At 48.3% G+C, this 60,948-nt stretch overlaps 2 protein-coding genes across 3 annotated transcripts; both read left to right on the top strand.

Annotated features, from left to right (window-relative positions):
- The first annotated feature begins 3,285 nt into the window (after window positions 1-3,285).
- ubl4a (ubiquitin like 4A) lies at window positions 3,286-11,945 on the top strand. The gene is made up of 4 exons (XM_069929185.1): window positions 3,286-3,391; window positions 7,282-7,387; window positions 9,414-9,607; window positions 11,674-11,945. The coding sequence occupies exons 1-4, from the start codon at window positions 3,344-3,346 to the stop codon at window positions 11,782-11,784; spliced, it is 459 nt and encodes a 152-aa protein (XP_069785286.1). The 5' UTR covers window positions 3,286-3,343; the 3' UTR covers window positions 11,785-11,945.
- Window positions 11,946-15,387: 3,442 nt separating this feature from the next.
- LOC138759168 (L antigen family member 3-like) lies at window positions 15,388-20,735 on the top strand. Of its 2 annotated transcripts, XM_069929183.1 has the most exons (4): window positions 15,388-15,488; window positions 17,422-17,550; window positions 18,091-18,168; window positions 20,192-20,735. In XM_069929183.1, the coding sequence occupies exons 1-4, from the start codon at window positions 15,451-15,453 to the stop codon at window positions 20,298-20,300; spliced, it is 354 nt and encodes a 117-aa protein (XP_069785284.1). In that variant the 5' UTR covers window positions 15,388-15,450; the 3' UTR covers window positions 20,301-20,735. The 2 variants fall into 2 exon arrangements, with proteins under 2 accessions (XP_069785284.1, XP_069785285.1); XM_069929184.1 differs by lacking the exon at window positions 18,091-18,168.
- Window positions 20,736-60,948: the final 40,213 nt, after the last annotated feature.

Genomic DNA, 60,948 nt, shown 5'->3' with positions numbered 1-60,948 from the left:
CTGAAAAGGATCCACCCCTGATCCTGTTCTGAGAGCAGGCGTCCAAGACTTTCTTATCCAATATTAACCACGTTAATTTATTTTGAGGGGTGTTTTTGGAGATAACCCTGCAGTGTACGGACTACAACAAGGATGGAAGGAATGCACAAACACACACACACACACACACACACACACACACACACACTCACATACACACACTCACACATACTCAAACACACACACACACACACACACACACACACACACACACACAGATACTCACATAGACACACAGACATACACTCACAGACACACACTCACACACACTCACACAGATACTCACATAGACACACAGACACACTCTCACACACACACACACACACACACACACCAACATCCTCTTTGGCTTGGCTTCACAGACGAAGATTTATGGAGGGGTAAAGTCCACGTCAGCTGCAGGCTCGTTTGTGGCTGACAAATCCGATGCGGGACAGGCAGACACAGTTGCAGCGGTTGCAAGGGAAAATTGGTTGGTTGGGGTTGGGTGTTGGGTTTTTCCTCCTTTGTCTTTTGACAGTGAGGTGGGCTCTGCGGTCTTCTTCAAAGGAGGTTGCTGCCCGCCGAACTGTGAGGCGCCAAGGTGCATGGTTAGAGGCGATAACAGCCCACTGGCGGTGGTCAATGTGGCAGGCACCAAGAGCTTTCTTTAGGCAGTCCTTGTACCTCTTCTTTGGTGCACCTCTGTCTCGGTGGCCAGTGGAGAGCTCGCCATATAACACGATCTTGGGAAGGCGATGGTCCTCCATTCTGGAGACGTGACCTACCCAGCGCAGTTTGATCTTCAGCAGCGTGGATTCGATGCTGTCGGCCTCTGCCATCTCGAGTACTTCGATGTTGGAGATGAAGTCGCTCCAATGAATGTTGAGGATGGAGCGGAGACAATGCTGGTGGAAGCGTTCTAGGAGCCGTAGGTGATGCCGGTAAAGGACCCATGATTCGGACCCGAACAGGAGTGTGGGTATGACAACGGCTCTGTATACGCTAATCTTCGTGAGGTTTTTCAGTTGGTTGTTTTTCCAGACTCTTTTGTGTAGTCTTCCAAAGGCGCTATTTGCCTTGGCGAGTCTGTTGTCTATCTTGTTGTCGATCCTTGCATCCGATGAAATGGTGCAGCTGAGATAGGTAAACTGGTGTGCCCGATGGAGATGTGGGGGGGCTGGTAGTTATGGTGGGGAGCTGGCTGATGGAGGACCTCAGTTTTCTTCAGACTGAGCAGATTCCGCAAAACAGGACGTCAAGCGCTGAAGAGCTGGCTCTGAATGGGCAACTAAAGTGGCATCGTCTGCAAAGAGTAGTTCACCAACATACATAGACACAAACACACACTCTCACACACACACACTTGTAGGCACGCACACAGACAGACACTCACACACATACATACACTCATACAGACTCAGACTCACACACACCCACACAAACCCAGACACACACTCACATAGACACTAACACACACTCACACCCAGACACACACTCACTCACAGACACACACACCAACACTCACACACACAAACTAACACACACACACACACACCAACACTCACACACACAAACTAACACACACACACACACACACACAAAGTTGTGATCATAGAACACTTTTTTTCACCAGCCATTCTGGCCAGTGTTGCTCCCCTCACCAAGTCTGTGCAGTGGCCGGCCATTTTGGGGCTGGGCTGGTTCATGTCTCTCTGAACTGGGCCACTACAACCCCACCTTAATTCCAGTCTGCTCATTTATTTTATGCCGAACATTAATCAAAGTGGGGCTTCTCTTATTCCTAAAACTAATTTATTGTCCCCATTGATAAATAAAATCTTCAGATGTCCTCTCGCCCACCTTCTGCAGCTTAATTTGTGTCCAGGATAGTTTATCTCCCTCCCCCCACCCACCCCCTCAAGGAACTTCGACTGGGCTGCCCAATAATATAGTTTTAATATCTGGCCGCCGTAATCCTCGCAGGCAAAATCCCACGTTAACTTCTTGTCTTGTCCACATTGAGACTCAGGTTGATACTCTCACCTGACATCCATCCCTCCCACCCTCTGTGAACCCTCCCCACGCCTAGATGTGAGGGCTGAGTGGAATCCAAAATCCAGCGAGAGTACATGCAAAACTCATAGACGGTACGACAGAAGGGGGGGGGGGGGGGAGGTCTCAGGGGAGGAAAAGAAAGAGGCAGTGAGGGCTGATACTCTGGCCAGGAAGAGAGAAGATTGCTAGTGTCTCCGTTTCTGGACAATCATGGGATTTAAGGGTGCGACACTTCCAGGGTTTCAGAGACAGGGAGGGTGTAGGGGACCAAAGGGGTTTACAGCGACAGGGAGGGGTGTAGGGGATCAAAAGGGTTACAGAGAAAGGGAGGGATAAAGGGGATCGGAGGGAGTTACAGGTACAGGGAGGGGAGTAGGGGACCAGAGGAGGGTTACAGAGAGGGGGAGGGGTGTAGGGGAGTGGAGGAGGGTTACAGAGACAGGGAGGGGTGTTAGGGACCAGAGGGATTTCGAGAGACAGGGAGGGGTGTAGGGAACCAGAGAGGGTTACAGAGACAGGGAGGGGGTGCAGTGGACAGGATGGGTTACAGAGATTAGGAGGGATGTAGCAGACCGGAGGGTGTCACAGATGCAGGGAAGGGTGTAGGGGACCTGAGTTGATTACAGAAACAGGGAGATTTTACCAGACCGGAAGGGGTTAGTTACAGTGATAGAGAGGGGTGTAGGGGACCGGAGGGGTTCACAGAGACAGGGAATGGTGTAGGGGACCAGAGAGGGTTACAGAGACAGGGAGGGGTGTATGGGACCGGAGGGGGTTACAGAGACAGAGAGGGGTGTAGGAGATCATAGGGGGTTACAGAGACACAAAGGGGTGTAGGGGACTAGAGGGTGTTACAGACACAGGAAGGGGTGTAGGGGACTGGAGGGGGTTACAGGTACAGGGAAGGGTGTAAGGGACCAAAGGGCGTAACAGAGTCAGGGGAGGGTTGTGGGTGGTCCCTAGGGTCAATGTCTACTGTTGGATACTCCTCCATATGGGTGAGTGGCAAATTACTCAGAGGGGGGAACTGATGAGCCGATGGGGCATCATTTTGTGACTTTAACCCTTCCCTCGGCTCGCAACACAAACCTGAATCTTCCTCCCTCCTTCCCTTCCTTATTTCTCCCTCCCCCTCTCCTCCTACCCCTCCCCTCCTTCTCTCTTTTTCCCTTTCCCTTCACAGGGGCGCCCTGCGCCTTTAAGGCGGACGCGCCGCCGACGCCCCGGTCCTCGCCTTTAAGACGCGGCCCGTCCAGGTCGTGGCGCCATGAGGCTCAGCGTGAAGCTGCTGCACGGCACCGAATGCTGGCTGGAGGTGGGCCGGGGACTTGGGCACCCCTACCCGGGCTAGGTCACCCCCCCCCGGGGATCAGGGCCCAGAGGGCGGTCGGGCCTGGGTGGGTGTGGATAGTAGGGAGGGGAGGGACCGAGGGTGGAGGTGGTCCTGGGGGCTCCAGCAACCCTCCCGGGCTGGGTCAGGCTTCTTCTCTCCAGGATTCAGGGCGCAGAAACCGGCCCATAGCCTGGCCAGAGTGGGGCTAGCAGGGAGGGGAAGAGCAGAGTGGCCGAGGCTGGAAGCTCGGGCACCCCTCCGCTGACTGGGTCACCCCACCTCCCCCTTCTCCCAGGGCATCAGGGGTCCAGAGCCTGGCTAGGGAGGGGGGAATAGCAGGAAGGGTGGGGTAGAGTGGCCAGGGCTGGAGGACGGCCTTTTTATTGGTGGTGATAGTGGGGGTGAGGTTTTTCAGTTGGTTGTTTTTCCAGACTCTTTTGTGTAGTCTTCCAAAGGCGCTATTTGCCTTGGCGAGTCTGTTGTCTATCTCATTGTCGATCCTTGCATCTGATGAAATGGTGCAGCCGAGATAGGTAAACTGGTTGACCGTTTTGAGTTTTGTGTGCCCGATGGAGATGTGGGGGGGCTGGTAGTCATGGTGGGGAGCTGGCTGATGGAGGACCTCAGTTTTCTTCAGGCTGACTTCCAGGCCAAACATTTTGGCAGTTTCCGCAAAGCAGGACGTCAAGCGCTGAAGAGCTGGCTCTGAATGGGCAACTAAAGCGGCATCATCTGCAAAGAGTAGTTCACGGACAAGTTTCTCTTGTGTCTTGGTGTGAGCTTGCAGGCGCCTCAGATTGAAGAGACTGCCATCCGTGCGGTACCGGATGTAAACAGCGTCTTCATTGTTGGGGTCTTTCATGGCTTGGTTCAGCATCATGCTGAAGAAGATTGAAAAGAGGGTTGGTGCGAGAACACAGCCTTGCTTCACGCCATTGTTAATGGAGAAGGGTTCAGAGAGCTCATTGCTGTATCTGACCCGACCTTGTTGGTTTTCGTGCAGTTGGATAATCATGTTAAGGAACTTTGGGGGACATCCGATGCGCTCTAGTATTTGCCAAAGCCCTTTCCTGCTCACGGTGTCGAAGGCTTTGGTGAGGTCAACAAAGGTGATGTAGAGTCCTTATAAGCGTATACAGAGCCGTTGTCATACCCACACTCCTATTCGGCTCCGAATCATGGGTCCTCTACCGGCACCACCTACGGCTCCTAGAACGCTTCCACCAGCGTTGTCTCCGCTCCATCCTCAACATCCATTGGAGCGCTTACATCCCTAACGTCGAAGTACTCGAGATGGCAGAGGTCGACAGCATCGAGTCCACGCTGCTGAAGATCCAGCTGCGCTGGATGGGTCACGTCTCCAGAATGGAGGACCATCGCCTTCCCAAGATCGTGTTATATTGCGAGCTCTCCACTGGCCACCGTGACAGAGGTGCACCAAAGAAAAGGTACAAGGACTGCCTAAAGAAATCTCTTGGTGCCTGCCACATTGACCACCGCCAGTGGGCTGATAACGCCTCAAACCGTGCATCTTGGCACCTCACAGTTTGGCGGGCAGCAACCTCCTTTGAAGAAGACCGCAGAGCCCACCTCACTGACAAAAGGCAAAGGAGGAAACACCCAACCCCAACCAACCAATTTTCCCCTGCAACCGCTGCAATCGTGTCTGCCTGTCCCGCATCGGACTTGTCAGCCACAAACGAGCCTGCAGCTGACGTGGACTTTTTACCCCCTCCATAAATCTTCGTCCGCGAAGCCAAGCCAAAGAAAAAAGATAGTAGGGGTGGAAACAGTCATTCACCCCTTCCTCTGTTACCCCTCCAACTCCATGCAGATCTGGGGCTTCGAGGCAGGCTGAGATTGTGTGCCGTGTGAGGGTTAGTAGGGAGGGAAGGGCCGAGTGCCCGAGTCTTGGGGACAGGAGCGCCTCTTGTCTGTGCAGTCCGTTTTTCTCTGCGCAGGAGGCTGGGGGATAGCAAGGGTTGTTGAAGGCCCAATAGCCTTGATAATGAGGGATAGCAACAGCAGTGTGGGCTGAATGGTCTCATTGCTTGTTCCCAAGGCTGTTGGGAACCCAGCCCCAGGGGGTTAGAGTCTGGATTGCCTTCCACTGCGATCAGGGCGTCCGAGAGCAGTTTCCCCTGATCTCTGCCCCACCGTCCTCTGCGACCAACACATCCTCCTCCCCCATTTTCTCCTCCTTATGTAATCCCACCACCAGACTTCTCCCCACCCACTACCACTAGCATTGACCGCTCCCACCGTGAGTCCCTCGCCCATAGCCTCCCTCCTCTCGGGACCTACCCCCCCCATGACCACAGGAGATGCCCCACTGGCGTCCAGACCGCCCCCCTCCTCGCCGGCATGTGGGGCCCCGAACGGCTCTTCCAGGTGTATCAACACCTCCCTTGTGTATCCGCAGGGGTCGTCGACTGCCTCTGACCTCCCGTCGCGGTCTCCTCTACGTCGGGCAGGCTGAGAGATTGCTTCGTTGAGCACCTCGACTCCATCCGCCGCGACAGCACGGATCTCCCACTGGCCGCCCGTTTCAATTCCCCGTCCCGTTCCCTTGCTGACGTGTCTGTCCGTGGTCTCATGCACGGCCAGACTGAGACCGCCTTCAAAATCGAGGAACGACACCTTGTCTTCCCACTGGGCACCTTCCAGCTGGATGGCGTTAATGACAATCTCTCTGGTTTCCGTTAAATGCCCCTCCCACTTCTTCCTCTCCCACCTCCTTTCCCTGGCATGGTCTCTCTCTCCCCCTCTTGCTCTTCCCTTTTCCCTCTGTCTCCTTTCACTGAGCCAAAATCAGTTCTCACCTCCCCTCTCATCACCTCCAGTTAACATCTTTTAAATTCAGATGTACAGAGTGTTAACAGGCCATTTTGGCCCCACGAGTCCATGCCCCCCAACTTACACCCTCGTTATGTTTCGAACGGTGGGAGAAAATCAGAGCCCCCAGGGAAAACCCACGGAGACATGGGGAGAGCGTGCAAACTCCTTATCGACAGTGCGGGGATTCGAACCCCAGTCGCTGTAAGGGCGTACCACTACGCCAACTGGGCTGCCCTGTTCTGTGTTTCTGTTCTGCTCCCCCTCCCATGAGAACCGTTGAGCACAGAAACAGGCCCCTTCGACCCTTCTAGTCTGTGATGAACCATTTTTCTGCCTCGTCCCTCTGACCTGCACCCAGTCCGTACCCCTCCCATCCACGGACCTGTCCAAATTCTTCTTAAATGTTAAAATTGAGCCCATATTTACCTCAGCTCGTTCCACACCCCCACCACTCTCTGCGTGAAGACGTTCCCCCTAAACTTTTACCCTTTCACCCTTAACCTCTGGTTTGGATCTCACTGACTCTTAGTGGAAAAAAGCCGATCTGTCAACTCTGTCTGTCCCCCTCATAATTTTAAACATCTCGATCGTCTCCCCTCATTCTTCTACACTCCAGGGAATAAAGTCTGAACCTGTTTAACCTTTCCCTGTAATTCAGTTCCTGAAGTCTGGGCAACATCCTCGTAAATTTTCTCTGAATTCCTTGATCAAATCTTCCCTCGTTCTTCTATGCTCCAGGGAATAAAGTCCTAAAGTTTCCCTGCAACTCAGTCTGGGCAACGTCCTAGTAAATCTTCTCTGCACTCTTTTTATCTTATTGATGATATCCTTCCTGTAGTTCGGTGACCAAAAAGATGTTCTTCATTCTTTATTCAGATGCCTTCTTGTTCCTTGCTTGTGCCTTGAAGAAGGGCTCAGGCCTGATGCATCTGACCGGCTGAGTTCCCCCAGCGTTTACTATGTGTTGTTTTTTTACCGCAATCACAGCATCTTCAGTCCTCTCTGTCTCACCTCATTATCTGGGTTGGTTGCAGGTTTTGGAGGATGAGGTGGTGTCTGCCGTCAAGGTCCTGATTGAGCAGGAGCTGCACATCCCCAGAGTCCAGCAGCGGTTGTTGTACAAGGGGAAGGCTCTGTCAGGTAAGGAGGGTGGGCTGGGGGAAGCAGGCAGCTGCAACAGGGCGGCGCGTAATGCCACTGGCCTCGCCTGCCCTCAGGCTGAAGAAACCCCTCTGCATCTCTGTTCTAAGTGGATGCACTCAGCCCTCTTGTCTCAGACCAGTGGTTCCCAAACTTTCTCAGAGGCTCACAGACCACATCCCTAGTGCCCCCTCTCCACACACACATACCACGAACACACCTCTTTCTCAGTATTAATTTAAAACAACTAATCTTAACACTTTCAACCTGTATTTCACAAATAAAATGTGGAATTAACCAATTATTTAGAAATAAAAAAGGGTACATTCACTCACCTGTAACTGCATTGTCTACTCCGTCCTGGCTGGTCACTGTCCCAGCCAGACACCATCCTGGCTGATTACCAGCTGATCATCCCAGCAAGTCACTGTCCCAAACGCTCCCATCCTGGCAGTCACCCCCACCCCTTCCTCACCTGTAACTACGTCGTCTTCACTGTCCTGGTCAGTCACTGTCCCAAATGGTCCTGTTCCTGGGCAGTCACCCCCACAACCTCCTCACCTGTAACTACTTTGTCTTCACTGTCCCAGTCGGTCACCGTCCTGAACAGTCCCATTCCCAACCAGTCACTCCCACCCACTCCTCCTGTAACTACATCATCTTCACCGTCCTGGTCGGTCACTGTCCCAAACGGTCCCGTTCCCAGGCAGTTATCCTCACAACCTCCTTACCTGTAACTACATCGTCTTCACTGTCACTGTCCTGAACGGTCCCGTTCCCGTCCAGTCACCCCCACCCCCTCCTCACCTGTAACTACATTGTCTTCACCATCCTGGTCGGTCATTCTCCTGAATGGTCTCATTCCCGGGCAGTCACCCTCACCCCCTCCTCTCCTGACGGATAACGTACATTGAGCATTGCGGGCTGAGTTTGCCGGAAACTTTCGGACCGGCCCCTTTTTCCTCCCCGCTCCCTTGGATCTCTCACCAGCCACTTTGGGAAGGACTGTGGGGGAAACAACCTTCCTACATCTACTCTGTCCACACCTTTCAACGTTCAAAATGTTTCAACGAGATTCCTCCATTCTCCTAAATTCCAACGAGTACAGGCCAAGAGCTGTCAAACGCTCCTCACGTGATAACTCTTTTGTTCCCGGAATCGTCCTAATCAAGGCAAGTCGAGTTTATCATCAACCGATTGTATGTACAACCTGATGAAACAGCGTTCTCTGGTCCTCTGTGCAGAATACAGGGACGCACACCCAGACAGATACACAGTACATATGCAAGACAAGTATTTCATCTGTCCAAATAAATATTGTTTTGTATATTTGAGTGTACACAGGTGTAATGTGACAGGAAGATACCTTTAGTTGGCTGTAAGGTGGACAAAGATTCGCCATCAGCAAAAATTGCCCGAAGCACCCCTTACAGTCAAAGAAAGAGAAGCAGAAGAGAGCTCCCCCGAGTCACTGAGTGTCCGTGGATTCGCCTCCAGTGACTCCCGTGGCCACCCAGAGTCCGGTCCGAACCATTGGCGGCCCGAGCTCCACATCCAAACCACCGACAGATTATCCTACGAGGACAGCTCTTGGCCTGTGCTCGTTGAAATTTAGGAGAATTGGGGGGGAGGGGGGGTGGCATCTCTGAAATATTTCAAACAAGAGGGCACAACTTCAGGGCGTCCGCTTAGAACAGAGATGCAGAGGAATTTCTTTAGCCAGGGTTGGTGAACCTATGGAATTTGTGGCCGCGGGGGTTGTGGAGGCCGGGTCATTGGGTGTATTTAAGGCAGAGGTTCTGGATGAGCCAGGGCATCGAGGGTTATGGGGAGAAGGCTGGGCAGGGAGAACAGATGAGCTCATGATTGTCTGGTGGGGCAGACTCAATGGGCTGAATGGCCTATTTCTGCTCCTATGTCTTCTGGCCAGTACAGACGTAGGCGGGCCGAATACCCCTCTCAGCACCCCTGCTCCAAGCGGGCAGGAGGAGGGGCCGGTCACTGAACCCTCTCCTCTCCCGGGCAGACGAGCACAGACTGACGGATTACGGGATCTGCGCCGGTGCCAAGCTGAACCTGGTGGTGAAGCCTCCGGACCGGCTCTCGCCTGAGGGGAACACCCGGGCCAGCAAGCCCCCGCCTTGGCAGCAGGTGGCCCACGTCCTGGAGAAGCATTTCACCCCGGCGGACGCGGAGAAGGTTCTGGAACAGCTGCAGAAGGTAGGTGCTGCTTGCAAACCAGACTTTTGTTTTAAAAAAAATTAAATTTAGATGTACAGAAAGGTAACAGGCCCTTTTGGCCCATGAGGTCATATTGACCTACAATCCCTGGTACAATTTGAGTGATGGGAGGAAACAGCACCCGAAGAAAACCCATGCAGACATGGGGAGAATGTGCTCACTGGAACTATTATCCTGCCTCGTCCCACTGATCTGCACCCAGTCCGTACTCCTCCCGTCCAGGAACCTGTCCAAATTTTTCTTAAATATTAAAATTAAGCCCACATTCACCACCTCGCTCGTTCCACACACTCCGTGTGAAGAAGTTCCCCCTAAACTTCTCCCCTTCCATCCTCTGGTTTGTATCTCACCAACCCTCAATGGGAAAAGCTGACCAACGTTTACTCTGTCTGTCCCCCTCATAATTTTAAACACCTCGATCAAATCTCCCTCATTCTTCTATACTCCAGGGAATAAAGTCCTAACTTGCTTCCTGGTTAAGCTTTCCCTGTAACTCAGTTCTCTGCACTTTTTCTAACATTGATATCTTTCCTGTAGTTCGATGACCAAAACTGCACACAATTCTCCAAACATGGCCTAACCAATGTCTTGCACAACTTTACCATCACGTCCCAACTCCTGGACTCAATACTTTGATTTATGAAGGCCAATGTGCCAAAAGCTCTCTTTCCGACCCTGTCCACCTGTGACGCCACATTCAGGGAATTATCTCTCTGTATTCCCAGATCCCTCTGTTCTCCTCAGCACCTCACCATTCACCGTGTACGTCCTTTCTTGGTTTGTCCTCCAAACTGCAACACCTCACCCCCTTGTCTGCATTAAATTCCATCGGCCATTTTTCAGCCCATTTTCCCAGTTGGTCCAGATCCCTCTGCAAGCTTTGAAAACCTTCTTCACTGTCCACAACGTCTCCAATCTTAGAGTCATGTGCAAACTTGCTGATCCAATTCCCCTCATGATCATCCAGATTACTGATACAGTCGACAAACAACACTGGTCCCAGCACCAATTCCTGAGGCACACCCCTCGTCACTGGCCTCCAGCCTGAGAAGCAATCATCCACTACCACTCTCTCCCACAGCCAATTTCAAATCCAGTTTACAATCTCTACGTGGACACCCCGTGCCTTAATCTTCTGAACTAACTTCCCATGTGGAACCTTGTCAGAAGTCCATTTAGACAACATCCAGAGCCTTTCCTTCATCTACCTTCTTGGTAACCTCCTCGAAAAACTCTACTGGATTTGTTAAACACGATGTACCACACACAAAGCCATGCCTACTGTCCTTAAATCAGCCTTTGGCTGTCCAAATACCTATATATCCAATCTCACAGAACACCTTCCAATAATTTACCCACTACTGACATCAGGCTCATTGGTCTATAATTACCTGGTTTATTTTTGGAGCGCTTTTTAGACAACGGGACAGCATGAGCTCCCCTCCAATCCTCTGGCACCTCACCCGTGGGTACAGACATTTTGAATATAGCTGCCAGGGCCCCTGCACTTTCTGCAGTAGCAGGCCCCTTCCACAGCTTAAACCACGTGCAGGTGCTCCACAGACATACGATGCGTTCCGCTGCAAGCTGAACACCGTAGCTGAGCCTAGCCTACCTTCGTGATAGCCGCCCCTCCTGTCAAGGTGCAGAAAAAGTACAGGTCCTTCTGTAAGATTTGGAACCCTTCCTCGCCGTCCACAAGCCTCCAATCTTCGTGTCATCTGCAAACTTGGTGATCCAATTTACTTTATCGTACAGCACGGTAACAGGCCCTTCCGGCCCAAGAGCCCGTGCTGCATTTTGAACAGTGGGAGCCCCCCCAGGAAAAACCATGGGGAGAGCCCGCGAACTCCTGATAGACAGCACGGGGATTCGAACTCCGGTCCCAATGGCCGGCGCTGTAACTCACTACTGCCTCGCTAATCGTGCTGTCGTTTTGATCCACTTTCTCGGGGTAGGGGTGGGGGGAGGAGGAGGTGGGAACTAGCATGGACTCGATGGGCCGAACAGCCTCTTCCATTTCCTAACCCTTCCTTTCCACCCAGGATTACGAGCGGAACCTGCAGCTCCTCAGCTTGGACGACCTGGAGAGGATGTCGACCCGTATCCTGCACCCCGACGCCATAGATGCCATGGGGCTCTCCTTTATGGAGTGAAAATGGCCCCTTGATCCCTTGTGACCGCCTTCTCACCTCCCACCCCTCCCCTCCACTCCCCTGCCACAAACGAACAGGAAGGGGGATAACCTCACCCATCCTCCCACTGCAGAGTTTGATGCAAGGATTAAGGACTCGCATTAAAGATGGACGAACCCCTCGCCTTGCCTCCCTCTCGATTTGTGAGGGCTGTGTCTTGGATGATGATCATTTCCCCGACAGTGTTGGTGGGGGGAGGGAGGTGGGGGGAATTCGGACCCAATGACGAGGGAAGGGTGGGGGGAGATGCAGTGGACACACCGGCCAGAGCCCCTTCCACAGCTCAAACCACGTGCAGGTGCTCCACGGACGGACGATGCGTTCCGCTGCAAGCTGAACACCATAGCTGAGCCTAGCTTACCTTCATGATAGCTGCCCCTCCTGTCAAGGTACAGAAAAAGTACAACCAAGCCATACATGGAGAGTTTATTCAAGTCACACTGGCGGGAACGAGTGGCGCTGGGTAAACCAGGTCACTTCACAAATACTGGTGGGTCTCATTCAAGGATTTCAGGCGAAAGGTATAATATTTAAGCCATTTTCATGCATGCACATTACTTTGAACTTGTGTTTTCCATCTTGCATGTCTCCTTTCTAAAGACAGAGATGATGCCAATCATCTTATTTGTACAATTAGGAGATATCCTTGCCCACAGAAATGAACAGAAGTCTGGAAGTCCGGTCTTCAATTAACACCTATCAATGGCTGGTCTCATCCTAATCTCAAGTCATTAAAGTTAACAACAGTGGGAGAAACTTTTGGGCAGAAACACAGGGCTCTCATGTAGTGAAGAAGGGGGAAATTGCCCTTTGGTCAGGAGACTTACCTCTGTGTATGGGCCAAGGCGCTAATTGCGATCCCCCTCGGGGGCGGGGGGGGAGAGAGAGTGGGTTGGGTGGAGAGGGAGTCAGGGGAGAGGGGTCAGGCAGAGGGGTCGTGGGTGGGAGAGGGGGTTGTGGTGGGGGTGGAGAGAGAGAGGGACCGGTAGGTGGTCAGCGCTGCTACGTTAAAGAGGCCTCAAAGGTCCTGGGGCTCGGCTGGGAAGAAGTGATAAATTTTGGAAGGTTGGCTGGTCTGAAAACATGCATCTTTCCCAGCCTGACTTCTTTTGTGGTACTGAGTAAAGCTAGCCTCTACCATCACAAACTTCTACACCTTAAACATGCTCACGACACCGAGCACAGCCTCCAGCTGGGCAAATTTATTTTAAACAAGGTCTACTTTTATTATTATGAAATGTTAACCTTTTATTCCACAAGGGGGGGGGGGATTTTAATCATAAAATATCACGGTCATGAGAGTCTGTGGACACCAGGGTCGAAGCTGGAGAAACTCAGAATGATCTTTATGCATCAAGGACACAGAACTGACATTCCAGGCTTGATCCTCTTCAAGGGATGAGCAAAATGTCGACAGGCACCTGAACAAAATGGTGGAGGAGCAGGAGTGTGGTCCCACAGGCAGGAGGTCATGTGTGGATCAGGGATGGAGGGAATGTGGTGGGGGGGCTCTGTGAACAGAGATTAGGGGGTGGAGAGTCGGAGGGGATGGGGAAGGGAGGGAAAATGGGGAGTGGGTCAGCAGAGCCTGGAGACGACAATACCATCCGGTTGGAGAGCGGCCTGACAGAAAATCCAGTGTAGACGGACAACATGGTAACAGGGCTTTTTTTGACCCACGAGGCCTGTGCCACCTAATTACTCCCCATTAACCTACACCCCCAGTATGTTTCAATCGGGGGGAGGAAATGAATCTCGGGGAAGAATGACACCCCTGACAGCATAAGATTCAAAGCCCGATCGCTGGCGCTGTAAAGGCATTGCGCCAACCACTACTCCGGGTGGTCTTGGTGGGACAGTACACGAGGCCATGGACAGACGTCAGCATGAGAGTGGAGCACGGAATTGGTTGGCCACTGGGAGATATCCAGCCCTGATGCAGACGGAACTGAGGTGCTCGGCAAAGTGATCTCCCAGTCTCCCCAATGCAGAAGAGACCACATCGGGAGCACCGGATGGCTCCCGTGCACACACAAGGGAAGTTTTTTGCTTCACTTGGAAGGCCTATTTGGGCCCCAAATGGTGGTGTGGGCGCGTAGGGCACCTCCTTGTGGTCACAGGTGCCAAGGGGCGGGACGAGCAGAGGGAACAGTGGGGCAGATATGTCTGGTGCTGGGCTTGCGACTACCTGTCCATTTCCCCCCTCTGTCCATGATAGACCCTGTGAGAAACAGAAGTACCTTCACAGAATTTGCTCGAGACAAAAATGGAGAACAAAGAACTTTTATTATACTATTACAACAATGCAAAGTTGGGTGCTTCCCCTTACCCTGGGAATACACACAGATACTGAGGCTGACCCAACTTTTATACATTTCATTTCAGTACAGAGATACCTTCCCCCTAACATTCTTCTGCCTCCTGGATTGGTTTAGCATTAGGTAATTCTGCCCACGTGGATTCTAACTTCTTATCAGTTTATGTGCCTTCCTGCAAACTTGTTAGCCAGGAAATATCATGTCTTTGTTCTTTACTCATTAATCAATCCCCAAGACTTGCTAAAGCTATCTACTTGCTATCCTGTTTTGAAGATCCTTATTTTATTATACTTTTATAACCCTTCCTCCCATTCCAGCATCCCTTCACCCTGATTTAACCCATAATACTTCATTTCTAATGAGCACTTGCTTAACTCCTCACATTCCAGTATCCCTTACAACCCCCTGACCCTTCATGGGCCCTTTGATATGACAGGGCTGAGCTCCACAGAGAGACACAATAGAAGTTAAAACTCAATGAAATATTAAGGTGATGGCCTGGGGGATAAAATTGTTTCCAATATGGACGTCAGGGCCCGAGAGCGATGGTACCTCCTACCTGATTGCAGAAGAGAGCAGTTGTCATGAGGAGTGCCTGCATAGAGGGTTGTCGACGTCAGTTGTGGTAGGAAGATCTTTTCCACTGGCTTCACCATCCTCTGCAGGGTCGTGCGGTCTGAGGGGCTCCAAACCGGGCAATTGCACAGGATATTCTCGATACACCCTCTGTAGAATGTGTGGGAGATGTAGTGAGGACAGGGGTGGGGGGGGGGGGTGCTGGGGATGGGGCGAGAACAGGGTTTGGGGGACGGGGGTGTGGGAGATGGGGTGAGGATGGGAGATGGAGCGAAGATTGGGAGATGGGGTGAGAATGGGTGTTGGGGATGGGGTGAGGACGGGGATGGTTGGCAGATGAACATTCCTCAGCCTTCACTGGGTTTTCTTGTCTATGGAGCTCATGATTAGAATGATGGAGTGCAGTCCATGGGCTGAATGGCCTACTTCTGCTCCTGTTACCTTGTGCAGGTCTGAGAACGGGACTGACTCTTCAGCCCCGGGGGCAGGGTGGGTTTAGGATTATTTTGGCGGGAATGCACGGCATTGAGTACCGAAGGGCTGGTGCTGTGTTTGCCCAGCTTGCATTCCACCCCCCCCCCCCCCCCCACTCTCCAATGGCATGTTCTGGACACCCTCCTCCATCCCGCTCAGTAGTGTCTACCAACACCCCTCTTCTCCACTCCAGGTGGTATCTCCCATCTCGCCCAAGAGCACCCCCCCTCCCCGTCCGCAGGAAGTGGTCGCTTCCAAGATGACGGCCGTCGCCAACGGCGGGCCCCGGTTGCGCGTGTATCCTTTCGGATATTTTTTTTCTGCCGCCGAGCGGGAGGGGTGGGGGAGGGAGAAGAAGGGTGGGGGGGGGGGAGGGAGGAGAGTGGGGGAGGAGGAGGAGGAGGAAGAGGTTGGGGAGCAGTTAACCGGCGACCCGCCACGGAGAAACGAAAGAAAGCGACCCTCCTGCTGACCGTGAACCGCGGCGCGCAACGCCAGCTGGGAAATGGAGGCGCTTTGTTGAAGATGCATGCACGCAAGCTCTGTCCTGGGAACTGTGGGTGATGCTGACCCGGGTGTCCTGGAGCATGCTGGGAATTGTAGTTTTTTATAAACGGCTCAATTCCTTTATGCTTCACTGGAAAGAACAAATAGTTTTATTTCCTTTCACTCTAATCAAGGCCCAGCATTTATTGCCCAATTCCACTACATATTTTTTTAATTTTTGATTTGCAAAGGAATCCAAACAACACAATCTCTCAACAATGGAATATCAAGTCTCGATTGTCGTTCATACCATTTTTTTTGAATATTTAAAAATTTTAAAATCACAATCACATTTCAATTAATAATGAATTATATATTAAAAAAAACAATACATGTGGTAGAGATATATATATATATATATATATATATATATAAAATCCTAATTTCCCCCCTCCCCCCCATCTACTCTTGAAACCAGGGGTCAGCAAACCCATCAACCTCTCCATGGAATCCTTGCTTTCTCATTGACCCCCAAGCATGTAAAATAAATAAGTAAACATTATCAATGATAAATTTCTCTATAGCCTAGCCATGGATGGTCCCATTGACCCTTCAACATCCCCCCCCCCACCACACAGGGGTCAATATAGACCACTTTGCCGACCCCTGCTCTAAACAGTGGTTCTCAACCTTTTTCTTTCCACTCACATCTCACTTTAAGTATTCCCTATGCTATTGGGCTCTGTGATTAGTAAGGGATTGCTTAAGGTTGGATGTGAGTGGGAAGGTAAGGTTGAGAATCACTGCTCTAGACCCGATTGTCACTGAAATATTTTGCTTGAGAAAAATTGTCATTGGCCCATTTCGTTTGGAGTTATGAAATTGTGCACATAACGAGTCAATGAGGGACAATTAAAATGGTGGTTCTTAACCTTTTTCGTTCCACTCACATCCCACTTTGTATTCCCTATGCCAGTCTCAGGGTTATCTGTGAAATCATGTACATAGTCTGACTGACAATATCTTTGAACTTGAGCCCCTGCAAGTAGAGGTCTAACATAGGGCATAAGGAGGTGTGTCACTCACGGCAGGATTTCCTGCCTTCAATCTGCTCTGGCTGGTTGAAGGGAGCTTCAGCTCCAAGGTGTGTGAGAGAAACCATCAGGACTCCTCAACAACAAACTCAATCAGGGACTCATTTAAGGACTCGTACTTTTGCACTTTTATTGATTTAGACGTACAGCGCAGTTACAGGGGCCTTTCCGGTTTGCGTGCTGGTGCTGCCCAATTAACCTTCAACCTCGGGTACATTTCGAACGGTGGGAGGAAACCGGAGCCCTCAGGGAAAACCCACGCAAACACGGGGAGAACATACAAACTCCTCACAGACAGCGCGGGATTCGAACCAAAGTCCCAATCGCTGCCGCTGTGAAGGCGTCGCGCTAACCGCTATAATAACTGCCCAATATTTTCATTCTCTCTGTATTTGTACAGTCAGTTTGTTCACATTTCTTTATCTGTTTACAGTGTACGGTTTATTTTGCACTACCGATAAGTGGTAATTCTGCCGCGCCCGCAGGAAAAAAGAATCTTAGGGTTGAATGTGCACTCTGACAATAAATCTGAAGTGCAGCCAGGCCCCTGGGAGTATAGGAAAGGGTAAGGCCCCCAACTGCCTGTGTAATCTGCACCTCTCCCTCATGTTCTGTCATCTCTCCTTAACGGAAGACCCCGCCCCCCCCAGTCACCTGAGCATTCCGTTCCCCTCGGAGCGGGAGGCACGGATTGCTTTGAGATCACTCAGCCCAGATGCCGAGCATCGGAAAGGGGGCATCAGCAGGACCCTGAGCGTGGAAGACTGCACACTTCTGGGGTGAGTAGGTTGGGTAAAGGAGGTGCTGGAGGGGTCTTGCAGTGTCTCCAGGAGGTGAAGATATCTAAGTGACGTTTCAGGTCTCAGTAAAAATGGACAAAATCTGGAGAAACTCAGCAGGTCAAACAGTGTATTTTATGTAGCAAAGGTAAAAATACATTAAAGACACTATTTGACTTGCCGAGTTTCTCCAGCTTTTTTGTGTCTGCAGATTTTAATGAGTTATTTCAGGACTTTGGTATGGTTAACAAAATACTGTTACAGGGTCAGCGTCCAGGGTCCGAATCCCCATGCTGTTTGTAAGGAGTGTGTATGTTCTCCCCGTGTCTGCATGGGTTTTCCCCGGGGGGGCTCCCACCATTTGAAACGTACTGGAGGGGGGAGGGCTGCACAGACTCATGGGCCGGACGGGCCTGTCCCCACGCTGTATGTCTAAATTTTGGGGGGAAAAAAATCACCATTCTTTCTACGAAAATGGGGATTGACCACCCCCGTCTTACACAAATACTGGAGATCATTTTGCAACATTGGTCTTCATAGGTCGAGTACTGAGTGCTGGAGTTCAGATAGTCATGGTAAAGATTGTCAAGACATCGTGGAGGCCAAACTTGGAGCATTGTGAGTGGTTTCGGACTCCCTGTTGAAGAAGTGCTGACATTGGAGAGGGTCCAGAGGAGGTTCACAAGGATGATTCCAGGAATGAAAGGGATACCATACGGGGAGTGTTTGATCGATTGGAATCTAGGAGAAATCTCATTGAAACATTTTGAATGTTGAAAGACATGGACAGAATAAATAGAGAAAGTTTGTTTTCCCCCATGGTGGGAGAGTCGAGGACAACAGGGCACAACCTCAGGATTGCAGGGAACAGAGATGTGGAGGAATTTCTTCAGTCGGAGGGGGGCAGTGAATGTGTGGCCACGGGTGGATGTGGAGGCCGGGTCATTGGGTGTATTTAAGGGAGAGGTTCTTGATTAGCCAGGGCATCGAAGGTTATGGGGAGAAGGCCAGGGGGGGCCCAAGTGGGAGAACAGATCAGCTCATGATTGAACAGTGGGGCAGACCCGATGGGCTGAATAGCCCATTTCTGCTCCCGTGTCTCCAGGTTGAAAGGTTCACGAGATTGTTACCAGGACTGGAGAGGCTGGGACTGTACTTGCAAGAGTGCAGGAGGGTGCAGAGAGTCCCTGGAGGGGCCTAGACAAGGTGGGTGGTGTAGGGTAGTGGATTCATTGGGCAAAGGATTCAGGTGAGAGGGAGGAGGTTCAAAGTGTATAAGTGTATCCGAGGGGCAAAGGTTTTTGAGGACATACTTCTGACTGATTTGGGGAGAGGCTGTCAGATGCGGGATGTTGTGCTTGGGAGGAGTGCGAAACACCACAAGAAAGGCCCTTCTGCCCATTGAGTTTGTGCTAACCCATTTGTATTCCCCTCAGTTTGTCATCAACCTCCTCCCCCCTCCCCCCCAACCACTCGGGGATGATTTGCACCGACTGGCAAGACCTCAGGAGGGGGAGGGGTGGTGAGGCCACTGGGATGGTGGGCATACTCCAGCGGTGGAGATGGGGCTTGACTGGCCATGCTGCACACTCAACCGATGCCCTCGAGCAGCTTCACCCGGAGCCCTCCAGTGACCAGCGGAATTCTGGGACCCCCCCCTGCTCTTTGTGATTTTTATAAATAACCTGGTCGAAGAGGCGGAAGGACAGGTCAGTCAGTTTGCGGATGAGACGAAGGTTGGAGGAGTTGTTGATGGAGCTGAATAAAGGTGGTCGAAGGTTGCAAGAGGATTTAGACAGGATGCGGAGTTGGGTGGAGAAGTGGCAGATGGAGTTCAATCCGGATCAGTGTGAGTTGATGCATTTTGGAAGGATGAACCAGAAGGCTGAGTACAGGGTTAATGGTCGATTACTGAACAGTGTGGATGAACAGAGGGACCTTGGAGTCCAAATCCATACATCCTCAAGGTCGCCGCGCAGGTTGATAGGATCGTTAAGAAGGCCTGTGGGACGCTGGGCTTCATTAGTCAGGGGGATTGAGTCCAGGAGTCGAGAGGTCATGTTGCAACTCTACAAATCTCTGGTGAGATTCCAATTGGTTCAGTTCTGGTCACCTCATTACAGGAAGGATGTGGAAACTACAGAGAGGGGGCAGAGGAGATTCACCAGGATGTTGCCTAGGTCGGGAAACAAGTCTCATGAGGTAAGGTTAGCAGAGCTGGGACTTTTTCTCTTTGGAGTGTAGAAGGATGAGAGGAGACTTGATGGAGGTCGACAAGATTCTGAGAGGTGTAGAAAGGGTGGACGACCAGCTCCTGTTTTCCAGGGCAGGATCAGCAAACATCAGAGGACTTCTGTACAAAGTGAAGGAAGGGTTTAGAGGTGTTCTTCTACGCAGAGAATTGTAGGGGCCTGGAATGCCTCATCAGGGGTGGTGGTGGAGGCTGGAACATTAGGGGCATTTAAGAGACTCAGACATGCCCATGGATGGGAAGAAAAATAGAGGGTTGCAGGATAGGAAGGATTTAGGTTTTTTTTTTGGTAGGAATATGTGGGTCAGCACAACATCAAGGGCCAAAGGGCCTGTACTGTGCTAAAGCCTACCTCCTGTCGCTGACCCTCCTCTCTCTGTCTCTCCATAGCCACTGGGAGGCAGACGAAGCCCGGATTCTCCGTGTCGCTGTCAACTCCTTCCTGGATCACCTGGCCCTAGTACTGGAGACAATGGACAGATTTGGCGGCCTTGGGTAGAACACTGGGGTGGACGGAGGGTTCCTTGTCCATCCTGGACCCACCACCCAGCCTCCGGATGGTGGGAAAAAGAGACAAACCAGCGATGGGAGCGGAGGGAAAGAATTCCAGCCCAGGGGGTGGGGGGTGGGTGGACAGCTCGTTCTCAAGCCAACGTGCCCCTCTCCCCTCCCTCCCTCCATCTCCTCTCCTTGGCCTGATCTGGACACTGGAGCTCCCTACCAGGCCCCTCTGGGTCCCCTGGAAATGAGGCTCCCTGATAACTGGGCTGAAGTTCAGCCTTTCAAGTCTGTGCTAGCGGACATCATGCCTGCCACAAGATTATACCGGACAACAAAGACTTTGGGTGTATCTTATGGATTTTGCTGATCACGAAATTCACCTTTAAACATTCCTATCATGTACCATTTTTCAGAATATAACCTATTTTTGTGATTTCCTGTCATATTTTGTCAACTAGTATATTGCCAACAAAGCAAACTGTTTTGGTTGGTCCAAGCTCTTGGTGCAAATTTTGCCTTAGGCCTGGGCACGCTTCGTCAGGATAGATGCAGACAGGCTATAAAAGCAGCTCACAGATACAGACGATGTATCTAGATCATGGATCTAGATCAGTGGTTCGCAACCTTTTTCTTTCCACTCATCCCACTTTAAGTATTTCCGATGCCATTGGTGTTCTGTGAGGGGTTGCTTAAGGTGGTATGTGAGCGGGAAGGAAAGATTCAGAATCACTGCTCTAGACCCGATTGTTCCTGAAATATTTTGCTTGAGAAAAATTGTCACTGGCCCGTATCCTTTGGAGTTCTGAAACCCTGCAATAGCAAGTCAATGAGAGACAATTAAAACAGGGGTTCTCAACCTTCCCATCCCATTCACATCCCACTTTTATCCCTCACCAATCACAGAGCACCTCTGGCTTAGGTGGAATGTGAGTGGAAAGAAAATGATTGAAAGCCCCTGAGGTAGATTGAATGCACATTGATCCTCATGTTCTTTGGGCAATAATGCACAGTGAGTGTACTTAACCACAGCATTTATCGTTTGGTAGAGGTTGGAGAAAATAGCATGGAGGTCATGCATAAATTATGTGATTTTAAGCAATATTTGCAGGACTCGTATAATACTTTGGCAGGTGGTATGGGAATCTCAGCAGGGCATTGAAGGAGCTCCCCAGGATAGGGGAGGCGGTGTGAGAGATCCTTAGCACAGTGAGGGATCTCCTCAGGATAGGGAAGGGAGTGAGGGAGCTCTCTGGGACAGGGAAGGGGTGAGGGATCTCCTTGGAAGGTGTTGAGGGAGCTCCTCAGCATGGTGAAGGATCTTGGGACTGGGGTGTTAGGGAGCTCTGCAGGACAGGGGAGGGGATAAGGGAACTCTTGGGAGAGGAGAGGGGGTGAGGGAGTTCCTTGGAGCGGGGAGGTGGTGAAGAAGCTCCTTGGGACTGGGCAGGTGGGGCTCCTTGAGATAGTGAGGGAGTTCCTCAGGACAGGGGAAGTGGTGAGGGATCTCCTCAGGACAGGGGAGATAGTGAGGGAGATTTTCTTCATTGTCAAAACATCTGCCAGGTTCTGAGGATAAAATGTTCTCTTTGAAATATTTTTATTGATGTTTTACAATATAAATGATGAATAATGTGCTACAAGATTCAGAAAAAAATTAAATATTATACAATAAGGAAAGCTGGAGCACAATCATGACAGGAAATTAAGATTTAACAAGAACAAAAACCCCCAGAAAGAAAAATTTCAACCCCCCTCCCCTTCCTCTAGGCAAGGTTGAAAGTGGCCTTGTACGAATCAAGTGACATCAACTTGGAGAGAGACAGCCCAATTCCAGAGCAACACTAAATCTTACGATTATGATCGTAGCCTATAAATATCTTTTGGAACTTAACATTTAAATCCTAAAATGTTCTAAATTGCATTGTTTTTGCAAGAACGGGTAGGACTATTGGTGTCAAAAAGGCTTGGGAATTGGAACTTGCAAGGTCCTTAACGGAGGATCTATGGGACAAGATCCTTAAACTGGTGAATACATCTTCAATATGTGCCCGACATTCATTGATCTAATTCAAAGCGGTGCATCGTGTTCATATGTCCAAAGATAAGCTGGCTTGTACCTTTATATTATCCCTACTTGTTTGTGACAGATGCAAATCTGATATTGCTCCATTGACACATGCATTTTGGTCTTGTTAATCCTTAGAAATTTATTGGAAAGAAATTTTTAATATCTTTTCAACTGTATTTCAGGTGAAGCTACAACCCAATACAGTAAGTGCTCTTTTTGAGGTAACTGACCCAGACATAAGGAATTTTTCTGTGTCTGCACAACACGGTTGTGGTCTTCTCTACATTGTTGGCAAGAAGAGCCGTCTTATTCAAATGGAAAGACTCGAGACCTCCAACAATGGTCACTGATCCCACACTGTAAACAAAAATAGGTTTGCCCCACTGCACCCTTGCCTGCCTCCTTCTGGTCTGGCTTGGCTGCTCTCTCCCCGCTCGTCCGCCCGAGCTGTATTCTCCCTCTCCATAGAACACCCAAAAATGTACTATACATGCAGGATAAAATGGTTTCTGGAGATTTGTGGAATCATGGATAAAGGGATAAGGACGTGTATTCACTTTTCCAGATGAGATCTAGTCTTACTCTTGTTCTTTGATTCACAGAATGAATCAAAAGCTACAAAATATATGTAACCCTCAGGATAAGCTGCTCAGATTTTTTTTAATAGAGTCGGTTAGTGGGATTTTTTTTTTGATGAGAAGCTGTCAGGGATGGGAGCAGGGACCTCGGGCCGGGCAGGTTCGGCAACGGTGGTGGGGAGGGTTGGGGGGGAGGGGGGTATTGATGACAGCCAACACAAGTATTCTGCTGCTTAAACTGGGCTCTAGATCAGCTCTCCAGAAAATACAGTTAACCGATATTCGTCCCGTCCCGAGTGTTTTGGATAATCAGAAACGTCCAGTAATACATTCCTGTGTCTTACCTTGCACTGTTTTCCCAAATTAGTGTGCTACTGCTCCCATTCCATCTTTGCCCAAATGTGTTAAAATTAATTAGTACAGGTAAAAATTACATCAGGCCCACAAATTGTCCAGCAATTTGTCCAGTTATGTGGTGCATAACTCAGTTTCTGGATCTCTGGCACAAACCCCGCTGTTTCCAGGGTTTAATCACAGAGGAAGGGGCGTCCCCCTGAAGTTACACTACATCAGGCAAGACTGTTCTATTTACAAGCAGTTCTGGCAGGCAAGGCCGTTTATAGCAACAGTTTTTACAGTTACGTCTGCATAAGCATTCCCGACAGAAATAAAACTTATTTGTTAACTATGTAAACTATAACAACCAGAACATATATGGGGCTCAACCTCAGAACTAATTTTCACTATTTTCCATCAAAACTGAGGCTGAAACCTCATTCAGCTACTCCTAGTAACCAGCAAGAGATGGGGCGGGGCGGGGGGGACGGGACATATGGGGGTGGTCTTGCCCACAAGGAACCATTCGGTTCCTCATCACTGCAAGAATAGGGTCGCCATGTCTGACATCCAGTCACCGGTAATTTTTTTAAAAATCACCATTTTGTTAGTGCCTCACTCTGCTCTCATCCTTTCTCTGCTTTTCTCCCATAGTAGTTGTTCTGCTATGGACCATGTTTCACCCCCACCACCCCCCGCCCCTGGACTGGCCATGCCTCATTACCCAGTTGATTTGTTAATGCCACTGACAACCATGTTTTGGATACAAATAACACTTTTGTTGTACCAGGGTTCCCCCATCAGTCTTATCCATAATCTCCTGCCGACTTACAAATTAACCAGGCGTCTCTGGCCAACCCGTTGAATTAAAATGTAACCTCAGGCAATCCTGTATAACCACTGTAGTCACACGTAACCTTATACCATATATTCCACAGACTTGTACACGTTGTCTTCTTACCTATCCTGGTTCTTTTCTGGATCTCGACAGGGAACCAGATCAACTTTGGATGAGGGACCACCGTGTTCCCGTAAACTGGGGTGGGGAGGCAGATACAATGCATCTGAAGGCATCCTCTTCATCCTCCCTCCAGTGTTCCAAATGCTGGTGGCCTCTTACTCATTCTGAAGAGACCTTTGTCCCAGTGAGATCCTGCCAACTACACCAATGTTAAAGTCAGCCCACACCGTAATAAAACAAACAGCACAACATGGCAGAACCAATGAAACATACAACAGTTTCGTTATTTAACCTTGATTACACTAGTGGGAGAAGGGGTATAAAGAAAGAATTCAGTAACTCATTCTCTGCACTGAGCCCGTTATGGGGTATATTATATTTCATATTATATGTAAATATATTTTTAAAAGAGAAAGATTATGAGGGTTCACTGTAGGACACCACAAATAGAGTAACAACACATTTCATTTAAAATGCAAGAGCTTTGGTGAAAGAGCGACTTCATGTCCACAGTAACTTTACAGAAACTTTACAGAGACTTCATAAGTAGGTGTTAATTGGAGTGAGATTGGGGAATAAATGGACTATTGTTTTGAAAGCAACAGATGGCCAGGCAGAAACTTATTCCGGTGCCAGCAATCTGTCTGGTTGCAGTTTGCTGTTTTAAGAAGGTTATGTGGGTTTTGCAAGCAGAGAGAGAGAGGAGACCAAACAGGCTTTCTCTAAGAGAGAGTGAGAGGGAACTGACTTCTGCAGTGGCTTTTGGAAGCTTGTTGAAAACCTCATTTTGAAGATAGGTTGTGAGTTCTGAGTTCAGCCCGTTCAAAGCCCTTGAGGTCCTTACAAGAGGAAATGGCTGGCCCTTGAGGTCTTTACAAGAGGAAATGGCTGAAATAAGGGAAACAAGAGAAACTCTGCAGTGACCTGAAAGAAGAGGTTATCATTTAGAAAACCTCTGATGGGGCAAGTTTCTTCGGCAAGACACTGAAGTGGCTGATTGAAGGAAATCCGTTTGCGTGTGTCCAACAAGCAACAAATTTCTTTCTGAAACCAACAAAAACTTTCCTGAGCAGTAACCATTTACCTTTCAGCACCAGAACCTGGTGAAAATTCATAAATGTTAAATTCCGTGCACAGTCTGAGAATTGCCTGATCCCAGTGAACTTGGAGGAGTGAGAAGTGAGATCGGACTGTGAATCAAAGAACTTAGAAGGGGGTTAAGTTAATAGTAATAAGTTAAAGTTTGATCCTGTTTTTATGTTTAAAGAAAATTAAAAGTAACTTTGTTTAAGTTACCATTTGTCCTGGTGAATTTCTATGGCTGCTGGGTTTTGGGGTCCTCTGGACCCGTAGCAGAGCCCCAACTCAAAGCTTTTGGAGTGTTCGCCATATTTTGTACACCTTTGGGCAGACTGAAGAGACCCTACAACTTTCACACATCTGGTGATTCCCGAAGTCTCTACAAACGGAAAGAAAGGACGTTGGTGCCCTTACCTTTAGTTTATTTATCTTTGCTTATATTTTTGTGGAGTTAGTTACTATCTCAGTACAGCACAGAGAAGGTCATGTTTAGAAGGCAATTACGTTCCCACCATCTTACAGGTGGCTACTGTACTTTCTCACCTAATTTAGTAACGCTTTGTTAAGTGGACGGGTGAAGTCTGGTCTGACGTCCTGCTCACCCAAGGAAAGTGCACGTGTAATACCGTGCTTCTCTTGGTGTAGTGATTGGTGCTGTCTGGCTTGCCAGGCAGGAGGTCACTGCAAATGGCCTCTCCTACACTAGGAGCAACATCTTCCTGTCGGTGTCCCCCACCCCCGCCCCCATTTCCACTGAGTTTGCTATGTTCAGGGCACAACCGAGTATCCGGCGGGTATAATTGGGCAGATAGGCTGGGCTCGTTAGCCTTGATTGGCAGGCATCTTAAGAGAAGGACAACTCTGGCTCCAAATCCAGGCCGACGCAGCTCATCCACCTTGTCGGGCCATCCATCAGGGAGAAGGACATTCCAGTGTAACACCTACGGCCCAAGGACCTGTTCCAATCCTGTGTGCAGGCGGTTCAGGTGTGTGGGTCATCTGATGACCAAGCTTCCTTCTCTAGGGACTGCACTGCCTGCTCCCCACAGAGAGGGGCCCAGAAGTGGACAGCCCCCTTCCTAAAATTTTCATTCGTGAAACCAATGACTGTTAAGCATATTCATCAAACCTATTCTTTCACAGCCAAGTGCCTCAGCTCTGTCGGCCACCACAGCGTGGATCTGGCATCTCACACTCCATTCCCACAACGACGTGTCTGTCCGTTGTCTCATGCACTGCCAGACTGAGGCCAGGCACAAATTGGAGGAACAACTCATCTTCTGTCAGGGCATCCTCCAATCAGAGGGCATTGGCATTGACCTCCATTTTCCATTCACCCCCGTGTCTGTCTCACTCTTTCCTCCATCTCCCCACCTGGATTGGGAAGGGTCGTGGTTGTCACATAACAGCACTGGCCTCTATTGAGTCAGCGGACATGTCAACTGCCAATCAAAGTTTGGTTCTGCCCCCACCTCATCAGTGCACACTTTGCTGTTGGTGCCATGTAAATTACCTGGACTGGACTCTGCACCCTGCTTGTACTTGGCCTTGGGAGGCTGTTGTACTAGGTTTAACTCTCCTGGCACCAAGCCATTGGATCTCTGCTAATGATCTGGGCTGCACCCTCCAGCACTCTAAAGGTGCCATGTGCTCTCTGCTCTCTTTGGCCATCTTTGAGACCCTGCTTCACTCCAGGCTGAGGAACATGGAGCTTCGCTGGAGAATTGTGTCATTACATAGACACTTCAGGCCCACCGATTCATACCAGAGCTCGCCATCTTCCACCTGATAAACTGCTGCAAGCAAAGGCGGAGTATATGGCAATGGAGGAGTTGGGTATCATTCAACAGTCCTTGGGCATCACCATTACACATGGTATACCCAAAAAGACAGGTGAATGGAGACCCTGCGGTGATTACCGTAGGCACAATGATGTAACTACACCCGCCAGGTACCTGATTCCTCATATACAGGATTTCGCTGCCCATCTACACCATTGTCACATTTTTTCCAAGGTTGATTTGGTCAAGAGATATCATCAGATACCTAACCATAGGATGATATCCCTAAAACAACAATTATTACCACTTTCTGGTTTTTTGAATTTCTTAGAATGCCGTTTGGATTGAAAAACGCTGCTCAAACCTTCCAGCGGCTTTAGGCAGGGATTTGGAGTTTGCATACATTTACTTGGATGACGTCCTCGTAGCCAGTCAGACTGAACAAGATCACCAGCTGCATTTGTGCCGCCTTTTCCAACGGCTAGAGGAATTCGGTCTTGCAAATGTCAATTTGGCAGATCCACCATTGACTTCCTAGGACACAAGATCACAGCCGAGGGTATATTTCCCTTATCCAGCAAATTTGACGCAGTCCGTGCTTTTTCCAAACCTACCATTGTTAAAGGACTGCAGAAATTTTTGGGCCTGATAAACTTTTATCACCGGTTTATTCCCACAACTGCTGACATTCTTCGACCACTGTTTCAGATCCTCTCCACCAAGACACGTTACCTGGACATCAGAGGCAGAGGTTGCATTTACGACTGCCAAAGAAGCTTTGACCAAAGCAGCAATGTTCGCCCATCCTAATCCTGAGGATACCTTGGGGCTTAGCAATGATGCCTCGAGTATGGCCGTGAGTGCAGTTCTTGACCAGTACGTCAATGGCCATTTCCAACCCCTTGCTTTCTTCAGCCGACATTTAAGGCTAGCAGAAGTGAAATATAGTATGTTTGATTGGGAGCTGTTGGCATTGTATCTAGCCACACGGCATTTCCGATATGTTTTGGAAGGTTGGAATTTCACTGTGTTTACAAATCACAAGCCACTCATTGTTGCCTTCAGCAAAATAGCAGATCCACAGCAGTGTCACTTATCATACATTTCAGAATTCACAGCAGATGTACGCCATGTTTCAGGAAAAGACAATCTCGTCACAGATATGCTGACCAGACCAACTGTACAGGCCATAGACCCCGATGTTCAGGCATACTGTACGGCCATTACTAACCTGGACATACAACGGGTGGCGCCACAACTGGGCAACCCAACCCTAGTTTGTGACATGTCTTTGGGCTACTCTAGACTATTGATTCAGGCATCATTGAGGCAATGGCTTTTTGACCAGATACACGGCTTGTCTCATCCGTCCATCAGAACATCAGTCAAGCTAATGTCAAATAAATACATATGGCATGGACCAAAAAAAGATGTCGCTCAATGGGCACGTACATGCGCCAGACGGCCAAAATTCAGTGGCTCACCAAGGCACCTCTTCCGCCTTTTCCAACGGTACACAGGAGGTTTGAACACGTGCATGTGGACCTGGTTGGATCATTGCCAGTCTCTCAAAACATGAGATACATTCTAACCATGGTGGACTGTTTCACGCGCTGGCCAGAGGCCACGCAGTTGCCATCCAGTGACACTGTAACGTGCTAGGGCATTCATTGTCAATTGGATTGCTAGATTTGGTGTCCCAACACACTTCAAGCACAATTCACCTCTGCATGATGGACTGCCTTTGTGCACTTTTGTGGCCCACACCTGCACCACACCATGGCATACCATCCACAGTGCAACAGCCTTGTGGAACATTTCCACCAGCAACTCAAGTCTGCACTTAAGGCCTGACACAATTGGGTCGATGAGTTGCTATGGGTTCTACTGAGAGTGCGCATGCCCCCAAAGAAGGATTTGTCTGCATCATCTGCAGAGATGGTTTATGGTACATTCCTTACAGTTCCAGGGGACATTCATTTCGCAACTGGATGTCCTTCAGCAGTTTCAACGTGGTATCACTCTCAGCAAACCTGTTCCTACCAACTGGCATGGAACCACTAAACAACATGCGCCCCCAATGCTCCTAGACACTGATTTTGTATGCAGACAGGTCCCAGGAGCGCCGTTACAATGACCATATGAGGGCCCTTTCTGCGTGATTAAGAAGGACGGGGTTGTATTTACTTTGGACATTGGGGGGCATTCATAGTTGTTTAGTGTAGACAGACTCAACCCTGCCCATGTAGATCCCACTTCACCCATTCAATGCCCCCACCCCAGACAACATGGGTGTCCACCTAAGGCACACACAATTGGTGTTTAAGTTTCCGGCGATGATTCGGGGGGGGGGGTGATGTAGCGGCCCGAATGAGCGTGCAGCGCGGTGTCATGAACTGTCGCCAGCACAGTTCTGCGGGCCACGGAACAACTAAACATAACACCTAACAGAGCGGTACTGTGTGCTGGAGAACGGCATGTTGTCCCGCTGTGTTTCCTGCTGGAAGGCGCGGGACACTTGCAAGGATCAATTTAAACCTGCCGGTCCCATGGATCAAAAACACTCCAGTAGCAACGTCCCGCCTTGTCCCATGGAGCCCGGGACATGCGGGGTATAAAATAAGGTTGTAAAACCTGAATAAAGTCAGTTTTGAGTTGACTAATCTGGCGTGTATGTGTATGTGTTACTTTAGTCGCTATACTGTGGTAGCCTCTACAATGTACACCTTATTACAGCACAAACTGTATAAGTTGGATGTCTATAAAGTGAGAACTGAGTGGGAAAAAGATTTGTCTATCTCAATTTCTCAGGACAACTGGATGACTGACTATATGTGAAGATAGTGAATGTAAGATATAGATTAGTTCATTATAATTTTATACATCAGCTCTATTTAACTCCTGAGAAGTTAAAGAAATACGAGTCTATTTCTTCTGATTAATGTTTTCAATGTCGTAAACAAGTTGGCTCCTTTTTACCTTCTGTTTGGTTGTGCGAGACAGTGAAACCTTTTTGGAGTAGAATTATGGAATTTTTAAAGGTTTATTTAAATTTAAACTTTCACTTGATCCTGTGGTATTTTTATTGGGTTATATTAAAAAATTGAGTTTGGAATTAAAATTGGGTAAGTTTCAAATTGTATTTTTAAGATTAGCACTAGCTGCGGTGAGAAAATGTTTGGCAATTACCTGGAAAAATGAGACTGATTTAAGTATTCAATGGTGGCATTTGGAAATGAGGTCTTGTATCTGGAAAAGATAACACTGTGGTGGCGCACATCTCTGGTAGTGAACCGGCTCCCCATGTACCACCGTCCTGGCCGAACAGCTGCAGGAAGATGGCACCGTTGGGGCTTGCAGATTACCTGGTGGCTCAGGCTGCAGCTGTTGCCCCAGGCCATGTGATGACATCACCGCCATGCAAGGCAGAACTCCCGTTGGCCTTAAAGGGGGACGCACAAAATTCAAATAGAGCAGTTCGACTGAAACCTCCACTGTGTCCTGTGGTGTATTTCTGTGCATGTAGCCGCTGCTACAACATATAATTTATGTAATAATTATTCCTTTTTTGTTAAGGTGTGGAGCCCATATTTGAAATATATGGGCCTAAATATGTAGTTGTTATTTTTTCTCTCCCTTTGTTGGGGTCACACCAAACATGGCGACCGGTTGATTGTTCCATGAATTGATCTCCTCTTTCTTTCTGTTTCTTTGGGGGTAGTTAGTGGGGGGTGGATATAATTTAGGGGAGAAAATATTATGTATATGCAATAGTACGGATTCTATCACCGACGTGTATATTGTAGTATAGGATGGCTGAGATTGGCTGAGAGTGGAGCCATGCCTACTGGCAGGTCTTAAAGGGTTGCTCCTAGTCAGAGCCAGATCATTCTGGACTGGTCAACCTACATGTGATATGCTCCAGTCTTTTGTTAATAAAAGCCTTGGTTGGCATCAAGAAGTCTTTGATTCTTTCGATGTGCACTACAATTTTATTAACAAAAACTTTTCTAGGGATGGAGCGTATGTTGCAACCGGAATGCCTCAACATCGACCCGCAGTCAGCTACTGTCCTGAATGACTTCAAGCACTGGGTGAGGTGATTCAAGGCTTAACTACAGCTCTCTGACCCTGCCGTGGAGGAGGACGGCCATCGACTGCTAGTATTGATGTCTATGGTGTTCCTGAGGGTCTGTGAACAGGGTCTACGTCCGGTACAAGCTCGCGACCAGGAGGCAACTGCCCGGTGAGTCCCGTAGAGCTTACCTCCAAGCACAAAGGGTTCTGGGCAGAGCCTGTGCCTACACAGACAGAACTGCTGCTGAGATCACCGATAATCTCATTCGGGATGCTTATGTGGCCAGGGTCCGATCGAATGAGTTGAGGCAGTGCCTGCTAGAGCATGGGGGAGAAAAAGGACATGACCTGGATCGCAGAGACAATGGAGACTGTGGTCTTAAGTATGGATGCTTACTCTCAGGGCTGGACCCCATGCTATGAAGTGAGTAGGATGCCCCCCCAACCCAACTACCCATGGCCCACCAACGGCCTGGCTGCCGCCGCAACCCTGCCTGATGTGACTCTAAAGTGCTACTTCTGTGGGAGGGACAAGCGCAGCAGGCGCCAGTGTCCTGCAAGGAAAGCCAGGTGCCAGAAGTGCCTTAAAAATGGCCACTTTGCTGTAGTATGTCGCTCCAAAATGGCCACCACGAAACTCAGTGCCTCGTGTGAGGCCCAACCACCATCCATCCCCTCATTCATACTTCTGTTCATCAGAGCTCTCGTCCAATGAGAGCAAGGGCTCAATCGCGTGGCAGCACCTGACGTCACAAGGCAGGCGCTGCACGTGGAAGGGACACTCCACCCTCACCGTGAGAAGCAACAGCCGCCAAGGCCCCGACCCCAACAACGGCTGCCCCACCTCTGACTCAAGTGACCGCCGCCCTAGCTCCGATCCCGGCCCTGACTTCAGCGACTGCTGCCACGGACCAGGTACCTGCTGCTGCCGACCCAGTACCCACCGCTGCTACCGCCGACGACTGCCTGACCGACCGTCCCACCGACGACTGCAAGCAGTGGCTCCCAGAACTTACCGTTGGCAGCCCAACGGCTCCAGCTGGCTGCAAGCAGCAGCTCCAGCCATTTGCCACCGACAGTTCCAGCCCGACTGCTCCAGTGACGTCACCATGCACACGTAGTGCACTTCAGGCCCAACGCTGTGTGACGTCAGCACGCAAGACTCCATAGTCCCCAGAACAGGTTGCTGCATCAGTGACCCTGGACCAGGTCTGCCCCCATCCCCTCACAAAAGCGATGGAACTGATTAAAGTGCACGGACACTGTACTAATTGCTTATTTGACTTGGGGTCAACTGAGAGTTTTATCCGTCCAGACCTGGCCCAACGTTGCGGACTGGTCATCCTCTCCACTGACCAAAAGATTTCATTGGTATCCAGATCACACTTGACTGGGATAAAGGGGTACTGCATGATGACCCTGAAAGTCCAGGGCATCCCATTTACTGATTTTAAACTATTAGTCCTCCCCCAACTGTGCGCTCCTGTATTGCTGGGACTGGAATTTCAGTGCCAGTTTCAAACCATTTCCCTGCACTATGGGGGGCCCCGCCCCACTCTCTGTCTGTAACCACTCCACCCCAGAGGCATCCTGCCAACGACAGCCCAAGCCATCCGCCCCACACCCCGGAACCTCACGAGTAGTCTCTCCACCCTCAGGGTCGCTCCTCCAGCACTCTTTGCAAACCTCACCCCTGGCTGGAAACCAGTGGCCACCAAAAGCTGGCAATATAGTTATGAGGACAGGAAATTCATCAGAAGCAAGATGCGCAGACTGCTGGACGAGGGCATTATTGAACCCAGCTCAAGTCCCTGGAGGGCCCAGGTTGTGGTTGTTAAAAATGGGGAGAAGGCGCGGATGGTGGTTGACTACAGCCAGACAGTCAATCGTTTCATACTTCTGGACGCGTATCCCCTCCCACGGATCACGGATGTGGTGAATCAGATTGCCCAATATCGTGTGTTCTCCACCATTGACCTACGTTCGGCCTATCACCAGCTCCCAATCTGCCAAGAAGACTGACCTTCCACAGCCTTCGAAGAGAACGGGCGGCTGTACCAATTCCTCAGGGTACCCTTTGGGGTCACTAATGGCATCGCGGTCTTCCAGCGGGAAATGGACCGGATGGTAGACCAGAACAGGCTGACTGCTACTTTTCCGTATCTGGACAATGTTACCATCTGCGGCCATGACACGGAAGATTATGATGCCAACCTTGAGAAATTTTTTCAGACTGCAATTTGGCTGAACTTGACCTACAATTTCGACAAGTCTGTCTTCTGGACCACTCGGCTCGCAATTCTGGGTTGTGTGGTGGAGAATGGGGTGGTCATGCCAGACACTGACCGCATGCATTCTCTCATGAACCTGCCACCCCCCTACACCCAAAAGGCACTCAGATGCTGCCTGGGCCTCTTTTTGTACTACACTCAATGAGTTCCACACTTCGCCGACAAGGCACGGCCACTTATCAAGACTAGGTTCAACCAAAGCCAGAGCGGACTTCGACTGCATCAAATCAGACATCGCCGCTACAACATTGCACACCATCGACGAGTCCATTCTGTTCCAAGTAGAGAGCGATGTATCCGATTTTGCACTGGCAGCCACTTTGAATCAGGACAGCTGGCTGGTAGCCTTCTTCTCCAAGACCCTCCAGGGCCCAGAGAGCCGACACTCCTCTGTTGAAAAGGAGGCCCAGGCCATAGTAGAAGCGGTACGTCGTGGGAGGCACTACCTCCCTGGCAGGCGCTTTACGCTGCTGACTGACCAACGCACAATCTCCTTCATGTTTAGCAGCACCCAGCGAGGTAAGATTAAGAATGACAAGATCACTAGGTGGAGAATCGAACTCTCCTCCTTCAATTACGACATACTGTACTGGCCTGGTAAGCTCAACGACCCACCAGATGTGCTCTCCAGGGGGATTTGCACCAATATACAACTGGACAGGCTGCAGAGACTCCATGAGGAACTCTGTCATCCGGAGGTCACTAGGTTCGAGCACTTCATTAAGGCTTGCAACCTGCCCTACACGGTCGAGGAGATTCGCTCCATGATCCGAGCCTGCACTGAGTGCAAGCCCCACTTTTTCCGCCTGGAGAACACCCACATCATCAAAGCCACCCGGCCGTTTGAACATCTAAGCATGGACTTCAAGGGGCCCCTACTGTCGACCAACCATAACACCTACATTCTTACGGTGATCGACGAGTACTCTTGCTTCCCATTCGCTGTGCCCTGCTCGGACATGACCGCCTCCTCAGTCATAGAGGCCTTGCACAGCATCTCTGCCATCTTCAGGTACCCAGTTACATCCACAGTGACAGTGGGTCCTCGTTTATGAGTGCTGAGCTGCGGCAGTATCTCCTGGAGCGCGGTATTGCTTCGAGCAGAACCACCAGCTATAACCCACGTGGTAATAGGCAGGTCAAAAGAGAGAATGCCACCATCTGGAAAGCGGTCACGCTTGCCCTCCGGTCCAAAGGCCTCCCCACTGCTCACTGGCAGGATGTACTCACTAGCATCCTACACTCCATCCACTCCCTCCTATGCACCATGACAAATGCCACCCCCTATGAAAGGATGTTCTCTTTCCCGAGGAAATCCGAATCGGGAACAACCACGCTGGCATGGCTCACGGTTTCCGGATCTGTCCTGCTGCAACGCCATGTCCGGTATTCAAAGAACGACCCATTGATTGACCGAGTGATGCTGCTCCATGCGAACCCACATTACGCATACATTGAGTACCCGGACGGGCGGGAGGACACAGTCTCAGTAAGGGACCTAGCCCAAGCCGGATCGGGCCCAGCAGTGCTCCCAACCCAACCTCCTCCAACTCCTTCTCCCCTAGGTCACATGCTTGAACAGAGGGATCGGCACCACCCCACCAGCGGCAGTGGCAACAACTCAGGCCAGCCTGTCGACAACTCCGTTGGGGAATTGAGCGAGATGGGGCACACACCTAACGAGCCCGCCAGCGACATGACTCCAGTGGCCCCAATCCCAGCACCATGGCGGTCACACCAGATGATCAGGCCCCCCAACTGTTACAGCCCCTAACTTCCCGCCAGTCTCTCTCTCTGCCCCCCCCGGTTTTATTTTTACAACCCTCCATTCACCCCGGGGTCATTTCTCAAAGAAGGGGTGAATGTGATAGTATGGATTCTATCACCGATGTATATATGTGTATATTGTAGTATAGGATGACTGTTATTGGCTGAGAGTGTAGCCACGCCTACTGGCAGGTCTTAAAGGGTTTCTCCTAGCCAGACCAGGTCATTCTGGACTGGTCGACCTACTTGTGATATGCTCCAGTATTTTAGTTAATAAAAGCCTTGGTTGGCATCAAGTCTTTAGTTCTTTCAAAGCGCTCTACAATTTTATTAACTAGAAAGTTTTGAAGGGATGGAGCTGAAATGCCTTGACGTCGACCCACAGTCAGCTACAGCCTCGAATGACTTTAAGCACTGCGTGAGATGCTTCAAAACATACTTACAGCTCTCTGACCCTGCCGTGATAGAGGAAACCCATCGACTACTAATATTGATGACTATGATGTCTCTGAGAGTCTACCAGAGTCCAGGACGCGACCACTTACGCCGCAGCCATGAAGGTGTTGAAAAAGCTCTACGAGCGACCAGTGAACAGGGTCTATGCTCGGTACAAACTTGCTACAAGGAGGCAACAGCCCAGTGAGTCCTGTAGAGCTTATATTCAGGCACTAAGGGCAATGGGCAGGGACTGTGCCTGCACAGACAGAACTGCTGCGGAGACCACAGACGATCACATTCGGGATGCCTATGTGGCCGGGGTTCGATCGAATGCGGTGAGGCAGCGCCTGCTAGAACACGGGAGAAAACCTAGAGGACATGATCTGGATCGCAGAGACGACGGAGGCTGCGGTCTTAAGTATGGACATGTACTCTCGGGGCCGGACCCCACACTCTGATGTGAGTAAGATGCCCTCCCTCTACCCTACTACTGCCGCTACGCTGCCCAATGCAACTCCAAAGTGTTATTTCTGCGGGAGGAACAAGCACAGCAGGTCCCAGTGCCCGGCAAGAAAAGCCAGGTTCCAGAAGTGCCTTAAAAACAGCCACTTTGCTGTAGTCTGTCGCTCCAAAATGGCCACCATCAAACATAGTGCCTCGTGTGAAGCCCAGTCGCCACCCTCCATTTCAAACACTTCTTCCTCAGAGCTCTCCTCCAATGAGAGCGAGGGCTCCACCGTGCGGCAGCGCCTGACGTCACAGGGCAGACGCCGAGCGCGAAGGTACAACCCACCCTCACCGCAATAACGTTCACTCTATTTCACGAAGCAACATCCAACCAGGCCCCAGCCCCGACTTCAACGGCCATCGCCGCTGCCAACCAGGGACCCGCCACCACCGAGGCAGCTGGCCAGGTACCCGCAACTGCGACCGACGTTACTGACCAGGGACCCGACGTTGCCGCTGACTGCCCTGCCGCTGACAGCAAGCAGCGACCCCCGGTAGAGCTCGTCGAAAGAACCAAAGACTTGTTGATCCAAACCAAGGCTTTTATTAGCAAAAGACAGGAGCTCTTCACAGGTGGCCGACCAGTCCGGAATGATCCGACCTGGCTAGGGACACAACCCTTTAAGGCCCTGACAGTAGGCGTGGCTAAGCTCTCAGCCAATCGCTGTAGGCACAGTCATTACACTAGATACTGTAACTATATACATTGGTGATAGGTCTGTACTATCACACCCTGTTGGAATATAGGGGTTAATTAATCATAGAAAATATGTAGAATATATGCTTATGTACTATTCATTTTGTATACATGAATCCAGTACTATGTAACAATTTAATATTTACCTCATGGTGAAGGGAAAGAGTAATGTAAGTAAGGGGCAGCCACAGTATGTAGCAAAGTTGGCTGATTACAGTAGGTTTAGAATTGCCTGCTCCCAAAATACAAAAGAGAGAATATGTTGAAACAATTTAGTAGGAAGGTTAAGGCAAAAGGAGGTGTTGATTAGCACAGGAGCCGATGGCCAGACAAGAACAAAGAGAATCCTGACAGAGACTGTCAGAAACAAAGAGAATGGAACAACTCAGTAAGAAGGCAGAAGGAGGTGTTGAGTAGAACAGAGAAGAACATGGCCAAATGAGAACAAAGAAATAATTAGAAATATCTGGGGTATGAATTGATTTCTGATCAAAATAACAGGATATTCTGGCCTTGAGGATTAAGATGGGAGCTCTATACCCCAGATATCTGCAGAGCAGGAAATTACTTGTGTTAGGAATTAAAGTACCTTTAAAGAAATTGCTCGAGACAAAAATTGAGAACAAAGAACATTTATTACTACAACAATGCAAAGTTGGGTGCTTCCCCTTACCCTGGGAATACACACACACACTGGGGCTCACCCAACTTTTATACAGTTGATTTCAGTGTAGGAATACCCTCCCCCTTACATTCTTCTGCCTCCTGCTGGAGAGGTTTGGCATTAGGCAATCCTGCCTGCCTACGTGCAATTTCAGTATACTTGGAGAACCAGGGGGGGTTATCCTGTCGGTGTCCCTTCATGTCATTGTCCTTATTCACACCTTCCTGATTCTCGGGGCTACAGTCTCTTGATATGCAGAGTTGACTCATTCTATCTAGGGTTGGCTAATTTCATATGTATAAATCTGTGTATGGTTAGCTAATTAGAAATGTATGACTTGGTACTTCTGTCCAGGGCTAGGAGACCCTTATCTGATCCAGACTACCTCAACTTCCTACATTCTATTGTACCTTACCATTCCTTATCTTAGTCCTATGGTCTTGTCACAAAGACTAGAAGATTCTTATGTTAATCGTGCTGACTCTGCTTTCCTGCATCCTAAGCCCCAAGCTTATCCTGTTTGAACTGGTTACAGCCATTTTACTGATGAACTTTAGTTTCTTCCATGTTCATAATTTTAGGTCAATTTTCCCATCTCTCACAATCCTCACTTTTCTTTTAGATCAGTAATACTGATCTTTCACCATGATCAGTGTTACTGATCTTTGGTTACTAGTGTCAGTGTGACTGATCCCCCCCCCCCCCCTCTCCTCACTTTTCTTTTAGATCAGTAACACTGATCTTTCAAGTGTAAGGTGTAGTTTTACCCAGCTGGTCAATAACCGAATTGTAATGTCTGTGTAAAGTCTTTAGGTAGGGGAGCACCATGAGGGTCAGGGGAGTGAGTCCAGCTGCTTATTAGGGTTTGGAGTATCAGGCTCCAGTTCTCAGTAAAGAGTCTAGTCCATCCCATACGTTGAAATATTGAAGCAGTGTCTTTGAAGCACACGACCTTTGTAAGTGTTGTCCCGACGAAGTCTGTGAGAGGCGCTGCCTTCAGCAGCGAACGAGTAGCAGTCTATGAGAAGCGCTGCCTTCAGCAGCGAACGAGTCGCAGTCTATGAGAAGCGCTGCCTTCAGCAGCGAACGAGTAGCAGTAGTCAGGCGGTTCCGTTTGATTGTGGCTCGTATCTGATGTCCTCTTCAGCCCCGAACCCTAGGGCCACCGATCTCCGAAGGCTGTTTGGAGCCTGATATTAAAGTGTCAAGCAGCTCATGTTGTTGGAAACTGGTGCTCCCCTTCATGGGGTGATGAAAAGTGACCAAGCAGGGGGGGGATTGTTTCTTGTGATTTAACTGTGTGTTGCAGCTTGTCTGCTAACATTAGCATATATATCATTGAACTTGTGAGTTGCAGCCTGTCTGTGTACATTAGCATATGTATTAACTCTCTCTCTCTCTGTTACATGTACAATGCTGACTACCATTCTGTCTGTCTTTGTCCCACCATGTCCTTTGTGCTATCGCTTCAAAACTCCTGTCTTTAATACCTGTGTAGGCTATGATACAAATTAGATGTACTCCACTAAAGCTGTTTAATTCCCCTGGTCCGTATTGGGATCCCTTATATCCCATTATGATTATACATTAAATCTATGCCCTGTCTACATTCTAAAGGAGCTGAATTGTAACCTCTGCTGCCCCTATTCCAGGGGGGCTTAAAACATTAACGAACAATATTCCAAAGAAATTAGTAAACAACAATGAACAATACATGTAAAGCTCATTAAAAACAGCATTAAAATACAATAAGAACTGAATAAAGCACAATAAATGTAAAGCTCATTGAAAACTGCAATAAAATACAATAAGAACTGAATAAAACACAATAAATGTAAAGCTCATTGAAAACTGCAATAAAATACAATAAGAACTGAATAAAACACAATAAATGTAAAGCTCATTGAAAACTGCAAAAAAATACAATAAGAACTGAATAAAACCACAATAAATGTCAAGCTCATTGAAAACTGCAATAAAATACAATAAGAACTGAATAAAACACAATAAATGTAAAGCTCATTGAAAACTGCAATAAAATACAATAATAACTGAATAATCAAAAGACAAGTAAAATACAACAATAACTGAATAAACCATTAAAGAAACGAAAAAAAATGTTAAATTACGGCACTTTGTAACAATCTGACTTTCCTTTGTGTTAGTGTAAAAATTGTAAAATGAAACACAAACCATATTTGCATGGGTTTTGAATATGTTAGACCTTATTAAAATGCAGTTGGAGCTGCTTGTCTGTATGGGGCACAACCCTCCAATTTGTTAGAGTGAGTACATAACAGACATTGCAGCACAAGAGCCCCTGCAAGAGAACTTGAAACATATTCAACCTTTAGTTCTGCCTTAAGTAAAATGCCTTGTGCCACAGCTCACAGGAGCTGGCCTTATTTAAAACAGTCTGTAAAACAGGCACCAAAAAAAAGTTAAAAGATGTTCTTATGAAGATTGCACACACAATAATTTAAGTACAGGCTAGTTTCTATTATATTCCACTTAAAAGTTCTGCTGCATGAATCCTGGAGCTTGTGGAGTCATTATTGAATCAAGAAATATTGGTACCATGCCAATCTCATTCTAACATGCCAATTTCTCCAGTCCTTAAGTCAAGATGTACTGAATAGCATCCGGTACAAGATCTGTGAGTTCTTAATGATATTATTATTCTTATGCACCCAATTGTTCTGAACTATGCCACCAATTTAAATCATATTCCACCTATTGCAGTACTCACACACCACCATAGACCAGTTCGCAGGTTTATTTCTCCATTAAGCTGAATCCAGTTGCGCAGGATTTACCTCCGTGATTATTTACAATGTAACTTCCGCACTACCGGATTTAAATATAAACCTGATGAATGGGGGAAAGTTATCATGAATTAAATAACAGCGGCAATACAGAGAAATTGTGCTGAGGCATTAATTTCACTCCAGAGGAAAATGCACCAGAGAAATGAATGATTAAACTTATAGGAATCCCCATAGGAATCCCCAGAGGTATCTTTATTCTCCAGAGGTGGGTGATCTTTAAACTCACGGACCTTGACTGCTGAATGTGTAGAAGAAATGTATTAAATGTGTTGATAGGGCTCCATACCTCTAACTGCAAGACAAGAGCCTGAAGCCTCAATTTCAAGTGCCACAGTGCACTTAAAGGGACATGCACACTCCCCCTTCAACTGGCTGATCCAGCCACTTTACACATCAGATCCTTTCTTTATCTCACATACACTTAAAGTTAAGATGTATAGAACTCACCCTATTTGCGCAAACATTTCTCCCTGCAAATGTTATAACATCACTCAACTCTCAGGTACTCCCTGTGCAAAATCACATTTAAATACAATTTATTTCATAAATTGGAATTAACTGGTAGTTAAATTCGCTAATTCTACAGTATTGATAAACGATCATTTATGACATTTAATTTTTAGCATGAATTTTAATCAATATTGGTCAGTGACTGAAGTGGGAAGTCGTGATTTATGAAATTATCTCTGGTCTCTACTCTCCCACTCCCTGCACTTCTCCCAACATTCAGGAGCTGGCACACAGTCCCTGCCTTTTTTTTTCATGTTACTCGTCTACTATTCCTTTAACTGCTTGCATCAAAATGTTAGCCTTTGCTTTCTGCTTATCCTCAGATGTCTGGACAAATGCTTTTTGTGTGATCTGTAGAAGCTGGGTTATTCCCTGCTCATGCCAATTTTCTGTCTTTTGTAATTTTCTCTTAATGTCTGGGGCTGAGTTGGTAACAAAACCTGTTAGTACCAATTGTTCCCCTGCTGGGGATTCTATGTCGAGACCCCCATATTGTATATATATTTGGTCCCAAAAATTGGTCTAACTGTTCGGCACATCCCTGGGGATCTTCTATCAGGGAGGTCAGTTTTTTTCTTAAAGTTACACACTTCAGTACTGGTCAGGGGCACATTTACGAAACCGAGACCCTCTCCCATGGGAACTTCCAGCAGTGGTCTCATCCAATTGGTTTCTTAGCTTATTAGGTCTGGGTTCCTGCTCCCTGGGAAATGAATCAAAGGGTTCTGCCCTTTCTTCTTGAAGAGTCTCACGCTGTTCTGAATTAAAGTTACCTCTCTCTCCTGCCAACAGAGGTGGTAATCGAGTGCTTTGTGAGCAAGCTATCATACCACTCCTGCTCTCTTCTCTCTTCTCTAGTGGTGGGGGAGGTGGGGAAGGTGCAGAAGGGTAGGTCATAGGAGGGGAAGGAAAGATAGGAGCCGGCATAGGAGGAACATAAGGTGGAGGGAGGGAATGTAACACATCCCAACCCTGTGATTCAGGGACAAGAGGTTCCTCCTCTCTCTTATCCCTGGATTCTTTCTCATTCAAAACCAGCTGTTCAATGGATCCCTTGAGCCAGCAGGCTGCATATTCCCTGCTCTCAACATTGTCTGGCTGGTTTTGATAGAGCCATAAGTTCAAAGCTTCACACATCCATTCATCCTCAGATCCGAATTTTGGCCAGTACACGGAGCTCCCTTTAACCGGGTATCCCACCCATTCATTACAACAATACCTGACCGTCGTCAGTTTGTCTTTACCGCGGGTCTTTCCTGTGCCCCACTCAGATAACATCATCCCAAGCGGGCTGTACGTAGCTATCTGGTGGTCACGTCCTGTGTCAGGACTCTCATCTCTACTGCCCGCTATTCCCATACTTAGGAACAAGTAAAATACTCTTACTGAGTTCTGGCAGTACTGCTCTAGCGCGCGTCCTTCCGCCGTTTGTTCTCAATGCCTCTTCTCGGATATCACTCGCTTCTTCCACTGACCAGCCACCCGTCGCCCGTGAGTCCAGCTGAATCAGCCGGGGTGCACCTACTCTCGTCGTCGGGGTACTCTGTCAGTGGAGGGAGTGTGATCCCGGACGAGCCCCCATTTGTTAGAAATTAAAGTACCTTTAAAGAAATTGCTCGAGACAAAAATTGAGAACAAAGAACATTTATTACTACAACAATGCAAAGTTGGGTGCTTCCCCTTACCCTGGGAATACACACACACACTGGGGCTCACCCAACTTTTATACAGTTGATTTCAGTGTAGGAATACCCTCCCCCTTACATTCTTCTGCCTCCTGCTGGAGAGGTTTGGCATTAGGCAATCCTGCCTGCCTACGTGCAATTTCAGTATACTTGGAGAACCAGGGGGGGTTATCCTGTCGGTGTCCCTTCATGTCATTGTCCTTATTCACACCTTCCTGATTCTCGGGGCTACAGTCTCTTGATATGCAGAGTTGACTCATTCTATCTAGGGTTGGCTAATTTCATATGTATAAATCTGTGTATGGTTAGCTAATTAGAAATGTATGACTTGGTACTTCTGTCCAGGGCTAGGAGACCCTTATCTGATCCAGACTACCTCAACTTCCTACATTCTATTGTACCTTACCATTCCTTATCTTAGTCCTATGGTCTTGTCACAAAGACTAGAAGATTCTTATGTTAATCGTGCTGACTCTGCTTTCCTGCATCCTAAGCCCCAAGCTTATCCTGTTTGAACTGGTTACAGCCATTTTACTGATGAACTTTAGTTTCTTCCATGTTCATAATTTTAGGTCAATTTTCCCATCTCTCACACTTGTGATAAATCTTAAGCAAGAAATCTAGCAAAGAAAGCCAACTTTTGTTCTGTATGATAATGAGATCTAGCAAAGGAAGCCAACTTTTGTTCTTTTGTTCTCCAATCCCCTATGGCTATCTTATGTCCCATCGTATATTGGCAGAACTTTCCCATCCACGCTCCACCTCCCTCAGTCGGAGGTGGCATTTCTGTATGATAAGGTTGAGCTATATGGCAGAGGTCGACAGCATCGAGTCCACGCTGCTGAAGATCCAGCTGCGCTGGGTGGGTCATGTCTCCAGAATGGAGGACCATTGCCTTCCCAAGATCGTGTTATATGGCGAGCTCTCCACTGGCCACCATGACAGAGGTGCACCAAAGAAAAGGTACAAGGACTGCCTAAAGAAAGCTCTTGGTGCCTGCCACATTGACCGCCGACAGTGGGCTGATATCGCCTCAAACCGTGCATCTTGGCGCCTCACAGTTCGGCGGGCAGCAACCTCCTTTGAAGAAGACCGCAGAGCCCACCTCACTGACAAAAGGCAAAGGAGGAAAAACCCAACACCCAACCCCAACCAACCAATTTTCCCCTGCAACCGCTGCAACCGTGTCTGCCTGTCCCGCATCGGACTTGTCAGCCACAAACGAGCCTGCAGCTGACGTGGATATTTACCCCTTCCATAAATCTTCGTCCGCGAAGCCAAGCCAAAGAATATAAACTGTAGAGACTGGACAGTAGAGGTCAGTCTTGGGGAATAGCTCACTGTGCAGGTGACCTATGAAATAACGACTGAAACAGAGCTCTGTTAAGTTTTATTCTTGTGCTGTGTAATAACTTAACTGTTGAACCGAATACCTTCTCCTATCACTTCATTCAAAGAACACGCTGGACTCAGACCACACATAGACTAAATTAAGAGTAAGGTAAAGCCAGAGTCCGACAATTTGGTGACCCCGACGTGATGAAGATGGAGAAGTGATGGAAGAAAAAGATACGAAACACCGGTCGATTGTGGTGTGGTGATAACAACAGTGGCCATTCAACAAAAGGAGGTAAGCAGACGCCTGTTTAAACGAAGTTCTGCTATTGGCAACAATAAAATTGTGTGTTGTCACTACTCTGCAAAAGTCCTAGTTAAAGCCAAAGAATAAAGCTTCAGGGGTTAGAAGCCCCTGTAAGAAGCGGGGGTTAGAGTCCCCTGCAAGAAACGGGGGTTAGAGTCCCCCGTAAGGAACTGGGGTTAGAGTCCCCTGCAAGAAAAGGGGGTTGGAGTCCCCCTAGTAGAACGGGGTTAGACTCCCCTCGTAGCGATCTCGAGAGATAGGTTTAGACACTTGGCCAATTAGAATAAGGTGTATTGTGTTATAGTTATTTGTTTCTCTAGTGTATAAGTATTTGTTTAAGAATCGTGTAGTGTATCATAATAGTTTATAATAAGTATTTGTTTAAGGATTGTGTACAGTGTGCTGCTGGTGTTTATAATAACGTGGGAAGGGTCGAAGTAGATTGCAGGGTGGCAAAATCCTACCAGGGGAGAGACCCAGTGAAGTACAAAGTCTAAAGGGTTAAAAATCGGAACATAAGATGGAAGGAGTAATTAGGGATGTGGGGCAAGAGTTCGGGGAAGACAGATGGGTTCCCCCATCTGTAAACCGACAGTGGGAAAAAACAAGGAATCAATTACTGGGAGGATTACTGAAGGGAGAGGAGGTACAGGCTATGGCACGGTACGAACAGATATGGAAAGAGCTGCAGAGTCAGGGGAAGGTACCGCGAGGGTTTGAAAAAATCCGGCTGGTAATGTACTTAGGAGAAGCCGAGAGGGAAGCGGCAAAGGAGGTACGGGAACATGAGGCAAAGGGACAAGGATCTATATGGAATAGAAGAAGGCTTAAACAGCAGAAAGAAGTGAAGGAACAGAGAAGGGCAGATTTACACAATATGACATTGGCTTGCATGGCTATGGAAGCGAACATTCAACATGATATTAAAAAGGGACCCGCTATCATAAAGGAGAAAACGGGGGAGGTTAAGCCGTCAGCCCCGCTATATCCAAAGTTACCAGAGACATTGGCACCACCTTATCCTATTCCCCAGATGCCAACGATGCAGATAAGTGAGGGAATAGTGAATGTCACTGAGTTAACAGGTCCAGAACTACATGAGGCGAAGGAGAGACTGAAGAGAGTTTCGCAGGAGAGAGTGGAGGAAACAAAAGAGTGGGTGCACGAAGTACAGAACGATAGATGTGCAGTAAGGAAAAATAGTAGGGGCTTGGGAAAAACAGATGAGAGAGAGCTGGGACAAGAGGAGAATAGGAAGGGAAATGACCCAGCGAGTGTCAGATGGGAGCGGGAGAGAGAGCAGAATGAGGAAAATGAAATAGCTAGTGTGAGTGTTGAGAGTGTTGAGAATGAACAGCCAGTCACGATCAGGGGAAGCATGATCACACACAGAAGACAGAGTCAGGATAACCCTCGCTCCCCTTTGGGATATGCGTTGCAGGACAGGGAGGAAGTACGGCTACCAGAAAGGTATAGACAGATGCCGCTAATTTATAAGGGTCCGCAAATTGGGGAAAGGTATCAACCCTTTTCATTCACCGACATGAATTGTATTTTGGACAAAATGCCACCTCCGACTGAGGGAGGTGGAGCGTGGATGAGAAAGTTCTGCCAATATACGATGGGACATAAGATAGCCATAGGGGATTGGAGAGCATTATTGGGGAAACAGCTTGGGCTGTGGGAGATACAGCAGGTAGAAATGATCGCAGGAATCACTAGGTGCCTCGATGCCGAGCCATTTGCCAACCATGCTACGGCAGTAGGAGGGGCAATGCAAGATAAGTTTCCCATTCCCCCCGGTGTCATGCAGTCCCTGACCTTTTCCATAAAGGAAGATGAGGAGATCTTGACCTTTTTGAGTCAGTGTAGGGAGAGTTTGACGGATAAAGCAGGAGTACACCCAGCCACAGATCCCTTGCAGACTACACTCTTTAGGGCTGCAGTAACGAGTGGACTGCCAGCCGTAGTTAGGGAGGCGTTAGAGAATAACCCTGATATTCCTGGCTGCTCGAGTGAGCAATGGGAAAAACATTTGACCCATTACATGAAACGTTACAGGGCTAAGCAAAAGGAGGACAAACAAACTACGGAGTCGGCACAAGTCATACAGGATTTTGGCCCCGACATATGATCGAGTTCTCCTTGAGCATAGACAGATTGAACGCTTTCATGGTAGAGAGAAGATGGATCACCCCGACTCGGCCCCTATGCTAGATTCTCTCCCTGAGAACCTGTGGTCAGTGGGATCAGCAGATGTGGGTTTTTGTCAGCAGGTTGATCCCATAACCTTCGAACTGTCAGATTACACCCCAATTTGGCAGATGCAGTATCCCCACAAACCTGAAGCTGAGGAAGGTTTGGCAGATACCATTGATGGCCTTATGTATTCAGGGGTGTTGGAACATTCGTGTTCTAGTTGGAATACACCCATCTTACCTGTTCTGAAACAGGACACGGGCAAATATCGGATGGCCCATGACTTAAGGCGCATCAATGGTATTGTGCGAACACCCACAGTTTCAGTACCAAACCCATATTCTGCCATGACTGCTTTAACCCCTAACCACAAGTGGTTCTCTTGCATAGATTTAGCGAATGTTTTCTTTTGCTTGCCGCTGGCAGAACCATTAAGAGATGTGTTTTCGTTCATGTATAAAGGTAGAAAGTTACGGTATACTAGGCTTCCGCAGGGCTTTATCTTATCTCCAGGGATTTTCAATCAGGTGTTGAAAGAACAGCTGGGGGGGCTAGCACTGCCAGGTGGGGTAGTTCTGATCCAGTATGTAGATGACATCCTATTAGCAGCACCTGATCATACTTCCTGTTTGGAGGCCACCTGTCTCCTGCTAGTGCAGCTGTTCAAGGCAGGCTTTAAAGTCTCTCGCTCAAAGCTGCAATGCTGCAGGCAGGTGGTCACCTTTTTAGGGAGAATGGTCTCAGCGAAAGGCACAGGGATTTCCCCTGCACATCGAACAGCGATACTACATCATCCAAAACCAAAGACAGTAAAAGAGATGCTTTCGTTTTTGGGTTTGTCAGGTTATAGTAGGCAGTTTATCCCATCGTATGGTGAGTTGACACATCCACTGCGAACTTTGGTGAATGAGCAGGGGATGAGGAATCTGGGAACTACACTTGATTGGACTGCACAGGCTGAGATGAATTTTATTCTATTGAAGCAAGCTCTTACAACAGCTATAGATTTGGCGATTCCAAATTATAAACTACCTTTCTTTTTGGATGTTTCTGAAAAAGCACACACAATTGATGGTGTTCTTTTTCAGAAAAAAGGGGGTGGAAGATGAGTGCTCATGTATGTGAGTATCACACTAGACCCGACGGAAGACAGACACCCACCATGTACGAGACATGCAGCGGGAGTAGCAAAGATTTTACAAAAGGTGGCACACATAGTAATGGGACATGGCCTGATGGTATTAACAACACATAGTATTGTAGCATTTGTGAACTCGACAGCATTTACAATGACTTCGCTAAGGCAGACGAAACTAGAAAAGATCCTGAATGCTCCAAATGTTACGTTTACCCATGAAGGCATTAACATGGCAGACAATATGGGAGAGGGAGAACCACACTGTTGTGAGAAGAGGGTAGTAAAGGATATTAAAATAAGACCTGACTTACAGGCTACACCCTTAAGAGAACCAGATGAAACCTTGTTTACAGATGGGTGTTGTTACAGACACCCCACAGATGGATTGAAAGCTGCCTATGCGGTGGTACGAAAAACTACAGGAGGATTTGAAGAAATCATTGCAGGGACGGTGAGAGGAAAGGAGTCAGCATAACTCGCAGAACTACAGGGAATGATAGCAGTATTAGAATGGGCAGAAGGGAAGGAGGTCAATATATATACAGACTCGGCATATGTGGTAGGGACAATACAGGTTGAGCTTAGTCAATGGATTAGAAGTGGGTTTTTAACAGCAGCAATGACCCCAATTAAACACGAGAAGGATGTTAGGAAACTGGCTGAGGCCCTCCTGAAACCAAGGGCATTAGCAGTTCTTAAATGTAAAGGACATGATAGAACAGATACGATGGTGGCTCGGGGAAATCAGGAAGCGGACATGGCCGCTAAAAGGGCAGCAGGATACGGCCCTCAGTTTATTATGATACAGGCAGACAGAACAGCACATGACTTATTACCACCATGTAGGGTAGAAGTAATAGTACAGGAACAAGCAAAGGCATCACCTCAGGAAAGGATGGTATGGGAGGAAAGGGGGGCAACCGAGGATCAAGGACTATGGAGATCGATAGACGGGAGGCCAGTTTTACCATCTGGACTCATGAAACCCCTCGTCGAGGAGGCGCATGGGCTAACACACTGTGGAAAGAAGCAGATGATAAGGTACTTGATACATTGGTGGCACCCCTTCCTGCTGGCGAATGTGGAGAACCACATTAGAGAGTGTGAGGTATGTATAACTTTCAATGTCAAGGCGACTGTAAAGCCACATGAAGGACAGTTCCCGTTACCTAAGTTACCAGGGCAGGAAATCGTACTTGATTATACGGACATGATTGAGAGGGTAAGTGGCTATCGATACCTCTTAGTAGCAGTAGATGTGTTCACAGGGTGGCCGGAGGCAATCCCTGCCAAAAGAGAAGATGCAAGGACGGTATGTAAATTCCTGATCAACCAGTATATTCCGAGACACGGATTTCCTCGAAAAATTAGGTCCGATAATGGAAGTCATTTTAAAAATAACGATCTACAGGAGGTAGAAGCAATGTTGGGATTGAAACATGCCTTTGGAACGGTGTACCATCCACAATCCCAAGGGAAAGTGGAGAGGATGAACCAAACAATAAAAGGTAAGATCGGGAAAGTACGGGCACGGACCAAACTAAATTGGGTGGATGCTTTGCCCCTGGCATTAATGTCAATAAGGAGTTCGGTAAGTTCTGTGACAGGATTTACTCCATATGAACTACAAACGGGGCACCAGTTTCCGGGACCGGGAGCCGGAATTCAGACTACGAAGAATGAGGTAAGTTCAATGGGATGCAAGCTTTATTATGATAAACTAACGGCTCTGGTGTCAGATTTTTCACAACAGGTCACAAGTCCCAACAGAGAAGGGGAAACACCGATACCTTCAGTCACGGAGTGGGTTCTGCTAAAGGTCATCAAAAGAAAGTGGTCGGAGCCCAGGTGGACAGGACCCTACAGAGTGGTGGAGAGGACGTTGTTGGAATCTAGGGGTTAAAACATTATGAAATAAATGATTAATCAATAAGTTTATTTGTACTGCATGAGTCAGGGAAAGAGGAATGTGGCTAAGTGGCTGTCACAGCATGGAGCAAAGTTGGCTGAACAAAATTGGCTGCTCCCAAGATACAGGGAGAGGATATGCATAAAACGATTTAGGAGGAATGCTCAACTGAAGGAGGTGGGAAGTAGCACAGGAGACACAGGCCAGATCAGAACAAAGAATGGCCCGCAAGAATCAAAGGGAATGGAAAACCAGTCTAGGAGGAAGATTAAGGCACGAGGAGGTGTTAAAGAGAACAGCAGAAATTGGCCAGACAGGGACCGAATGGTGATTAGAAATATCTGGGGATGAATTAATTTCAGATCTAAACAACAGGATAGTCTGGCCTGGAGGATTAACATGGGAATGCTACACCCCAGAAATCTGCAAAACAGGAGATGACTTGTGATAACCCTTATGCAAAAAGATCTAGCAGGGAAAACAACTTTTGTTCTGTGTGATAAGATTGACCTATATAAACTGTGCCAACTGGACAATAGGGGTCAGTCTCGGGGAGTAGCTCACTGGCAGGTGACCTATGAACTAACAGACTGACCCAGAGCTCTGTTAAGTTTTATTCTTGTGCTGTGCTGTGTTGTGCTGTGTAATAAATTGACTGTTGAACCGAATACCTTCTCCTATCACTTCATTCAAAGAACGCGCTGGACTCAGACTACACATAGACTAAATTAAGAGTAAGTTAAAGCCAGAGTCCAACAATTTGGTGACCCCGACGTGATGAAGATGGAGAAGTGACGGAAGAAAAGATACGAAACACCGGTCGATTGTGGGGTGATGATAACAACAAGTGACCATTCAACAGAGGGAGGTAAGCAGACGCCTGTTCAAACGAAGTTCTGCTATTGGCAAAGATAAAATTGTGTGTTGTCACTACTCTGCAAAAGACCTAGTTAAAGACAAGAATAAAACAAAAGGAGGTTGGAATCCCTCTACGGAGGTTGAGGTCCCTCTAGGAAAAGGAGGTTGGAATCCCTCTACGGAGGTTGAGGTCCCTCGAAGAAAAGGAGGTTGGAATCCCTCTACGGAGGCTGAGGTCCCTCGAAGAAAAGGAGGTTGGAATCCCTCTACGGAGGTTGAGGTCCCTCTAGGAAAAGGAGGTTGGAATCCCTCTACGGAGGTTGAGGTCCCTCTAGGAAAAGGTTGGAATCCCTCTAAGGAGGTTGAGGTCCGGTTGGAATCCCTCTACGGAGGTTGAGGTCCCTCGAGGAAAAGGAGGTTGGAATCCCTCTACGGAGGTTGAGGTCCCTCTAGGAAAAGGTTGGAATCCCTCTAAGGAGGTTGAGGTCCGGTTGGAATCCCTCTAAGGAGGTTGAGGTCCCTCTAGTAGTACGGGGTTGGAGCCCCTTGTAGCAATCTCGAGAGGTAGATTTAGACACTTGGCCAAGTAGTATAAGGTGTATGGGGTGATAGTTATTTGTTTCTATAGTGTGTAATAAGTATTTGTTTAAGAATCGTGTACCATAGTAGTGTATAATAAGTATCTGTATAAGGTGTATTGTGTTATAGTTATTTGTTTCTATAGTGTGTAATAAGTATTTGTTTAAGAATCGTGTACCATAGTAGTGTATAATAAGTATCTGTATAAGGTGTATTGTGTTATAGTTATTTGTTTCTATAGTGTGTAATAAGTATTTGTTTAAGAATCGTGTACCATAGTAGTGTATAATAAGTATCTGTATAAGGTGTATTGTGTTATAGTTATTTGTTTCTATAGTGTGTAATAAGTATTTGTTTAAGAATCGTGTACCATAGTAGTGTATAATAAGTATCTGTATAAGGTGTATTGTGTTATAGTTATTTGTTTCTATAGTGTGTAATAAGTATTTGTTTAAGAATCGTGTACCATAGTAGTGTATAATAAGTATCTGTATAAGGTGTATTGTGTTATAGTTATTTGTTTCTATAGTGTGTAATAAGTATTTGTTTAAGAATCGTGTACCATAGTAGTGTATAATAAGTATCTGTATAAGGTGTATTGTGTTATAGTTATTTGTTTCTATAGTGTGTAATAAGTATTTGTTTAAGAATCGTGTACCATAATAGTAATAAGTATCTGTATAAGGTGTTTGGCATTTAACTGTTTTTTCATGCACACTGGTATTGTCGCTGTGTTACTCTCGATGTTTTAAGTACTTCTGAAAAAGGGGTAGCAGAGGTTACAGATTGTACTGTTTTACAGGGTAGAGAGGGCATAGAGGCAAGGTATTTAGAATACGGATCAGGGAAACACAGTGGGGATAGGCAGTCACACAGTGAGGCACCTGTGTACACAGACTAACCGCAAAACAAACAATAGACACTTCACACAACCACGAGACACATAATCCCCCAGCTGGCTCTCTCTCTGATCATCCCTGAAGGGGAACACCTGTTTTCAGGGAGCTGCTGGTCATCTAGTGGTTATACAACGTGGGAAGGGACGAAGTAGATTGCAGGGTGTCAAAATCACGAACTCTAAAGGGTTAAAGATCAGAACGGAGATGGAAGGAGTAAATAGGGATGTAGGGCAAGAGTTCGGGGAAGACAGAGGAGTTCCCCCATCTGTAGACAGACAGTGGGAAAATACAAGGAATCAATTACTGGGAGGATGACCGAAGGGAGAGGAAGGACAGGCTAGGGAACGGTACGAACAGATTTGGAAAGAGCTGCAGAGTCAGGGGAAGGTACCACGAGGGTTTGAAAAAATCCGGCTGTTACTGTACTTAGGAGAAGCAGAGAGGGAAGCATGATCACACACAGAAGACAGGGTCAGGAGAACCCTCGCTTCCCTTTGGGATATGCGTTGCGGGAAAGGGGGGAAGTACGGCTTCCAGAAAGATATAGACAGATGCTGCTAATTTATGAGGGTCCGCAAATTGGGGAAAGGTATCAACCCTTCTCATTCACTGACATGAATTGTATTTTGGACAAAATGCCACCTCCGACTGAGGGAGGTGGAGCGTGGATGGGAAAGTTCTGCCAATTTACGATGGGACATAAGATAGCCATAGGGGATTGGAGAGCATTATTGGGGAAACAGCTTGGGCTGTGGGAGATTCAGCAGGTAGAAATGATCACAGGAATCACTAGGTGCCTCGATGCTGAGCCATTTGCCAACCATGCTACGGCAGTAGGAGGGGCAATGAGAGATAAGTTCCCCGTTCCCCCCGGTGTCATGCAGTCCCTGACCTTTTCCATAAAGGAGGATGAGGAGATCTCGACTTTTTTGAGTCAGTGTAGGGAGAGTTGGACTGATAAAGCAGGAGTACACCCAGCCACAGATCCCTTGCAGACTACACTCTTTAGGGCTGCAGTAACGAGCGGACTGCCAGCCGTAGTTAGGGAGGCATTAGAGAGTAACCCTAATATTCCTGGCTGCTCGAGTGAGCAATGGGGAAAATATTTGACCCATCACCTGAAACGTTACAGGGCTAAGCAAAAGGAGGACAAACAAACTACGGAGTCGGCACAAGTGCAACTCCTTAAGCTTCAATTAGCAGAGGCTAGGCAAAAGGCGAATGAGGAAAAAAAGATTTCCTCAAAGGGTGCGAACCAGATGATTCAGCAGCCAACGCAGCCACCACAAGGGAAGAATATGAGTTGGCACCCGGCCCCATATTGGGCACCGGGTCCCACCTATGTGGCCAGAATGGGAGGTCCAATGGGGGGATTCCGAGTAAGAGGGAGAGGTCGGGGTGCTCCACGAATGCAGCCAGCCGTATGTTTTGTATGCGGTCAGCCAGGACACTGGAAGAGAGACTGCCCCCTGGCTTGGGATCCTCGGGACACTGGGAGAAGGGGATATGGACCATCACAAAATGAGCATTGGGTCCAGTCCCAGAGATCGTCAGTGCCACCCCCGGTACATCAGGCACCCCATGCGGCTTTAGCTCCAAAGAGACAATTCCCTTTGCTGACAGAGGAGGAGCAATATTGCCCACAGTGACGGAGCCCGAGCACCCACGAGCAGGCTAGGTTGGCAGACCCTTTCCTGCAGATTAAAGTTATGGACATGGAAGTATCCTTTTTAGTGGATACGGGAGCCAGATTTTCAACACTCACTGGCACTGAATTTCAAGATAAAACATCATCCTCTAGCGTCCAGCTGATAGGGTTCTCGGGTACACCAGAAAATCTGCCGTTCTCTACACCACTAGTCACTTGTGTGGCAGGACAGACTTTTACACATCAATACATTTTGTCAGCCAGGTGCCCTACCAATCTCTTGGGCAGAGACCTGTTGGTCAAGTGCGGAGCATCGATCCTTTGTGGACCCAGCGGAATAGAGATTACCTTTCCAAATGGATATTCTATGAACTGTTCAGTAACTACACTGCATTCCAGTTCTCAGATGTTGTTGGCGGCAGCTGGAGGATCCGCGTCTGAGGGACAATGGGCTGACATTTACTGGGGGCTGCTGCAACCTGAGGACCCACAGAAGGGAGGGCTGCTAAAGCTTTATAATCAATGGAAGCCGTGGATCCAGACGTTACACCCGTATACCCCTCCCTCGGACCCTCCCCATATGACCCTCTTTTACGATAGGGATGGGGATGAAATGTATCAGCATGCCTTTTATGAAGAGGTAGAGGGCAGGCAATGGGAAATTAATTCGGACTACATAGTGATAGGAAAGGAGGGGGTGGCCGCTACGGTGGCACTGACATCTGAACAGCTGGAATGGTATGAGATGGCAGGTGAGGCCATCCCTCATGTCACCCTTGCAATTGGCACTACTCATCAGGCAAAAGATTTGGGACCGATGTGTCGGAACTTGAAGTCCCTAAGGGACTGGTCTGACACCCAAATACCGACAGTGCAGTTCTCCTCATCTGGTCAGGCATACAGAATTTTGTCTCCGACACATGATCAAGTCCTCCTTGAGCATAGACAGATTGAACGCTTTCATGGTAGAGAGAAGATGGATCACCCCGACTCGGCCCCTATGCTAGACTCTCTCCCTGAGAACCTGTGGTCAGTGGGATCAGCAGATGTGGGTTTTTGTCAGCAGGTTGATTCCATGACCTTCGAACTGTCAGATTACACCCCTATTCGGCAGATGCAATACTACATCATCCAAAACCAAAGACAGTAAAGGAGATGCTTTTGTTTTTGGGTTTGTCAGGTTATAGTAGGCAGTTTATCCCATCGTATGGTGAGTTGACACATCCACTGCGAACTTTGGTGAATGAACAGGGGATGAGGAATCTGGGAGCTACACTTGATTGGACTGCACAGGCTGAGATGAGTTTTATTCTATTGAAGCAAGCTCTTACAACAGCTACAGATTTGGCGATTCCAAATTATAAACTACCTTTCTTTTTGGATGTTTCTGAAAAAGCACACACAATTGATGGTGTTCTTTTTCAGAAAAAAGGGGGTGGAAGATGTGTGCTCATGTATGGGAGTATCACACTAGACCCAACGGAAGACAGACACCCACCATGTACAAGACATGCAGCAGGAGTAGCAAAGATTCTACAAAAGGTGGCACACATAGTAATGGGACATGGCCTGACAGTATTAACAACACATAGTATTGTAGCATTTGTGAGCTCCACAGCATTTACCATGACTTCGTTAAGGCAGACGAGACTAGAAAAGATCCTGAATGCTCCAAATGTTACGTTTACCCATGAAGGCATTAACATGGCAGAAAATAGTGGAGAGGATGAACCAAACAATAAAAGGTAAGATCGGGAAAGTACAGGCACGGACCAAACTAAATTGGGTGGATGCGTTGCCTCTGGCATTAATGTCAATAAGGAGTTCGGTAAGTTCTGTGACAGGATTCACTCCATATGAACTACGAACGGGGCACCAGTTCCCGGGACCGGGAGCCGGAAGTCAGACTACGAAGAATGAGGTAAGTTCAATGGGATGCAAGCTGTATTATGATAAACTAACGGCTCTGGTGTCAGATTTTTCACAACAGGTCACAAGTCCCAACAGAGAAGGGGAAACACCGAAACCTTCAGTCGCGGAGTGGATTCTGCTAAAGGTCATCAAGAGAAAGTGGTCGGAGCCCAGGTGGACAGGACCCTACCGAGGGGTGGAGAGGACGTCCCACGCAGTTCGACTACAGGGAAAAGGCGAGACGTGGTATCATTGGAGTCAGTGTGCAGCCACGGACCCACCAGCACGGACACTGGAACAGATTCGTACGGCGGCGACTGAGAACCTGTGAGCAACTACGGACTAAGAACTTTCTGAACGGGTCCCTTTAAAGAACATATTGGACTCCGGGGACTGTTGATGGTAGAATCTATTGTTGTTTAAAAATCGATGACAATGGGCAAGCAGTAAAGGAGATTTCTTCAGGTATTCGCAAATTAGCTCACGTCCCGGTTCAGACCTGGCGACCCTTGGGCAGCGCATGGCTGGGAAATTTGTTCTCTGGAGACTGGGGATGGATACATACTATAGTGCTAGTTGCTGGATTTGCGGTTTTGGCGTTGATTCTGATCCCATGCATCCTTCCCTGCCTCCAGTGCCTCATTCAACGAGCGCTGTCACAGAGAGACATCCCCAGACCCCAAGGCATGTATTTGACCCTACTGCCCTCTCAAGAGTGTAATGATTACAAGGGATCAGAAATGCCAACCCTGGCATGTAACCCGGATTTCTCTATCTAATAAGTTAACTGGTGGTTGGTCTCATTTTCATGAGACCAAAAGGGGGACTGTTGGAATCTAGGGGTTAAAACATTATGAAATAAATGATTAATCAATAAGTTTATTTGTACTGCATGAGTCAGGGAAAGAGGAATGTGGCTAAGTGGCTGTCACAGCATGGAGCAAAGTTGGCTGAACAAAATTGGCTGCTCCCAAGATACAGGGAGAGGATATGCATAAAACGATTTAGGAGGAATGCTCAACTGAAGGAGGTGGGAAGTAGCACAGGAGACACAGGCCAGATCAGAACAAAGAATGGCCCGCAAGAATCAAAGGGAATGGAAAACCAGTCTAGGAGGAAGATTAAGGCACGAGGAGGTGTTAAAGAGAACAGCAGAAATTGGCCAGACAGGGACCGAATGGTGATTAGAAATATCTGGGGATGAATTAATTTCAGATCTAAACAACAGGATAGTCTGGCCTGGAGGATTAACATGGGAATGCTACACCCCAGAAATCTGCAAAACAGGAGATGACTTGTGATAACCCTTATGCAAAAAGATCTAGCAGGGAAAACAACTTTTGTTCTGTGTGATAAGATTGACCTATATAAACTGTGCCAACTGGACAATAGGGGTCAGTCTCGGGGAGTAGCTCACTGGCAGGTGACCTATGAACTAACAGACTGACCCAGAGCTCTGTTAAGTTTTATTCTTGTGCTGTGCTGTGTTGTGCTGTGTAATAAATTGACTGTTGAACCGAATACCTTCTCCTATCACTTCATTCAAAGAACGCGCTGGACTCAGACTACACATAGACTAAATTAAGAGTAAGTTAAAGCCAGAGTCCAACAACGTCCCACGTGATTCGACTACAGGGAAAAGGCGAGACGTGGTATCATTGGAGTCGGTGAACAGCAACGGACCCACCTACACGGACACTGGAACAGATTCGAACGGAGGTGACTGAGAACCTGTGAAGCAACTATAGACTAAGAACTTTTTGAACGGGTCCCTTTAAAGAGACTGTATTTCAGTATTTGAAGTGATATTTCTATATTGAAGTCAACAGAATTTAGGGGGCTGTGATGGACACTATGTGGGGACTATGGGTGATGTTGTTCCTAGCCCTTGAAGCATCTGGAGAAGGAAACAACTGTACAAAGTGTTTGTGATCCCCACTGGACTGAAGTGTGTTCATAATGGCCAAGTTTGTGAGGTTAAGTTTAACAAGGGGTTGCAAAAACTCCTGAGGTCTTGGTCCCATAAGTTAACTGGTGGTTGGTCTCATTTTCATGAGACCAAAAGGGGGACTGTTGGAATATAGGGGTTAATTAATCATAGAAAATATGTAGAATATATGCTTATGTACTATTCATTTTGTATACATGAATCCAGTACTATGTAACAATTTAATATTTACCTCATGGTGAAGGGAAAGAGTAATGTAAATAAGGGGCAGCCACAGTATGTAGCAAAGTTGGCTGATTACAGTAGGTTTAGAATTGCCTGCTCCCAAAATACAAAAGAGAGGATATGTATGAAACAATTTAGTAGGAAGGTTAAGGCAAAAGGAGGTGTTGATTAGCACAGGAGCCGATGGCCAGACAAGAACAAAGAGAATACTGACAGAGACTGTCAGAAACAAAGAGAATGGAACAACTCAGTAAGAAGGCAGAAGGAGGTGTTGAGTAGAACAGAAGAACATGGCCAAATGAGAACAAAGAAATAATTAGAAATATCTGGGGTATGAATTGATTTCTGATCAAAATAACAGGATATTCTGGCCTTGAGGATTAAGATGGGAGCTCTATACCCCAGATATCTGCAGAGCAGGAAATTACTTGTGATAAATCTTATGCAAGAAATCTAGCAAAGAAAGCCAACTTTTGTTCTGTATGATAATGAGATCTAGCAAAGGAAGCCAACTTTTGTTCTGTAAGATAAGGTTGAGCTATATAAACTGTATAGACTGGACAGTAGAGACGTCAGTCTTGGGGAATAGCTCACTGTGCAGGTGACCTATGAACTAACAACTGAACCAGAGCTCTGTTAAGCTTTATTCTTGTGCTGTGTAATAAATTGACTGTTGAACCGAATACCTTCTCCTATCACTTCATTCAAAGAACACGCTGGACTCAGACCACACATAGACTAAATTAAGAGTAAGGTAAAGAGTCTGACAACCCCCAACACTTACCGTTGGCTGACCGACACCCCCAGCAGGCTGCAGACAGCAACACCAACTCCTCGACGCTGTCTCTTCAGGCCCAACTGTTTGCATGACGTCATCATGCTCACGTTGTGTGATGTCATCACTAAGGACTCCACTGTCCCCATTATAAGTCTCTGCGTCAGTAACCCTCGACCAGGACTTCCCCCAACTCCTGACAAAAGCAATGGAACTGATTAAAGTGCATGGACACTATACCAATTGCTTATTTGACTCGGGGCCAACTGACAGTTTTATCCGCCCAGACCTGGCCCACCGACGCGGACTGGCTATTCTCCCCACTGCACAGAGAATTTCATTGGCGACCAGATCACTCTCGACTGGGGTAAAGGGGTACTGCGTGGCAACCCTGAAAGTCCAGGGTATCACGTTCACAGACTTCAAACTCTTAGTCCTTCCCCAATTGTGCGCACCTGCACTGCTAGGACTGGATTTTCAGTCCCAGTTTCAAACCTTTTCCCTGCACTTTGGGGGGCCTCACGCTCCACTCTCTGTCTGTAGCCACTCCACCCTGGAAGCCTCCTGCCAGCGGCAGCCCGAGCCACCTGCCCCTGCTCCCCGGGGCCTCACCTGTAGTCTCTCCACCCTTCGAGTTGCTCCACCAGTGCTTTTCACAAACCTCGCCCCTGGCTGGAAGCCTGTGGCCACAAAAAGCTGGCAATATAGTTCTGAACACAGGAAATTTATCACAAGCGAGGTGTGCAGACTGCTGGACGAGCCTAGGTCGAGTGCATGGAGGGTCCAGATGGTGGTTGTTAAAAACGGGGAGAAGCCGCGGATGGTGGTTGAATACAGCCAGACAATCAACCACTTCACACTTCTGGATGAGTACCCCCTTCCACAGATCACAGATGTGGTGAATCAGATCGCCCAATACCGTGTATTTTCCACTATTGACTTGCATTCGGCCTCTCATCACCTCCCAATCCATCGAGAAGACCGACCTTTTACGGCCTTCGAAGCGAATGGGCAACTGTATCTACCCTTTGGTGTCACAAATGGTGTCGCGGTCTTCCAGTGGAAAATGGACCGGATGGTGGACTAGAACGGGCTGACTGCTACTTTCCCGTATCTGGACAATGTCACCATCTGTGGCCATGACACGGAGGATCATGATGCCAACCTTGAGAATTTCTTTCAGACTGCAATTCGGCTGAACTTTCGACAAGTGTGTCTTCTGGACCACTCGGCTCACAATTCTGGATTGTGTGGTGGAGAATGGGGTGGTCTTGCCAGACCCTGACCGAATGCATCCCCTCATGGACCTACCATCCCACCCCCCCCCCCACCCCACCACAACCAGAAGGCACTCAGACGCTGCCTGGGTTTTTTCTCTTACTCTGCCCAATGGGTTCCACACTATGCCGACAAGGCACGGCCACTCATCAAGACCACCTCCTTCCCCCTGTCAACCGAAGCCAGAACAGCCTTCGACCCCATCAAATTGGACATCGCTGCTGCAACGCTGCACACCATCAATGAGTCCATTCCATTCCAAGTCGAGAGCGATGCGTCTGACTTTGCACTGGCAGCCACTTTGAACCCGGCTGGCCGGCAGCCTTCTTCTCCAGAACCCTCCAGGGTCCTGAGAGCCGAGAAGGAGGCCCAGGTTATAGTCGAAGCAGTACGTCATTGGAGACACTATCTCACTGGCAGGCGCTTTACACTGCTGACCGACCAACGCACGGTCTCCTTCATGTTTAGCAATACCCAGCAAGGTAAGATCAAGAATGACAAAATCGCCAGATGGAGAATTGAGCTGTGTCGGCCAGGTAAACTCAACGACCCTCCAGATGCGCTCTCCAGGGGGGCCTGCGCCAACATACAACTGGACAGGCTGCAAAAACTCCACGAGGTGCTCTGTCACTAGGTTCGCGCACTTTGTCAAAGCTCGCAACCTGCCCTACACGGTCGAGGAGATTTGCTCCATGACCCGAGCCTGCCCAGTGTGCACTGAGTGCAAGCCCCACTTCTTCCGCCTGGAGAACACATCATCAAAGCCACCCGCCCCTTTGAGCGTCTCAGCGTAGACTTCAACGGGCCTCTCCCGTCGACCAACTGTAACACCTACATCCTTACGGCCATCGACGAGTACTCCCGCTTTCCATTCGCTGTGCCCTGCTCGGACATGACTGCCTCCTCAGTTATAGAGGCCTTGCACAGCATCTTCGTGTACCCCAGTTACATCCACAGTGACGGGGGTCCTCGTTTATGAGCGCAGAGCTGCGGCAGTGCCTTCTGGAGCATGGTACTGCTTGAAGCAGGACCACCAGCTATAACCCACGCGGTAATGGGCAAGTCGAAAGAGAGAATTCCACCGTCTGGAAAGCAGTTATGCTTGCCCTCTGGTCCAAAGGTCTCCCCACCTCTCACTGGCAGGATGTGCTCACTAGTGCCCTACACTCCATCAGCTCCCTCCTATGCACCGCAACTAATGCCACCCCCCATGAAAGGATGTTCTCTTTCCCAAGGAAGTCCAAGTCGGGAACGACCATACCGGCATGGCTCACGGTTCCCGGTCCGGTCCTTTTATGATGCCACATCTGGTAATCTAAGAACGACCCCTTGGTTGACTGAGTGACTCTGCTCCATGTGAACCAGCATT

Source organism: Narcine bancroftii, chromosome 3, assembly GCF_036971445.1.
Source record: "Narcine bancroftii isolate sNarBan1 chromosome 3, sNarBan1.hap1, whole genome shotgun sequence".
Classification (NCBI taxonomy): Eukaryota; Metazoa; Chordata; class Chondrichthyes; order Torpediniformes; family Narcinidae; genus Narcine; species Narcine bancroftii.
This window is presented reverse-complemented; position numbering and strand designations above follow the sequence as displayed.

Coding starts and splice junctions, on each gene's coding strand:
- ubl4a (XM_069929185.1), top strand. CDS start 3,344: ATGAGGCTCAGCGTGAAGCTGCTGCACGGCACCGAATGCTGGCTGGAG. Junction 3,392..7,281: donor GCACCGAATGCTGGCTGGAG/GTGGGCCGGGGA, acceptor GGTTGGTTGCAG/GTTTTGGAGGATGAGGTGGT. Junction 7,388..9,413: donor CAAGGGGAAGGCTCTGTCAG/GTAAGGAGGGTG, acceptor TCTCCCGGGCAG/ACGAGCACAGACTGACGGAT.
- LOC138759168 (XM_069929183.1), top strand. CDS start 15,451: ATGACGGCCGTCGCCAACGGCGGGCCCCGGTTGCGCGT. Junction 17,551..18,090: donor GAAGACTGCACACTTCTGGG/GTGAGTAGGTTG, acceptor TGGTCTTCATAG/GTCGAGTACTGAGTGCTGGA. Junction 18,169..20,191: donor GAGGCCAAACTTGGAGCATT/GTGAGTGGTTTC, acceptor GTCTCTCCATAG/CCACTGGGAGGCAGACGAAG.